The sequence below is a fragment of the Anopheles gambiae genome, chromosome 2 (genome assembly GCF_943734735.2).
Source record: "Anopheles gambiae chromosome 2, idAnoGambNW_F1_1, whole genome shotgun sequence".
In the NCBI taxonomy this organism is placed as follows: Eukaryota; Metazoa; Arthropoda; class Insecta; order Diptera; family Culicidae; genus Anopheles; species Anopheles gambiae.
This window is the reverse complement of record NC_064601.1, coordinates 68,951,798-69,023,886: the sequence shown is the minus strand read 5'-3', so window position 1 is coordinate 69,023,886 and position 72,089 is coordinate 68,951,798. Positions and strand designations below refer to the sequence as shown.

General features: G+C 40.9%; 1 protein-coding gene and 1 long non-coding RNA gene across 2 annotated transcripts; both read right to left on the bottom strand.

Annotated features, from left to right (window-relative positions):
• Nucleotides 1-49,481: 49,481 nt before the first annotated feature.
• Nucleotides 49,482-53,884, bottom strand: LOC133391195 (uncharacterized). The gene is made up of 2 exons (XM_061642996.1): nucleotides 53,752-53,884; nucleotides 49,482-51,564 (listed from the first exon to the last, which is right to left on the bottom strand). The coding sequence occupies exons 1-2, from the start codon at nucleotides 53,849-53,851 to the stop codon at nucleotides 49,754-49,756; spliced, it is 1,911 nt and encodes a 636-aa protein (XP_061498980.1). The 5' UTR covers nucleotides 53,852-53,884; the 3' UTR covers nucleotides 49,482-49,753.
• A 1,823-nt stretch (nucleotides 53,885-55,707) lies between these two features.
• On the bottom strand, nucleotides 55,708-56,305 carry LOC133391198 (uncharacterized). Its single transcript, XR_009764674.1, has 3 exons — nucleotides 56,037-56,305; nucleotides 55,839-55,929; nucleotides 55,708-55,773 (listed from the first exon to the last, which is right to left on the bottom strand). It is a non-coding gene; the product is annotated as an uncharacterized LOC133391198 (long non-coding RNA).
• Nucleotides 56,306-72,089: the final 15,784 nt, after the last annotated feature.

The following is a 72,089-nucleotide window of genomic DNA, read 5'->3' as shown; positions in this document are numbered from 1 at the left end:
TGGCAGCGGGGCACCTGGCTGGCCCGACTCGGTTGAGTCCTTCCCTGGCAGCGGGGCTCCTGGCTGGCCCGACTCGGTTGAGTCCTTCCCTGGCAGCGGGGCTCCTTGGTCCTTTGGCCCTACGCCCTACGCTATTGACATTTGTTGTTGTTGTTGGTTGGTAAGCCTTTGGCCCTTGATCCTACGTCCTACGCTCTACGCTATTGACATTTGTTGTTGTTGTTGGTTGTGATGCAGATTGCATACCCTTTTGGCGCAGCCTAATTACCGGTGTCGGCGACAGTTTCGAACCTGCCATTTTTCGTTGTTCATTTCTCCGGCGTTAGTGTTAGATGATACGCTGCTCTGCGTATGTCACAACAACAATAGCGCAATATAAAGGGGCAAATTGGAACAACAATCCGCTGCAGGCGTGAAGCGGCCAAAATTGATGCTGACTAAAAAAAATGGAAAATTCGTGATTGTGTCAACCCAATGTGGTCAAAGCAATTTATTTTTCTCGATGTATATGAAATTAAATAATGTTTTTCATGACATGCAGAATATACAGCTAGCTGCGAAACTTCGTCTACAAGCACAATGAGTCAAATAATACACAAGAAAGAAAACATACCTAAGAACATATCATCTACTTTATTGCAGCCAGAATGTAAGTGTGAACTTTGTTTATAGAATTCTGAAAATATTATGCAATATCTTCTGTTCAATAGTTTTACAAACGAGTTCCACAGGCGAAGAAAGCTCAACGTTAAACCTTCACACTCAGTTGCTACATGAATTATCATGTAATTCTATTGAGCATTTGGATTGCATTATTAATATCGAACAAAATACTCCAATGCCTTCCTGCCAGAAGTCAACAAAACGTAAGTGATTACAAGTGACAATGTTACATAAAATTATTTATGTTTATTTTTCATTCCATCTGATTTTCTACCAACATTTCAATCAACTGCTACTTAAACCAACTTTTCAAACAGTGGCGAACAAATCCTATCGGATATTTAAGTTAAACTGGAATATATACAGGAGGAGCAAAAACGACAAGCAGAAATGATGAACAATAAATTTGCTGCTATGGATCGCCAATTAAGTTAATACGATCAGATTTCAACATCGTGACTGATAAGCTGATTCCACGATCTGGATTTGTTCAGCAAACAGACTTTGAATGGGAACCAGTTAAAAATCAAAATGATTTAGATAATCTTGAGTGCAGATTGGCTGAACCCGAATTTAAGAAAAACTTTTCTAAATATTTTAACAATCCGCTTTCTTCAGAAGGTTCAGATGAACGCTTACATGACGCAATGGATATTTTTTCAACAGAGAGTTTGTTACTAAACTAAGTTGGACTGGCATTAGACGGCCGAATGCAAAAATTTGTTTCAAAAAGTACGTTAACGTAATTAATCAATTTAAAGAGTTAAGTACATTCGGTGGAGCGACTCCAACAAATCAGAAATTGAAAGATTTATTGCAAAACAAGTTTAAGCATGGACATCAGAGACTTGATCTGGTCGGGTTAGTGAAGACTTCTCATCACCGCCATAGGAAATAGGCATTGATAGGCAATGATTACGTTTTTATGATCGTCGGTTCATACTCACCCATACCTTCCATTGAATTCAATTCAATACCTTCCATAAGATTCTTATCGAATTACATTTTTCATCTATGTGTAAGAACTTTTTCATATATTTTTTCTGATTCTTCTAATACTTATGCTTCCACTTACTTAAAGTATAACCTTTGAACTGTGATATTTTGTAAATGAAATGATTTAATAAAGGAATGTACTTAATAAGTTCTTGCTATTTTTTATTAATTATATTTTACATAACAATTGTATGAACTAAGGGAACAAAATCAAATTCTTTGTCAGATAAAAGAGGAACGGCAACTAATTTACATTTTACATCATCCAAATCAATAGAAATATCGTTTTTCTCCAAATTACTGAGATTACCCCGATGCATAATTTTTGAATCAAAAGGATAATCAAAACTGTTTGATGTATTGATTAATCTTTTAGCCGTTATCTTAATGTTCGTTTGGTTGTTTCTGATGTGTGAGACTGCGTTTATATATTGGCAAACATACCCGGATTTGGTTAAAAACCATCCATTTCTTTGTCCATATTTTAAGCAGAATGCTTCTCGGATATGAAGAGTGATAATATTACCCCTTTGAAGAATGAAAGGATAATTGAAGCTATCTTTATTTTTATGGACATAATACTCGTCCTGTTCTAACAATCTGTTGATTACTTGCTCTAAGCACTTGTACCCATTGCGCAATAGAAGTTTCATTTGCTGTAGTAGATTTTCGAACTTATAGGATGATAACGTATATAGTGGACCAAAATGTTTCACTTCTTTGTAAACGTGTAGCAGATTGTGAATATTACTTGAAACGAATTGAGGTCCGTAAATATCTGCATTCTTTTTTACAAATAGTTGAAGCAAATTATTAGCTCGTGGCCAATGTTCTTTGTAGACATCTGATGAAAACAATGTTATAGCGCAAAAATATAACATAAAGTATTTATGCTGCTCAGAACTCATCACGCTCTTGAAACATACAACACTTGCATAAAATAAAAGCGATGAAAATTCTGATCCTTTCCAATGACGCAAATTTTGAAATGAGCGGAATTTTCGATGAATCTCTGCTGACAATTGTATGTTCATCAACATTCCAGATAATTGTGCAAGTATAAAAGGAAAAAGTCTTATTTTAAAGCCAAAATCAAGCCTATCAATAATCGTTTTGTTACGCCTAAGTCAATTAAATGCAACTGATCACTAACAATTATTTGAAGGATGATGTCAAAGTTATCTAATAACAGTAATGGCGAATCAATTTTGTGATGATCGTCGTAAATTTTTTCCCGAAAGGCTTCATCCGTTCGTTCTGATGCGTTGCAATCGAGAAATGTAACCCTTCCTTGCAGTTTGATCCCTTAGGTCAGCTGTGTCAAACTCAATTCATAAGAGGGCCGCAAGTACAGATTTTCAGTGATTCGTGGGCCGCAAAGTTGAGAATAAAAAATATACCTCAATAATCATATAAAATACTGTTTAAAATCATTATTGTTAAACAAATTGACTTTTTGTACTCCTTGCTTCAAATCTGGAATAGTTTCTTATTTACAAATTTGCTATGTTTTTTTATTGTGCACTTTTTTATTTAAAAAAAAAGTTTAATGCACTTTTAAAGCCACATGCGTTGTTTTCATCCTTATTATTAAAATAGGAAATTTCTCATTAGTCGCTGTCTAACACGGCACTTCTGTTAGAAAATATCACTCAACCACACTTTTTTACTGAGGTAGGGGAAGTCTACCAGCCTGTTGCGGAACTTTTTCAAGCCATCCGAGCTATCCACCGCTGGATGAATAACAAAAATATTTGCATGCAATTTTTTGATAGATCAAGAGGAAAATTGTAAAAAAACGTGTTTAAACATTATTTTTCGCTAATTTTTAAGTTCGAAGGGGTATATGGTGGTATATGGTGGTATGGTGGCATTTCTTATTACAAGAACCTATATTTTACGAATAATTTTGTTAAATTACGATAATTACGATAGAGGTATGCCACTGTAAATAGTTATCATTGAATTTATCATCATCACAAAACACGGTCACTATTCTGAATACATACCTTAGCTGCTTGGTAAGACATTCTTGCAATTTACAATGAAAATACTGTCCTCCTTCAACTGTATGTATATCGGTCGAAATATTTCGTTTTACCTTCAGCAAAGTTCTTGCATCCTTAGGCAGCTTACAAGAGCTCACATTCCGAACGATCTCCATTACTTTAGCAACTGAGCCATAAGTTTGGTTTGTTGATATGGCCCAGTCGCGTAAAGCACCTTCTGCAGAATATGGTTCCTGGTTCAATGTCATCATCCGAATTTTCAATCAAATAATCAACAACATCACCATCCGTTTTTGATTCATATGCATCTTCATCAGACTCGACAGTTCCTCTAATGATTTCATCATCCGGTGCAAATGTTTCACAATTTTCTAAGCTATTCGACTCGCGTTGAACTACTGTAATTAGCAATAAATATATATCAAATGAATGTGCTATATACAATTACACAATCAATCCCATACCATTGGGAATTTCAGTAGAACCGGCACCGTCTCCATTCAATTCTTCTTGTTCCAAACGATCACGGTGGCGATACAGGTACGAATTATATTTTATCTGCTTGGAAAACCTTTTATCCATTATTATCACTTGGCAAATGTCCACAAAATAAAAGTTCCAGTGTAAAATCTGTATAACAATTACCGCTGCTTTAAGATTGATTGTTGTTGTTTAGGCAATTGGTATGTTTTTGACATGACAATTGAAAATAACACGACTGTTGTAAAAAATACCACCATCATCAAGAAAAACATACAGAAGAAGAAACACGACCAAAGCTCGCCTTACCGTATGAATACACGATGCACAATCTCAGATTGCGCATATATTTGTTTTATCAAAACATAAGTCTTTTCGCGTAGCCAACCCTGAGCTATAAACGTCATTTCCATACATTTTCAGATTGCGCCAAGATTGCGCATAAATTTTCAAGATTACAGGTGTCCCCCGAGATACGACTGTATTTGGGACCGAAAAAATGGCCCAAAGCAAGGCGTAAGTCGAAATAGTCGTATGTCGAATATCTGTCAAAGTTAAGTTTAAAACCGAAGTTGAAGAGGCGAAAGCTATGATATCGTGATTTTTATTTGAAATAATGTTTGATAATGTATTAATTTTACACCGAAAGTCGTTTACGCGATATAAAAATCAAAGATCGGCTAGTTGTAGAATCTTTGGAAATGTGTTTGTAACGGTTTTCATCACAGAAATTCAAAAAAATACATCAATTTCTTCTCACTGACAACTTTTCACTGTCAAAATCAAAATCGTCGTATCTGCGAATCGTCGTAACTCGAGAGGCTCGTAACTCGGGGGACGCCTGTATATGTCCGAGATATATATATTTTTTTGAAAGATAAATATATCAAACCGACCCGTTTGACATATAAATATATGCGCAATCTGAGATTGCGCATCGTCTTTTGCTACGGTTAGGGTTTTGTTCGATACAAATTTTGAAAGTTGAAGAAATAAGTAGAAATTGGAGTAACTGAATTTACTCGTGAAGTGTTTATTATTGAATGTTATGTCAAATTAAAACATTTTTTTGTTATTTTCCTCTTATTTTGCTACGAAAATGCATAAATAGCTAGCCAAACCGCTAACCATGTAGTATAAACTAAGCGTTTTGGTCTTTCGGACCGTCATTTGCAGCCTGGGTAGCGCGCGTGTTTGTTTCCCGTATGTACTCAATCGAAAGTTTGCTGCCGCAACATCACATCAATCTTTACCAATATAAGTTAATAAACATTTGTCTTTATTATCACTGGACAAAGACCACCGTAAGTATATAAATCTTAGACAATTATCTACTTGCTCATTATTGTCTGAGTTATTTGTTAACAACACATAATAGCCAATTTAAAAATTGTGTATTGTTTAAGAAATATGTCTGCAAATCGTAAAAGTAGTGACGTTTGGGGCTGTTTTGTGCAACAAAGCAAGGAAACATCTTACAAATGCCGAAGATTCCAAAAAATATGCCCGCTGCGCAAAGCGATCGAAAACTTCTCAAACGCAAACTGCAAACATATTTCACAGCCCATGGCTGTGAAATATTTCGCATTCAAAATTGTTGCATATTTATAAATGAAATATTTCGAAATTTTCAGCGCTGAAATTTCAGGATTGAAATATTTCTTCGATCGGAATCCAAGCGTTTTCCCTGACATATCCCGCTGCGCAAACCCGCTGCGCAAAGCGATCGAAAACTTCTCAAACTCAAACTGCAAACATATTTCACAGCCCATGGCTGTGAAATATTTTGCATTCAAACATGTTGCAAATTCATAAATGCAATATTTTGAAATTTTCAGCACTGAAATTTTTGGATTGAAATATTTCTTCGATCGGAATCCAAGCGTTTTCCCTGACATTTCTGCTCGCTTTCTCGATCGCTTTTGGCGGAAAGCGATCGAAAATCCGAGCTACAAAACTGCTCGATTTTTTCGTGCGGGAAGCGATCGAAAACTTCTCAAACTCAAACTGCAAACATATTTCACAGCCCATGGCTGTGAAATATTTCGCATTCAAAACTGTTGCAAAATTTATAAATGAAATATTTCGAAAGTTTCGGCGCTGAAATTTTTGGAATGAAATATTTCTTCGATCGGAATCCAAGCGTTTTTCCTGACATTTTTGATCGCTTTTTCGATCGCTTTTGGCGGAAAGCGATCGAAAATCCGAGCTACAAAACTGCTCGATTTTGTCGTGCGGGTTGTCTGTAAAACAAAATCAAATTATATCTTGAAGCGTCACCTCGAAACCGAACATCCGACATGGATATCTCGCACGACAAAATCGAGCAGTTTTGTAGCTCGGATTTTCGATCGCTTTCTTGCAAAAACCGATCGAAAAAGCGAGCAGAAATGTCAGGGAAAACGCTTGGATTCCGATCGAAGAAATATTTCAATCCTAAAATTTCAGCGCTAAAAATGTCGAAATATTTCATTAATAAATTTGCAACAAGTTTGAATGCGAAATATTTCACAGCCATGGGCTGTGAAATATGTTTGCAGTTTGAGTTTGAGAAGTTTTCGATCGCTTTGCGCAGCGGGATCGTCTTCATCAGCTGAGTCATCTGATAATTCTTCGGCTATGCAAAACGATAGCTCAGTAAGTGGAGATAACCCAGAGCAAAGTGGAAGTACTGTGCCACGGAAAATTGTACAAGGAACGCTAGGAGACTTTGTTAGTATCCACAAACCATTGAAATCTACTTCGAAAGCAAACACTAAAAAATAAATGAAACACTACTAAAAGTTTTTGTAATCATTCACTACCATTTCAATTGGTAGAGGCTCGTGACTTTCAAAACTTGATAAAAACATTATGTCAATTCTAGATGCATGTTTTCAGGATATGTTGGAAAAAGTTAAGACAAACCTTAAAAACGCTAAAGCCGTAGCCATGACTACAGACGCATGGACAGATATAAATAACGTAAGCTTCATGGCCGCTACTGCTCATTACGTTGATGAAGAAAGCTGTCAGTTAAACTCACATCTCCCGCTGCGCAAAGCGATCGAAAACTTCTCAAACTCAAACTGCAAACATATTTCACAGCCCATGGCTGTGAAATATTTCGCATTTAAAATTGTTGCAAATTAATAAATGAAATATTTCGAAATTTTCGGCGCTGAAATTTTAAGATTGAAATATTTCTTCGATCGGAATCCAAGCGTTTTCCCTGACATTTCTGCTCGCTTTCTCGATCGCTTTTGGCGGAAAGCGATCGAAAATCCGAGCTACAAAACTGCTGGATTTTGTCGTGCGGGAAAGCGAGCAGAAATGTCAGGAAAAACGCTTGGATTCCGAACGAAGAAATATTTCAATCCCAAAATATCAGCGCTGAAAATGTTTAAATTTTTCATTTATTAATTTGCAACAATTTTAAATGCGAAATATTTCACAGCCATGGGCTGTGAAATTTATTTGCAGTTTGAGTTTGAGAATTTTTCGATCGCTTTGCGCAGCGGGATAGCTCGCATTATTGCAAACTGGCTATTTACCGTTCAGGAAACATACGATATAAAAAGCAAAGTAGTGAGCATTGTTACAGATAATGCTAAAAATATGACTAATGCAGTGACATTGTTAGGAATCGAGCACATACCATGTTTTGCTCACACTTTAAATCTTGCGGTAAAAGACGCTATAGATTCTATAGATGACACAGTGGAACGAGTGAAATAAGTAGTATTATTTTACAAAAGAAGTTCGATTGCTACTTCAAAATTATGCGAACAACAACGGCTAATGAAACACTCAGAACATAAACTTATTTTGAACGTTGTCATCAAATGGAACTCAACTTTTCATATGTTGGAAAGGTTTCATGAAAATAAAGAACCCATTATTTCGTCCCTTGCGCTATTGAGAGCTTCTTGTAAAATAGAAGAAAGTGATTGGACGATAATGCAGGATGCTGTAAATGTATTGCGGGTGTTTGATTCAGTTACGCAAGAAATTTCTGCAGAGAAAAATATTACACTCTCTAAGATGATTTTACTTGTGCGGTTATTAACCAGTAAGCTGACAAGTTATGAGTTAGTAAATATGTGTGAAGAATTGAAAAAAACTGTCAGGAAATTTACTAAATAACTTATGTGATCGATATCGATATTTAAGCAAAGATGTTATAGCTCATGCAGCTATGTTAGATCCGAGGTTCAAAAAAAAAGAGTTTGAAAGTGATTCCATATTTTATGATAAATGTGCAAGTCTTACTGTACTAATGGAAAACTTCGAAGTTTTAAATAATGACGATGATTTGGAAATAACTGAAACTACTATGGAAGTGACTGAAACGTTAGAGTCTGAAAGCATTTGGAATGAATTTGACAAGGACACAAACGATCAAGTAGTGCTTCATGCTCGATCTTCCAGTAAGATAGAGCTAGATAATTATTTAGCAGAACCAGAAATGGTGGAAACTAGAAAAATACATATACCCAACACTTTATAAAATAATGCTACGCACTCTTTGCATTCCTGCATCTTCAGTACCTTGTGAGAGGGTATTTTCAAAAGCTGGAGATGTGGAAACAAGTGTAGCGACCTCGACTGTACCACAGTAGATGCAACGAGATCGACTGCGGAGATCTCGGCCGGCTACCATAGCAAATGGATTGAAGAGATAAGGAAGCGTGAGTAGCCGTGCGGATAAGAGCAACGACGAAGAGGCGAAAAGATGCGAGAGTGAGTGCGAATTAAGAGCAACGACGAAGAGGCGAAAAGATGAGAGAGTGAGTGCGGGGTGCGAGGTGCGAGAGATCCAAAAGCACAGATGCTTCTTTTATTCTTAGATTAGCTGTAGGACAAACGTGTGCGGTTTAGATTGGATAGGGTACAAAGGCTAGCTGCGTTAGGAAATAAACTGTGTAATTGTTTTAGCTGTATAAGTGGTTTTTTGGTTCGTTTTGAGTGCGGTAAATTTAAGTGCTAATTATTTGTTGTTTTTAGATAGAGTTGTTCTAATTTACGGTTCACAAGTAAAAGAAGCTGATTAACATCCAGCAAATTAGGATTTTTTTTTGTGTGAAATAGGAGTGAAATACATCCCATGAACTATTAAAAATTTAATATAAACTTAATTACAATAAAAACATGATTTTTTAGGGTTAAGTAACGAGTTTGTTGCATTATTCTATTAATTAATTTTATAATTTGAAATGAAAACTTGTTAAATATTGAATTGTTGAAAATCTAATAAAATGAAATACACTGAAAAATGTTTAAACATCTATTTCGTCTTGTTTTAAATGGTCTCCTTTTCATTCTGTCGCCAACCACGAACTGAATCGGACGTTATCGATTCGCGCTCCAGGTGGATGATTACGGCCAAAGTCAAGCCACTGACCCCGACCATTCACACCACGAAGATTTGCGTACGCTTGGTTGAACGTGAAGCGATCTGTGATTGCTGTGTGTAAAAGTTGTACAGTGTTAAGTGTGTGTAGTGTGTTTAATTGTCTGTGCGTTACCCGTTTGAGAGAGTTGAGCACATTGACGATACAAGTGCGTACGGCTCGCATCTCTTGTGCGCTCGCATCTCGTGCGCTCGCATCTTATTGCGTGCGCTCTCCTCTCATTTGTCCCGTGCTTGGTAAGTGTTCCGCTCTTATCCTGTTATCCTTGTTCCCCATACAGTTAATTCGTTGGCTAGGGCTCTCCCATGGAGGCGGAGCCCATGGATGAATCCGATGAAGGCTTCATTACAGTGAAGCGCAAAAGTTCTGACCCAGGGCAGATGGACAAAAAAAAAAGTTTTACATGAACACTATAGTAACTTTGGCTTCAACATCGCGAGATGATTCTGCTAAAGCGAATTTCAAATCAAGGGCCAAAACGTATCATGCTTCTTTTAACGGGGCACATAATGTTTTTTTATGCCTCGTACCAAGCCGTTTGACGTTAGATCGATCACAGCATCGATCTACAAAAAATACCCGGGTGTTTTGGACGTCATCCGACTGCATCCAAAGAAGTTGCGTGTCACCGCAAAGGACCGGGTGCAGGCCAATGCAATTGTGGCCGATCCGGACTATACGGAGGATGACCGGGTGTATATTCCCGGTGGATTGGTGGAAGTCATCGGTGTGGTAGATGACTTTGAATACCCCTTAGAGGATATCCTTCAGTACGGACAAGGGGCATTCCTTTATCAATCCTCGCCTCGTGTCAAGGTCCTCGAAGTGAAAAAACTGTACGCTTCAAAAATGGTTGACGGAAAGAAGGTGTTCCGTGAGACTTCCTCACACCGGATCACTCCGGAGGGTACAGTACTGCCAAACACGCTGTACTTTGAGGGTCTGCGGGTACCCATCCGTCGACCCTTTGTTAAAAAGGGTGCTACCTGTTCTAAATGCAGCCAGATTGGACATTCCGAGCCTTACTGTACCAACTCTGTTCGGTGCGGTAAGTGCAAAGGACCGCATTCTACGGCAGAATGCAAGGCTGACACCCAAAAGTGCGTCCATTGCAAACAGGAATGGCACGAAGTGTCTACTTGCTCAGTGTACCGCAAAACGCAGGCCGAGCATAAAAAAACCGTCCTTTATAATTCAAAGAGGTCATTCGCCGATGTTTTGAAGAAAACCTCAGAAGTGAATCCGTTCGATACACTCTAATTTCTTGAGGGTAATGAACCGATGCCCAATTTGGCCCCTCTAACAGGAGTGAAAAGATCGATTACACCGAGGGTGTCAATCAAAGGGATCCGGAAAAACAAAACTGTTCCCCCTAAAAAGGCACTTCGACGTCACGTTGATGCGACCCAACGCCAATCCCAGGGTCCCATGCCCCCACGTGATGCTTGATCTAGTCAACCTTCCCATAACCCACCCAATCCTAGCAATCTGGCTTTCCCCAGTGAACCCAGATCCTTCTCCAGGCAATCCCTCCCAAGCCTGACAGAGATTTTGCAATCCCTCCTAGACTCCCTTTCCCTCCCGGAACACCTTTCCGAGCTGATCCCTTTGGCATTTCCTTTCCTTTTCTCAGTATGATGGTCCGCTTGGATGATTAATGCCTCCAATGACCACTATACTACAATGGAACTGCCGAAGTTTTTTGGAAAAAATTGATTCTTTTAAAGTACAACACAATTGTAACGCATTTGCCCTAAGCGAAACTTGGCTCTCACCCGATAAAAATATTACTTTTCCGGGATATAATATTATTCGTCAAGATCGACATGATCCAGCTAGTGATAGGCGTGGTGAGGGAGTGTTAATTGGTATTCGAAGTAGTCACAGCTTCAACAGAATACCCCTCCCCATACCCGAGGGAATCGAATACATCGCAATCCAGGCAAAGCTAGAGGATCTTGACGTTTCTATTGCTTCAATTTACAGGGTTTTCCAGGAGTTCTCATAGCTGTGGGACACTTTGTTGCCTCCTTCTTACTTGAAATGAACTAAATCTAATGTGAGTTGGAATCTATACCACCCTTGTTCGACAAATCCAATAGGAATTTTCAAGGAGCCTGTTCAAAAAGGGTGCCATATAGTCAAATTTCCATCATATGAAGTTCACTTCGCATAAAAAAGAGTCTAGGAAGTGTCCCACAACTATGAGAACTCATGGAAAACCCTGTATATCCCACCGGAAGCCAATCTGGAACCAAAGAAGATTAACAAGGATCTTGTAACCTTAGTAACGGTACTACCAAAACCGTTTTTCATCCTGGGCGACTTTAACGCCCACAGATCAGATTGGGGTTGTACGCATGACGATAAGCGTGCACCAATCATTAGGGATATCTGCGACACATACAGTTTGACAATTCTAAACTCTGGTGAAGCAACTAGGGTGCCCTCACCTATGGCACGACCCAGCGCAATAGACCTATCTCTTTGTTCATCGTCTTTAGGGCTGGATTCTATGTGGAAGGTAATCCAAGACCCGCTTGGCAGCGACCATCTGCCAATACAGATATCGATTATCAAGAGGAGTCGCACACTCCATCAAGTCCCCGTTAATTGCGACTTAACGAGGAACATCGACTGGATGAAATACGGCGACCAAATGACCGCTTTTCTAAGCCGCGTAGAACTAAGTTTCTCCGTAAATGAGGAGTACACAAATCTCGTTATGGCGATAAACGAGTGCGCCCTCGGTGCCCAAATGAGGCCGCCCCCCCAGGCAAAGATTTTTAAAAGACCACCCACTCCTTGGTGGGACGCGGATTGTAAAGCGGCATTCTCAGCGAAGCGGAAGGCTTTTGCCAGGTATAGAGACACCGGCTCCATGAATCTATACATCCATTATAGAGGCCTGGAGCGTAGGTGCAAAAACTTGCTTAAAGCAAAAAAAGGTCATACTGGCCGAGGTATGTCAAAAACCTCAAGCCTTCCACTTCGCTAACGGAGCTTCAGAGCATGGCGAAGAGGATGCGCAACAGCAAAGCAACAAACGAGAGCGAAAGGGTTTCTGGGGCATGGCTAGAGCCATTTGCTCAAAAAGTCTGCCCTGATTTCGCTCAAGCACCTCCATTTCAACAGAGTGCTCATGGGAGTGATCCGCAAATGGATTCACCGTTCACAATGGTTGAGCTATCGCTTGCTCTGTACTCCAGCAATAATTCGTCTCCAGGACTGGATCTGATTCGGAACAAATTGCTCCATAATCTGCCAGATCTGGCGAGGAAACGGCTGTTGAGATTATTCAACATTATGTTGGAGCTTAACACCGTCCCGTTGGAGTGGAGAGAAGTGAAAGTAGTCACCTTGTTGAAACCTGGCAAACCGGCATCAGACTATAGTTCTTATCGACCGATAGCAATGCTATCTTGCTTGCGAAAACTATTTGAGAAAATGATTCTTTTTAGACTGGACAATTGGCTTGAATCCAAAGGCCTCTTGTCAAGTACCCAATTTGGCTTTCGCAAAGGCAAGCGTACCAACGATTGCTTGGCGCTGCTTGTGTCCGAAATCGGGATTGCTCATTCTCGTAAAGAAATGATGGCATCTGTATTTCTTGATATCAAGGGGGCTTTTGACTCAGTATCAGTCAATGTTCTGTGTCAAAAGTTATCATCTGCGGGCTTAACCCCAAGTCTGAATAACGTCTTATTCAACCTCCTATCGGAAAAGGCAATGAATTTCGACAATGGCCACATGAAAATTCGGAGAGTCAGTTACTATGGACTACCACAAGGGTCCTGTTTGAGCCCCTTGTTGTACAATTTTTATGTCAACGATATAGATACTTGCCTTGCACCTGGCTGTAGCCTTAGGCAATTGGCGGACGACGGTGTTGTATCAGTCGCCAGCAACAACATCGCCGACCTTCAAAGTCCTTTGCAAACCACACTCAACAATTTAGAAGTGTGGGCCACAAACCTAGGTATCGAGTTTTCTCCAGAGAAAACGGAAATGCTGATATTCTCTTTCTTTTACAACACTGAGAGTAATAGACGCTTGAATTTGGTTGAACCAAAGGTCGATATCTTTTTATATGGTAAAAAGATATCCATTGCCAGATCTTTTCGATACCTAGGGGTTTGGTTTGATAGCAAAAATGTATGGAGGACACATATTGACTATCTGGTACATAAATGTACAAGAAGAATCAATTTTCTCAGAACGATTACCGGACTCTGGTGGGGTGCACATCCCAAATACGTCCTTAACCTATATAAGACAACGATTCTGTCCGTCTTGGAGTATGGTTGCATATGCTTCTACTGGGCAGCCAAGTTGCATTTTATTCGACTTGAGAGGATTCAGTATCGCTGTCTTAGAATCGCACTAGGTAGCATGAAGTCGACTCACAACATGTCACTCGAAGTGATGTCCGGAGTGATGCCGCTAAAGCTGCGTTTTGATCTACTATCGCTTCGCCTCTTCGTCCGCTGTACAGTATCAAATCCATTGATAATCGAGAAATTTAAAACACTGCAAGAGATAGGGTCTAAATGAAAAATCATGGAGGTCTATAGTGATTTTGTTTCTCTACAGGTGCACCCTTGTTCATCTCATAATACAATATGTGCCAGCTTACCAGAGTCCTACAGTTCCATTTTAAGTGTAGATACCTCGTTGAAGGAGGCAATTAAAACTATCCCTGATGACTTCGCTGGATGACAATTCCCAACATTTTTGTGGAAAGACATGGCCATGCTAACAGTAACCATTTTTATACTGACGGATCCTCATCAGAGCAGGGCATGGTTTTGGTGTATACAACACGTGTACCGAAGCATATTTTAAATTACGCCAACCATGCTCAGTTTATGTAGCGGAGCTCGCCGCAATCTTTTATGCCTTACTGTTGATAAGTGCATGCCCTCCGGATCAGTATGTAATTTTTTCAGACAGCCTAAGTGCTCTTGAAGCATTAAAATCCGTGAAGGCTCTTAAGAGCCCAGACTATTTTGTAAAAGAAATTCTAAAAGTCCTAAGCTCCCTGTTTGAAAAATCGTTTCGAATATCCCTGGTATGGTTGCCTGCTCATTGCGGCATCTTAGGAAACGAGAAAGCAGACCATTTGGCCAAGAAGGGTGCTTCGGAAGGGTCTTTTTACGATAGACGTATCCTCCCTCACGAGTTCTTACGGACCCCACAAGCTTTCTGCATTGCACGCTGGCAGGGCTTGTGGGACACGGATGAACTTGGGAGGTTCCTGTACTCGATCTCTCCTAGAGTTGCTTTGAAACCTTGGTTCCGCGACATCTCTGAAGAGCGTGCATTCATTCGAATGATGTCTAGACTTAGGTCTAATCATTTCGCATTGGGCGCACATCTCCAGCGTATAGGACAGGTCGACACAAAAGCATGTGGCTTTGGCCTTGGATTTCACGACATAGACCATTTTCTATGGTCTTGCGTGGAATACGAGGCTGCACGACCCACTTTGTTGGATGCAGTAGAAAAGCTGGGAAGATCTCCTGGTGTTCCCATCCGGGATATACTAGCTGAGACAGAAGGTCTTTGCATGGACGAAGTCCTTGTAAAGATAAACTCTTCAAAAAGAGTTCCGCAAGAGTTCTCAAAGCACCTCAACTCTGCTACTAGAGGCAAGAATGCAGAATGATGCAAACTAACCATCCCAAAGAGCCCTGGAATATGGATTGGATTAAGACCCCTGCAATGCCCACGGACAAGAGCGGACTACTTCTACGGACAAGAACGAACCAGAAGAATTCGAGCAAGCCTTAGAAAATTTCTTTTCCACAGGATAATGACGAAGCATATGATCTCGACCTCTGCCCCCTCTTATTGGACCACTCGACAAGGACAAGGATCGGATTTTGACAGCAACGTCAATGACAGCACACCCGGGATATGGTGCCCTCCTAAAGCTGCGAGAAGGAAATGTCTCGCAACAGTCGTGCATTAAAGATTAAACTGAATTTATATGTACTCTAATTTTAAGCAATACGGCAAAGCCGTCCCTACTGAATAAAAAAAAAAATGATCTCCTTTTTCTGGTACTTGGCGTAACGTCCATGCCGATATGTCAGCCTATTCAGGGTTCCTCGTGGACAATTCGAGCAGTTTTTCTCCGGTTCCTCAACCCGCTCTGCCCCACTTCGCTCATGTATCTTGAATTGCTTGCAAGATTTCATATTGCCATCTCTTTTTAGCACACGGATGAGTTTTTCTGATTGGGTACCAATAACGATTTTCAATCCATATCATGAGGTATAAACACAGCTACCATGTATATACACAGTGGCTTACAAATGTATGCATGTATTGGTTGACATTGCAAGTGCGTCGGCAAAGGATTGACAAGTGTAAAGGAGCCGGTGTTTAAAAAATAAAGCAGAAGTGTATTAATCTATATTTTGTGCAGTTTTAGATCCAGATTATTTACGAGAGTACCATCAGCAATGGCTTCAAGATCATCTCAATATCGGAAGCGTCGTCGCTTTATGGAAGAAGTGGAGAGAAAAATAGACAATGAGCTCAATAATATGGAGACTTCCTCACCTGTCATGGTTCCGGCATCGACGAGCAGGATGTTCAGTAAGTAACTAATATTGTGTTTTTTAGAGTACTATTATACATAGAAAACGGAATTTTGTCGCTGTATATTGCCAATTGGTAATCAGCAGCTACGTTGATTCATATTCCGATCGCAATTTTAGGTTTTGTACCGCCATCGTTTCTGCATCGGTTCTGCACCGCCACCCACAATGGCAACATGACGTTTTTTTTGTTTAACCTTACTTAGGAAATTACGTCGTCGTTTTCTGGTTGGCAGTGTGAATTCAAAAAATAAGTTTATTTTTGCTTTTTAAATTGTTTTTAGTAAAAACAGACAGCCACTTGAATTAGCCAAACATCCATCGTGGGAGACATGATGATGTTTTGTTCTTTAACGATACATTAGTTGGACTTTCTTCCTTGCAGCAAAGCAACTTCCGAAGGCTACGTTGCTGTCTACTTCAAACTAGACCGCTGCGGGTACCTCGGCAGCGCTGAGACCAACATCCGTGGCCACTGCAGTTTTCTTCTCATCGTTTATTGGCGATTCCGTATCATCTCCCTGAACCCTGGCTGTTGCTGCTGAAGCGCGCTGTGACCAGCCGCAATCTGCAGTGACGCTGGTGGGGATGGAGGAAGTCTGGCTCGAAGCTTCTCTCGTCAACGCATCGTTGCCTCTCGTCGGTTAGCGGTCGGTTGCGGACGCGCCGAACAGTTTCAGGTTGTGTCTCTAAGATGGCCATCTCCTCTTCGTATTACTCAATGATCTGCGACGCCAGGGCAACTCGTTCATTGTCTCATGCTCCCTGTAGTTGAACCGTGATCCGCCTAGAAGCTTCGTAGATAAGGCTCCAGCTCTCGACCTCGCGACAGGTGAGGTTGGAGGGTGTCCGTCGAATCGAACCTGATCAACCATGGCCGACACGCTTCTGGATTTTGCAGCAAAGCGCGGGCACTCCAACAACACGTGTTCCTCGTCCTACGAAACGCCGATGAACCACTGACAGTCCGGGGACGGTCGTGAATCCTTTGCTAATAAGCATTCTCGTAAAAAAAAAAATCTGTCCTGACCTGTTTAAGCCTGTGCCTGGGCCAGATGGAAGGACGTGTCTCCGTGTTAATGCCAGTCGCTGACGGAAGGTGCTAATTTCATTTAATTGTTAACTGACTTTTTGTGCCATATATATGTGTTTAATGTAACTAATGTTATGTTTTTCTCTTTTGTTTCTTTACAGACGAATTGCAAAGTACTGATAGCAACTTAGGTGGGAATGTAGAGTGAAGCTTTAGCATAGATGTAGATACTAACAATACTAACAATGACAGTGCTGCAACTGTTGACGAAAATAATTTGGATGATATAGTAGATGAACAGGAAGAATGTGCTGAAATTTGTATGATGCTTATAACTCTTTCAATGATTTTCAACGTTTAAAAGAAGCTTTGAGATATTTGACAATAATGGGTCATATTTCTCGCAACTTTCTCAACTTGCTTCTTGCAATTTTAAGAAAATTTGGTCATCCTGAACTTCCTAAAGATGGTCATACTTTACTAAAAAATCCTAAAGTTAGCCAAGAGATTCAGCATATAGCAGGTGGACAAATGTGGAAAATAAGTGTTCCAGAGGAAAATAAGTTTTCGTTACATTTTTTTATTGATGGGCTTCCTCTTTTCAAAAGTAGTGCTACACAATTTTGGCCAATTCTTTTAAAGTATAAAAATATCCCGATTGCCCGGTAATGATCGCAGGTGTATGTTGTGGTCAGAAAAAACCTACCGACTTAGAGCCTTATTTGCGACAGCTCGTAGATGAATTAAACAATTTGCAAGTAATAGGCATGCTGTTTGGAGAGAAAGTTGTAAATTTTTTTGCCAAGGCTTTTGTCACCGATACCCCTGCGCGGGCCTTTATAAAATCGGTAATGTACTTTGCGGCAAAACATGGGTGCACGAGGTGTACTCTCGTTGGAGAGTTTGTAAAACCGGAGCGCAAAGTAATATTTTGTTCACCGGTTCACAACCTACTACACCACGTACAGATGAAAGTTTTCGACAAAGACACGATATAGAACATCATAAAAAATTCGATCTCCTTTAGAAGAGATTGGTGGATTAGATATGATCAAAAGTTTTCCCACTTCTGATCGACGTCATCTTATCGATATTGGCAACACTCGTAAATTTTTGTACGGCCTTTTTCATCATAAATTTCTAAGTTTTGTAATATGGTCTAGTGAACACAATAAAAATGCCTCTCACTTTTTGATAAAAACGAAACTGCCTTCTGAAATACATCGACCATTTCGATCCCTTGACACTCTTCAGTATTGGAAAGCAACTGAATTTAGGTGTCGCTCAGGCTTATCAGTTGCGAGCACAAGCGAGCGAACGCGCTGTGTATGTGATGGTGGTAGTAGCGCGTACGATAGGCAGATAAGTGAATTAGAATAGAGCATCCTCTATGGTTCTAAGAGCTTAGTATCTGAGCGCACTAGGTAGTGCATGCGGCAGGCATGCGGTACACTATTAAAAAGGATCGCGTTCGATCCTCGAATAAATATTTTTACCTCAAGACATTTTCGGCTAAGGGCAGGAATTTCTTAATAAAAACCTAGTATGCACTACACAGAATTAGAAACATAATTTAGCGTTAAAGATAGGTGTCCAGGGCGCGGTATTAGAGGATCGCGTTCGATCCTAGCCTAGCCAATATGGTCCTAATATATTTTTCGCCTCGTCTAAGGAAGAATATTTTTCCTAGAAAAGGATGTTATCCATCGCTAGAAATACACGCTGTAAAATCATCCCTTTCCTAACAGAAAATAAACAAAATGAGCTAAGCAAGAGAAACGAAACGCTATATATTATTTCACGGTGGAGGAATAGGAGCTGGTGGATGATCGTATCCTGAACACAGACAGTGTTACAACGGACGGCGCTGCCAGACCATCGCATTTCATCGAGTATTCCGGCACACGACATCAGCGGTACTCGGCAACCCCGCAACGAAGCAGGTGAAATGGCTACGAAGCAAGATACCAGCCAGACGGCCACGACGGTATCTAAAAGGGCGACCACGACGGCGCCCATAAAAACGACCACGAGGAAGGATTTTTTTGTGGACAACAAGAAAGGGGCATGTAGATTATGCCACGACCCGGACGAAGAAACGGAACATATCGTCCAGTGTGACGACTGTGACCGGTGGTTCCACCTGGAGTGCGCGAAGCTTAGCGTACCCCCAACGCTGGATGAACCTTTTTTGTGTATCAAGTGCGTTCTACGTCCGAGCACTTCGAAAATGGAAGAACCGGCCACGGCTGGCAACAACGATCGGTCGCTTATACAGGAGCTCGTAAAAGCTCTAAAGAATGCAGCGATTGAGCCCAACCATGGTGAAAAGGCGCTTGAGGTGCTCATAAAGAGGGAGAGCATTCTCTCACTACCCAGTTTTGATGGGAAGCCTAAGGATTGGCCGCTGTTTAAAAAAACGCTGATGGATACATCAAAACATGGAAATTTCTCGCAGCTAGAGAATTTGCACATAATTCAGCGCTCCCTACGAGGGGAAGCGGAGAAAAGCGTGAAACCTTTGATGGTTGATCCGCAGAACGTTCCAGCAATCATCGATAGATTAGAAGAGTCCTTCGGCAGGCCAGAATTGGTGTATCGCGATCTGGTTAAAGACGTGCTGAAGGTGCGTATTGATAATACGTCCAAAATACCAGAACTTTCAGACGCCATAGACAATTTGGTAACCAACATAACGGTTCTGAATTGCACTCACTATTTGAACGATGCAAGACTCATCGATGACATTGTGGCAAAACTGCCGATGTCGTACCAGCTTCAGTGGTTCGACGTGGCAGAGTCGGAAAGAGATGCCACGATCAATGAAGTGAATGAATGGCTAAAAATCGCTGCTCGTATGATTCGACGCGTAATAAAACCAGCGGGACGAGATCATGTCTGCATCCACGAAGGTGAAATGGAACGCAAGCAACCTCAAGCAATCCCAAAACGAAATAAGAAGTCAAAGCTGCGCTGTGTGGAATGCGCGAACGACCATTCGTTACCACAGTGTGAGGCGTTCAAAGCGAAGACGATCAGCGAAAGATGGAAGACAATAGTAAGGGCTGGTCTGTGTCACGGCTGTTTACGCTTCACGAACCATAAGCTTACTGATTGCAGAATCTGGAAGGGCTGTGGTGTGAACGGGTGTACGGGACCGCACCACCCCTTAATGCATAACGAAAATAGAGCACAATCGGTAAATCAACACCACGAAGTTGTAAGGGAGCACCATCCTATCATATATAGTGAAAGCAACGCCCAAACATTATATCATCATCTGCAACATGACGAAGTTTAAAGGGCGAAACAAAAAATATATTATCAGATAGTGCCAGTTACCCTACGAAACGGGACTTTAGCCGTCAGTACATACGCATTCCTTGACCCAGGTTCCTCATTAACACTTTTAGAGGAAAATATAGCCAGAAAACTGGATCTAAAGGGAGATTGCGATCCCCTTAAACTGAAGTGGACTGGCAATATAGAAAATTGTGATTCGAAGAGTCGTAGAGTAAAGTTCAACGTAACTGGAAGCAACAACGTATAACACTTCATAGATGATACAAGAACGCTGATGAACTTGAACCTTCCTATACAGACCATTAATGCAGAAAGACTTAAAAAAGAATATCCTCATCTTTCAAGCATTCCACTGAAGAGCTTTGCAGATGTGAGACCAACCTTGCTAATCGGCCTTAACCACAGCCAACTAATCCTTCCGCTTGATCGGAAAACAGGGTTAGACAACCAGCCCATCGGGATAAAGACTAAACTTGGCTGGTTAGTATTCGGAAAAGAAAACGTTCGCAGTGACGATCCAGAACGAGTAATGATCATGAAAGAAGAAGAAAGCATGAACACAATGTTAAAAAACTACTTCTCTACGGAAGATTTTGGGGTAAAGCTGGAAGCTAAACAAGTATGCAGCGAAGAACATGAAAGAGCTTGCAATATCATCAAACAAACGATGAAGTACGAGAACGGGAGGTACGAGATTGGGCTTTTATGGAGAACGAATGAAGTTCAATTCCCCGACAGCTATAGGAACGCTCTAGGCAGATTACAGAGCCTAGAAAGGCAACTGCAAAAACAACCCAAACTAAAGAAATGGGCGTTGCGCACATTCAAGGAGTATATCTCAAAGGGTTATTTGTGAAAGCTAACGGCAGCAGAACTATTGAAACCACCTACCCGAGTGTACTATTTGCCACACTTTATTGTGACAAACTCGAACAAACAAGAACCAAAACCTCGCATAGTCTTCGACGCAGCATCGAAAGTGCAGGGAATATCTCTTAATTCGCAACTGTTGGCAGGACCCGATGCAACGACATCACTTTTCGGAGTGTTATTGAGATTTCGGGAAGGCAACACAGCAGTTGCTGGTGACATCAAAGAGATGTTTCACCAGGTGAAGGTGCGTTCGGAGGACCAATACGCACAAAGCATACTATGGCGAGAATGCAACGAGCAGAAAACACCAGAAATATTTGTTTTGCAAGTAATGACGTTTGGCACTACCTGTTCTCCAGCGTGTGCTCAGGCCGTAAAAAACGAAAACGCTTCTCGTCACAAGGCGTCCCACCCCTTGGCATACGACGCCATCGTGAGCCAGCACTACTACATGACTACATCGATAGTTTTACCTCTGACGCTATTGCCCAAGAAACAACCAATCAAGTGATTAATGTTCACGAACATGCCGGGTTTTATATCCGCAACTTCATAAGTAATTCGGATACGCTTCTACAGTCAATTCCAGCAGACAGAAGGCAGGTCGGTGAAACCATTGTTGCGTTTGAGGAAAAGAACGGACCCTATGAAAAGATTCTCGGGGTATATTGGAACACCAAGTCAGACGTTTTCGGTTACAACCTCAACAAACTGCATGTACGAAACGATTTGCTGCGTTCACAACGAAACCCAACAAAGAGAGAAGCAGTAAGTTTGGTAATGAGCGTCTACGACCCAGCAGGCTTGATAAGCCATATCACCATTCAAGGACGAATACAGTTACGTGGAATACACATCGCAGTAAAAGATTGGGACCAGCAAATACCGTCAGATCTAGCTGACGCCTGGCGTAGTTGGTTGAAGCAGTTAAACAACATCGGTGACTTCGTCGTACCACGGTGCATCAGACCAGCAGCAGCCTTGTTTACGGAGATCCATACGTTCGTCGATGCATCTAAAGACGCCTTCGCGCGTGCGTTTACGCAAGAAGCTATGATGGCAACATCTTCACAAATCATCTACTTGCGGCAAAGGCGCGAGTGGCACCCATTAAACAGCTGTCAATTCCTCGTCTTGAGCTACAGGCAGCGCTACTAGGAACTCGACTAGCGAAGACAGTGATAGCGGAACTTCGCATTGAGGTTAACCGGTCCGTATTTTGGAGTGATTCCCAGACTGTCCTCGGGTGGATCAAAAATAGAAAACGGAAGTACCAACAATTTGTAACCCATCGTGTGAGTGAAATTCTAGAAACAACGACAATGGACCAGTGGCGTTGGGTGCCAAGTAAGGAAAATCCTGCAGACGCGGCAACCAAAATCACGAACAACGAGAATCTGTGGAAGTATGGACCCGAGTTCTTATTGAAACCAGAGTCTGATTGGCCTACGTCAAAGCGAGAGTATGAAGAGATGGTATTGACCATGTCAGAATCAGGCAAATTAATACCCGTAGAAAACTATTCTAGCTGGACAAGACTGGTTCGCCACACGTAATTTCTTCGAAAATCTGTCCAGTACATAATCAACAAAAGGTCATTTGATCCGACGATCAAGATGTTGGATGCAGAGGCAGCACAATCATATCTTTATAAAATGGCGCAATCACATGGCTTTCCTGAAGAGATCAAGGCTTTAGGAAATGGTCAAAATGTGAAAAGGGAAAGTGCGCTAAACAAGTTATTTCCTTTTATGAATGAAAGAGGTGTCATCCGTTCCAGAAGCAGATTGGAGAAAATCCAGGCCATGCCGTCATCAGCAAGAACTCCAATCATCTTGCCTCAGAAACATCGAATCACCAAACTTGTTGTTCGTGATTATCATGAGAGGACATTACATCAGGCGGGCAATGTTGTGATCGGCGAATTACGACAAGAGTTCTGGATAATCAATGTGAGAGCAGTCCTAAACAACGTAAAACGATGCTGCCAGTGGTGCATCCTGCACTCTGCGAAACCAGTTTCTCCGATGATGGCCCCGCTTCCAGAATATCGCGCTACTCCATACAACCCACCATTCCTGCACACCGGCGTAGACTACTTTGGACCGTTAGAAGTAGCTGTAAAACGTTCGATGGAGAAGCGTTGGGGTGTACTATTCATGTGCATGTCAACGCGAGCTGTACACCTTGAGCTGGCAAAGAAGCTGGATACAGACAGCTTCCTAGTCTGTCTAAAGAACTTTCAGCACCGACGAGGAAAAGTCAGCCACCTTTACAGCGACAACGGGACGAATTTCGTCGGAGCAGAACGAGAACTACGTCAACTAGTGATGGATATAGATGCCTGGATGGGCAAGGAAGCAGCGTTGCAGTTCAAAATTGAGTGGCATTTCAACCCGCCATCGGCTCCACACTTTGGCGGAGTCTGGGAACGGCAGATCCAGACTATAAAGAAGGGACTTCGACAGATGATGGAAGAATACGGGCTGAGGAAACCCTCACCAGAAACGTTAATGGCTACGTTACTTCAGATTGAATTCATTTTGAATTCACGGCCATTAACACACATACAGTATCGGACATAAAGATAGAACCCTGGTGTTTTCAACGCAGCATGCACCTGTTGGGACAGGTTTATGTGTGGTTTGTGTGTTTGTGTTTCTGTGTGTGTATGTGTGTGTATGTGTGTGTATGTCTGTGAACATGTGTGTGTGTGTGCATGTGTGTGTGTATGTATGTTTGAATGTGTATTGGTGTGTGTGTTTGTTTCACAAGTATGTCGTTTCGTATAGATTTGTTAGTAGTTTTTCTGTGTTTTGGGTAAGGTTTTTGATGTAATAAGCAGAACCACCGCCCTCGCGATCAGTGTTTTTTCGATCTATTAACAACTTTACGGTCTTCTTTCGCCGTGGTCTTCTGAGGACGTCCGGTTGACTTGCGCGTTTCGGTTGTCCAAGCGCGTTTCAGTTGTCCAAGCGCGTTTTGGTTGTCCAAACACATTTCGGATGTCCGAAGCGCGTTTGCGACAAAAGTGCGCGATCGTTCCATTACAAACTCGATCGTTTTACGCTTAATGCCAGCAGCCGCCATTCGCTTTATTATATGGCGCTGATCATCGGTACAATGTTTACCTCGACCCATTGTTACTAACATTGCTTGCTTGGACCGTCAAGAACGCGCTGGTTAAAAACTTGGACACGGCTGATCCCGTGCTCTGCCTGCGTTCTACTTCTATACGCGATGAATTACATCGTTGTCGAGCAGCAAAAAAAGCGTATGGATAAAAACTATCAATGAGTAAGCGAGTGAGTGTCTACCCATTTAAATCGAGAACCGAATACTGCCGCGCTCATGAAACAAAACGCCCATTGAAAAAAACAACTGCGCGCCAGCTCAATGCACGCACAAAGTTTAACATGCGCACACAACGTTCAACGCAGAGATGCACGCAGGCATTTCTATGGCGTGCACTGGAGAAACACCTGTAAGGGAATGCCGAGTTCATTGCTGTTGTGCGCGTGTCCATTTCACATCGCTGCGCATGCACATTCATCAACCAGCACACCTGCGGTTTCTTCCGAGGAACAAGCGCTGCTGTCGATGCAAACTTTAGCTTTTATCCAAGTGCAAACGCACGCTGTTTCACATGATAACACACATTATCAGAATACTTTCCATTCAATATGAAACCATAGCAAGCTACGTTTTTCAGACACAAACCCGCGACCTTGCAAATACACATTAAAAAGCACACTCTCTTTCTACACACACACACACACACACACACACACACACACACACACACACACACACACACACACAAACACAAGTAACGTGGTAAAACAAGTGCAAGGTGCGTTGAAAACAGCAGGGTTCTATCTTTATGTCCGATACTGTACCTACCACTAGAGACGAAGAGGAGATCTTAACTCTTTTAACTTTTCATGTTTTGATAGGTAGGAGTGGTACTGCAATTCCACCTATGGCGCTGACTACCTCTAGCATCGAACGTCAGCAATAAAAATTAGTCCAACACCACTCTAAAATCTTCTGGGACAAATGGAAAAAGGAGTATTTACCAACGCTTCTTAAGAGAGACAAAGATGGACGAGCAAAGTGGTACCCTTGAAGGTGGATGACATCGTGGTACTATCGGACGACAACGCGCCTCCGGGAAATTGGCTAAAAGGGCGGATAGTTGACGTGCATCGAGCTGCAGACGACCAAGTACGATCGGTAGCAGTGCAGACCGCCAGCGGTATAATCAAACGTCCAGCGGTAAAGGTAGCGTTGCTAGATGTCACTGCGAAGGAACACATATTAAACTTACATAGCAGAAAAAGAAAAGGGTTTATAATGGAACAACTAGCGTTGCTAAATCAAACAGGTGTAATCAATAGAATGGAAAGCCATTCACGAAGATACAAGTAATCCAACCAACGGGTTGTATTACGAGGGGAAGGATGTCGCTCAGGCTTATCAGTTGCGAGCACAAGCGAGCGAACGCGCTGTGTATGTGATGGTGGTAGTAGCGCGTACGATAGGCAGATAAGTGAATTAGAATAGAGCATCCTCTATGGTTCTAAGCGCTTAGTATCCGAGCGTACTAGGTAGTGCGGCAGGCATGCGGTACACTATTAAAAAGGATCGCGTTCGATCCTCAAATAAATATATTTACCTTCGTCCTCATCAAGACATTTTTCGGCTAAGGGCAGGAATTCCTAATAAAAACCTAGTATACACTACACAGAATTAGAAACATAATTTAGCGTTAGAGATAGGTGTCCAGGGCGCGGTATTAGAGGATCGCATTCGATCCTAGCCTAGCCAATATGGTCCTAATATATTTTTCGCCTCGCCTAAGGAAGAATATTTTTCCTAGAAAAGGATGATATCCATCGCTAGAAATACACGCTGTAAAATCATCCCTTTCCTAACAGAAAATAAACAAAATGAGCTAAGCAAGAGAAACAAAACGCTATATATTATTTCACTCCCGAAACGATATAATCTTCGAAAGTTTATTGATCCGCTATTGGACCCCTCCAGTGGTAATCCTCGGCGGACACCAGTAGGCAGAAAGGCGAAGTCGAATCCGATCTCTGATCGCTCACTCTCTACTCCTTGAGCTTCTCCTCTTGAGAGTTTCTGCGGTAAAGGTTCCCCTTCCATGTGCATAGCCCCCCGAAAGCCTGGGGAAACTAGCTGGAAGGCAGTCGCTGTGAGGCGCGAGCTTTTGCCAAAGGGATCTCGAAGGCGGAGTTCCTGGCGGCGTTAGTGAAGCGGGGCTTAGTTCGAATTGCTGCTCTTCTCCACGGCGGACCCAGACATCAGCTACCTTCGCGGCTGGTCGGTGCGGCGGAGAGGTCGGGCAACATTAGGTCTTTCCTACACTATATTAGCCCTGTTATATATAAAGATTTTATGCACAGTGAGGGCTTTAACCATTATTTGCTCTATTTTTGTGGTATAACTATTTTTTCATCGTCAATATACAGAAGAACGTCGATTATCCGGGCAGCTCGGGACCGGACGGTTGCCGGTTAATCGATTTGCACAGATAATGGTCCAAGGAATGTCAAATTCATATAAAAATGATACAATTCATTAGATTTATGATTAATTCACCTTGAATCTTTTGATTAATCGTTAGTAGAATATTATTTTAATCTATAACTATAGGTTTAACAACTGTTCATGAACAAAAATGAATTTCGAAAATACCACTAGACACTAAAGAGCTGCACAAAAAACTGGTTGCCCACTTGACTACAGTTGCCAATGTTTGCCATACGTTTGAACAGCTGTCACATTTATGCGCACGGTTAAGCCGCCCGCCGGTTAATCCGCCCCCGGATAATCCGCCCCCGGATAATCGACGTTCTACTGTATAAACATTTAAACCCGCTTGCAAAAAGAATGCTTCAACAATTTGTTGTTGATTTCTCACTGTACTATGGTCGCACCCATATGAGCAGCAATGTACACAATCTTCTCCACGTATTTGATGACGTTGAAGAACATGGTCCATTGGACGATTGATCTTCTTATGATTATGAAAACTTTTTACAGTTTATTAAACGAGATGTTAAGACAGGTTCAGAATGTGTGGAACAAATAGCGGGCAGATGCAAGTTATATGCCTCAATTAATGTGCATCATGGTCCCAAAGAAAAAAAATATCCCTGTTTGACTATAGATGGCTGTGGACTACATGTAACTGAAAGCATTGTTTTAAAACCAAAATTTCGGGATCAATGGTTTTTAACAAAATCAAATGGTATAGTGAAATTTATGAGAGCAGAAATCTTTCCGCAGAATTCGTTGGTTATCGTTGGAATCAAGTATGATAATAAGGAAAATTATTTTACGGCTACATTTAAAGATTATGTATCTTTTGTAGAGATACAGTCTAGTGAACTGAACATTCATAAACTAAATTCTTATTCACCATCTACTATAGTGACACTTGACCTTATGTTCCGTGAAAGTCCCTACGTTGTGTTAACTTCTTTATTCACACCATTTATGCGTGCTTCGCTTTGCTTCGGCTCGTGACAAGTGCCTCAAAAAGGCGGTTCCCCTTTCACAGCGGTAGCTCCCTAGACCCACAAGAATGATAAAACATCAGCTGCCATAATCCGGCACTGTGGTAGAACCGCAGGTCATTTGAGATCGAACATACCGGCCACCTTGAAACACTCCGTTTTCAATCCATTCTTTGATTACTACATTCTAACGGACAGATTTTAGATACTGCTCGCTTCACAATACCGGATGCCGTACGAAGTGTTGCAACTCGGGAAATTCCATCAGCTCCAGGGTGTATTTCGACGACACGTGCCAATGGCCATTGAACTGCTGGAAGCTGCTCATCCTTCAGGATAACTATATCTCCGACTGATAATTGCTTAGATTGCTTAGCTGACCGATGCAAAACAGTAAGATTTTTCAGATAATCCTGTTTCCAGCGCATCCAGAAGTTTTGCGTGTACCGCTGAAGGAGTTGGTATCTTCCCAGACGATTCATAGGCACCTCTTTCAAGTCAGGTTCGAGAATAACCTTCAAATTGTTTGTAATGAGAAAGTGCGCTGGAGTTAATGCCGTCAAATCATTGGGATCTTCAGAAAGCGGAACTAATGGTCGCGAGTTCATGCAACCTTCTTTTTTTACTAAAACAGTAGTCATTTCCTCCGATGATAAACGCGATGATCCTAGTTGACGAATCAAATGGGTTTTGGCTACCTTCACCGCCGCTTCCCAAAGGCCTCCGAAATTTGGGGCGCGTGGGGGTATCAAATGCCATTGTATCTCTTCTTTTGCCAAATGTTTTGCTATTTTGCTATCTGCAGAATCGTTGAACAGCATTTTGAAGATATGATCAAGTTCATTTTTGGCACCAATAAAATTGGTACCATTGTCTGAATAAATGTGCTTTGGTTTACCCCGCCGATAAACAAAGCGATCAAGTGCCATCAGAAACGAATTAGTGCTCAAATCTCCGACTAATTCCAAATGTACTGCTTTCGTACACATGCAGACAAATACACAAATGTAGCACTTATTTGGTGCGGCCTTGCGGTGTGTTGGCCTCAAATACAAAGGTCCACAATAATCTAGACCCGTACAACTGAACACCTCGTTAACTGTAACACGTTCTGCTGTTAGTTGCCCTTCAGGTTGAATTATAGGTTGTGGATTTGCTCTGCAACATCGAAAACAATTTCGTATGACCTTACGTACAGCTCTTTTTATATTGATTGGCCAAATCTCATCTCTAACTGCGTTAAGAGTTGATGATATTCCTCCATGCATTGCTTTTACATGTTTGTCCATGATGAGGAGTTGAGTAAATGGATGGAATCCAGGAAGAACTATTTGATGCTTAGCATTATAATTCAAATCAGAATTTCTGAGCCGGCCACCAACGCGGATTATTCCTTCATTATCTATAAACGGGTTTAAAAGCTTCAACGTTGAACTTCGAGCAACAGGAATCCCTTTGTGGATTTTATGAAGATTTTTGGTAAATTTTTCAGCTTGCACAAGTTTTACAAGTCGCTTTTTAGCATCAGCAAGTTCCTTTACCGTCAATGTACTATTGCTTATTCTTGGTTGCAGACGACGAGCATTATGAACAAAACGAAAACAATATGCAACCACGTCGATTAGCTTCTGGTATGACCCATATCTTGTAAATATTTCATTTTTTTCTTGTATTTGCGTTGTTAAAACGATATTCGATCTTATTTCGTCTGTTGTAATTTGACCTGTTCTCTCTTTTTGTTGGGGCCAATTCTCCTTTCTCTCTGATAACCATTGTGGACCTTGTTTCCACAATTGATTGTTGATGAGCTGATGCGGTAAAACTCCGCGTGAAATAAGGTCTGTTGGATTTTCTTGTCCAGATACATGTTGCCAAACAGCATCTCGAATTGCTTGGATCTCAGTAACTCGGTTTGCTACGAATGTTTTCCAAGTCTTTGATTCAGCATTTAGCCAATCTAGCACCACGGTAGAATCGGTCCAAAATCGATGAGCAACGAACTTAATCTCCATTGCAGCCATTACCTTCTCATGCAATCGAGCTCCTAATAATGCACCGCAAAGTTCTAGTCTAGGAATCGTCAATGCCTTCAGTGGAGCCACTCTCGATTTTGAAATCAGGTGAAATCAATCCCAATGGATCATACAGTTGAGCAATCATTGATAGTATGCTACGCATGGTGTCTCTCACTGATTTCGTAGTAATAGAAATGTTGAACTGGAACGTATCAATTTCTGGTTCCCAACATATACCAAGCGTACTAATTGTCTCCTTGTCGTCGAACCTTAACGATGATTTTGTTGCCAATTGTTCAGCGGGAACGTCAGATAAAACGGCTAATGAATTCGAACACCATTTTCGAAAAGTAAAACCGCCTCTCTGTGCCAGTGCACTCAATTCCTCACGTAGCTGTATAGCTCCATCAACACTATTTGACCCAGCAATAAGGTCATCCACGTACAGTTGTTTTTTCAGCGTATCCTTGGCAGTAGGAAACGCGTCACCCTCATCTTCAGCCAACTGCTAAAGTGTTCTTGTAGCTAAGAAAGATGAAGGTGCCAAACCGTATGTTACTGTGCACAGCTCATACGCCTGAATGGGCTGGTTATCGTCAAACCTCCACCATATTCTCTGTAACGGTCGATCCTCCGGATGCACAAGTACCTGACGATACATTTTTTCCAAGTCCGCAACTAGCGCGACCTGAAATTTACGAAAACGAATTATTAAGCTCAAAAGATCATCTTGGATGACTGGTCCAACCAATAGCGCATCATTCAGAGAGTGTCCTGTACTAGGTGGTGCTGACCCATCAAATACCACTCTCATTTTAGTCGTGGAACTTGTCTCCTTAAACACAGGGTGATGTGGAAGGTAGCAGCAGGTTGCTGCATCCAGGTTGTCAGGCGACACAGGAACCATATGACCGAGTTGTATGTACACCAAAATAAACTCATTGTACTGCTGACGAAGTTGTGAGTTAGCAAATAACTTACGTTCTAATCCAGCAAACCTCTTAAGTGATGTCGTTTCTGATTTTCCAATCATGGTAGAATGTTGCTGATGTTTAGGCAGTTTCACGATATATCTGCCTGTTTCGTCTCGTGATACCGTTTGCTCATAATAAGCTTCGCATCTCTGCTCATCCGCCGAGAATTGCGAAACATGCAGCTCTTCGATCTTCCAAAACCGCATAAGTTGATCACTAATGTTTTCCGACGATAACATAACATGACACTGAGCTGCTTCTTGCTGAATTATAGCTTCTTCTCGGAGCACTTCACCTGTTACCACCCAACCGAACACTGTTTCAACTAACAATGGACCATGTTCACTAAGTTTGAGCCGGCCTTCCCTCAGAAACGTGTAGAAATGCGATGCACCGATTAGCATATCCACTCGTCCAGACTGATGGAATTCTGGGTCTGCGAGCGCCAACCCAGCAGGTAATTTCCAACATGATGTGGAGAAAGATGTGGCTGGAGTGTTTGCTGTTACCTTGCTCAAAACCAAGAAATTTAGTTTCAGAGCAAATTCACTAAATCTGGAACGGATTTCCACCTTCATTTCACATGACGCCTGAGTCTTCGTTCCATCCACACCTGTAATGGGTACATGGGTACGCATACGCGGCAAGCACAAAAGCTGACTCAATCGCTCACTTATCGCATTGGGCTGCGCACTGTTATCCAACAACGCACGTACTGGATGTTGCGTACCATTTGCGTCAACTACAAACAACACCACCGTTGTCAGCATAACATTAGAATATCAGCTTCGGTCAGTAGAGTTGCACTGCATTGGAATATTAGCAAGCACCATCGTACTAACAGAACTCACCGAATCATCTGCTATTACACTATCGCTTCGTTCAGCATGCAGCAAGGTATGATTCCGTTTGCCACACGTTTGACACCCATACCTTGACGTACAACTGGTTACAAAATGGCTGCCCTGCAAGCAATTCCAACACAATTTGTGCTGCCTCACAACTTGCTGGCGCTTCTTTGCATCGAATTCATTGAAACGCCGACAATTCACTATTGTATGCCCCTGCTTTCCACACACAACACACATATCCACTTTTTTCTCGGCCGCTGCAGCAGTGTTCACACTCACTTTTACACGCGGTTGTCGCTTCCTCGTTTCACCCGTATCGTTAGCAAGCGTTTCCAACAAACGCACACGCTTACGCAGAAACTCAACCATGTCACTGTATGTGTAACTTTTATCCGCTTGTGCTTCTTCCCACGCCGCAAGAGAAGCACTATCCAATTTCTCACTAAGAAGCTCAACAAGGAATGAGCTAAGATGTTTTATTGGTTCACCGAGTTGTTCTAACACCAATGTGTGTCGCTGGAAATCATCTACAGTGCGTCGCAATAAATCTAGATTGCTATTGATAATCTTCGGTAGCCTCAAAATGGCTTGGATATGACGTTTCTTAAGCAAATGTTTATTGCCATAGCGGTCTACCAACATTTGCCATGCAATTTTGTAATTCTCATCCGTAGTGAGAATTGGCTCAATTAGCCGTGCTGCCTCACCTTTGAGCGCAGCTTTCAAATAATGTAGCTTTTGCACACCAGAAAGCTCATCTGATTTATCAATCAGGGACACAAACGTGTCATGAAATGGTAACCAATCATTAAAATCACCTCCAAACTCAGGCAATTGTATTACTGGTAATTTCATTTGGGACACAATGGGTACCGGTTTAACGTCGCTGACTATTGGATTAGACGATGGCTTCAGCCGTAGCAGATTGGATCTAACACTCATGTATAGCTCCTCCATTTCTGCACGCGTCTTTTCATTTTCAGCGTTGTCTTCCTCAAGGGTTAGCTTGTCTAACTCTTCTTGAACTTCTTCAAAACCATACCACACTTTCTCGAGCCTCTCGAGCCTTGTGGTCACCTCATGAATCTTGTCCACAGTGTACGTTTGTACGAATAAACCGATTCGCCGCATCGAATCTATAATGTTTTTTCTTGTTTGCTCTTTGCCACGAATTTTGTCTTCTCGCGCAGTCGCCATTGTTACACTTGCGTTAAACACACTGTTTAATACGTTGCACACGCACACAAAATCCTAGCCAGCTCCAAGCACACACTCACACGCACACAGCAAAGAACAAGCGAGAACTTTTGCACTAATTATGATTACCACAATTGAAACCGATAATCAGGCACTTATCCTGGTCACTTGCACCAAAAATGTTCCGTGAAAGTCCCTACGTTGTGATATTTTAACTGTTTTTACACGAAATAATCAATCGTTTGTTCTCTGTTGGAAAGTAAAGTTAACTTCTTTATTCACACCATTTATGCGTGCTTCGCTTTGCTTCGGCTCGTGACAAGTGCCTCAAAAAGGCGGTTCCCCTTTCACAGCGGTAGCTCCCTAGACCCACAAGAATGACAAAACGTCAGCTGCCATAATCCGGCACTGTGGTAGAACCGCAGGTCATTTGAGATCGAACACCTTAAGTCTATTAAATGTAAGTTAGTTGCCGTTAATTTACCCCCTCGTCCTCTTGTGTACTTTGATGTTGATGAATTTCAAGATTCTATGCCTCCATCTGTATTATTTTTTCCATTATTACACACTTTTCTTCCAAACTAACCATATTTTTTATCTTAAAACCATGATTGTGACTTGTTTTGTCTTAGTGTAAATTATAATGTTATTGATTTTTTCAAAGGTTTACGGGTTTATTTCAAAACTTTTGGTGGAGGGTATATCATAGTATGTATAATATATCATATAATGTATTATGTAGAGGGTTTAGGTTGACGATGTATTACATCACATTTTGAAAGAGGGTATATCATAATAAAAGTATAAAATAGTTTTCATTACAGAGTTAGCAAGGAAAGAAATTTGTTTAATCTACAGGAAACTTCATTGTAGTTTTTTTTTATTGAATAGATCAGCACGAATTGTCGCATGTACATGCATATAATAATAATTGTAAAAGTGAAAAAACCAAGGGATTCATTTCATGTTTGTTTATACTTTTTTATGTGCAGTTGGCTCTTGACTGCTGAATTGATCAGACGTGTTTTTTCTAACAGCAAGAGTACTTATCGACACTAAACGAGCGAACGAATTGTCATGGAGACAATGAAACCACGGCCCATAAGGGCAAACACTTTTAAATTAGTGTACGAGGGGATTCCGAGACGCCCTTCCCGCTCAGAGGTGATTGACTTTATAGTCGATACACTCAAAGCCGGAGAGGTCGTCACAAGAATTCAATTGTGCACCTCGACGGCAATCGTTTACGTTGAGACGGAAACGATGCAACAAGCGGAGCTGATCGTTGCACAACACCAGGGGAAGCATTCCCTAACGATCGACGGAACATCCTATCCGCTACCAATTCTACTGGAAGACGGTGCAACGGAAGTGCGGCTGCACGAGCTTCCACCGTATGTCACGGGAGCTGAAATAGAAGCAGCGATGTGTTGTTTCGGCAAGGTAGTTTCGATCACCGAGACGGAGTACGTTCCGGATAGTAAAGTGCCGGGGAAAAAAACCGGGATTATCGCGGTAAAGATCATCCTTAGATCACCGGCAATCCAAATCGGACCAACAATGACCATCGCAGACGAGCGCACCACTGTCACTTACAATGGGCAAAATCCATACTGCCGGTATTGCCTAATGCCCGAACATACTGGTATGGGATGCATGCAGAGCAAGCGCAGCCTCGCTAAGCAAGGCGCGTCATATGCCGGAGTGACAAAAGCAACAGCACCAGCATCAGCATCCAGAAACAATACACCATCGAAGGCTCCGGCAAAAACGCTAAAAGATGCGGCTGCTCCGCATGCTAGCAAAACCATAGCACCGAAGGCCTCGACAGCGATACCGAAGGCCCCGACGGTAGCACCGAAGGCTCCGACCGTGTCACCGAAGGCTCCGACTGTAGCACCGAAGGCTCCGACCGTAGCACCAACGGAACCGACCACAGCACCGAGGGCTCTGACGGTGGCTCCGACGGAAGCAAGCAGCGCACCGACAGCATCGACATCATCAGCACAGGGGAAGGAATACGAGTACACTACGGCGCTTGTTGTACCTGTGTTCAAAATTCCTCGAGATCCCTCTCCCACACCTCCCACCACCAATCCTGACCCTGATACTAAAGGTAAGCGCAGAAACGTAGACGACACAGACAGTGACACGTCTAATGCATCGATCGAGGGAATAGTCAGGCGTAAACCTGGCCGACCACCGAAAAATGCAAAGACAATTACACTTACTAATACACACACTGATGGATAGAAAAATATTAGAGATGAATCGATACGAAAGTTTTTTGTTTGTTTCTATTAATCTAAACACCATCTCAAACACGACAAAAATAAATACGATGCGTTCATTTGTTCGATCAATTGACGCAGATGTTATTTTCTTACAAGAAGTGTATGATGGCAACATTTCGCTTCCTGGGTACAAAGTGCTCTCGAATGTGAATGTTGATAAACGTGGAACGGCGATAGCTTTACGGGAACACCTCAAATATTCTCACGTCGAGCGCAGTTTAGACTCTCGTATAATCTGCCTTCGTCTTGAGAATACTACTACACTCTGTAACGTTTATGCTCCTTCTGGAAGTCAGCGTTGGTCAGAGCGGGAGGAGTTTTTCAATCGTACCCTAGCGTACTACCTGCGAAATGCATGTCAGCATGTCGTTCTTGCAGGGGATTTTAACTGTGTGTTGAATCAAAAGGACGCAACGGGTGAGAGAAATATCAGCCTTGCTCTGAGAAACGCTGTAAACGGTATGGGGATGTGTGATAGTTGGGAGGCTCTCAAAGGTAACTTAGTGGAGTTTTCCCACATCGCACGCGGCTCGGGTTCTCGCATCGATCGATGCTACGTATCATCTACACTCAAGACACACTTACGCACGACTGACTTACACGTACTAGCCTTTTCTGATCATAAAGCTCTGACGGTTCGAGTTAGCCTTCCAGTAAACATTTGCTCAAGATCACGAAGCAATGGATACTGGCAGCTAAGGCCTCATATTCTAACACAGGAAAATATGCAGGAGTTCAGATGCAAGTGGAATGTATGGACAAGACAAAGGAGGAACTTCAGCTGCTGGATGGATTGGTGGATTCAATTCGCCAAACCAAAAATTAAATCGTTTTTCCGCTGGAAGACGAATCAAAAATACTCCTCGTTTCGCTTGCGTATGGACATGCTGCATAGAGTTTTAAAAAACTCTTACAATAATTACATAACAAACCCTGTGGAGCTTAGCAACATTAACAGAGTCAAGGGTAAAATCTTGTCTCTTCAAAGACGCTTCTCTGAAGAATACACACAAATTAACGAGACACGCGTTGCTGGCGAGAGTGTGTCTACGTTTCAACTTGAGGAACGCAGGCGAACTCGTACCGTAATTGACAAACTTTTGTCTGAAGATGGCAGAGTGATTGATCAAGAAGGAGACATCAGACAACACATTCACACATACTACACACAACTATACTCTGACGAAGATTTAGCTACGGACGACACGTTTACCAGCAGTCGAATCATTCCAGAGGATTGTGATACCAATAATAATTGCATGGGTGAGATCACACCTGATGACATAATGGATGCAATTAAAAAATCTGCGTCGCGAAAGTCTCCCGGTCCTGATGGTATCCCTAAGGAATTTTATTTTCGTGCATACGGAATAATCCATAGGGAATTACATCTCATTTTGAACGAGGCTCTTGAAGGTGGGTTTCCACGGGACTTTGTTGACGGTGTCATAGTTCTCGTGGGGAAAAGAGGAAGTACGGGCGCCGTTTCCTGTTTTCAGCCCATATCCCTGCTTAACACGGACTACAAGCTTCTGTCGAGAATTGTCAAACTACGCCTTGATTCTATAATCAGGAAGTGGGGGATAATATCGACAGCGCAAAAATGTAGCAACAAACCTTGCAACATTTTTCAAGCTGTGCTCTCTGTTAAGGAGCGGGTGGTTGATCTCAGGAATCAACGAAAGTGTGGTAAGCTCGTTTCCTTTGACCTTTCACAGGCTTTTGACAGGGTTAATAGAAGTTTTTTGTGGCAGACTATGTCTTCTCTGGGCTTCAATCCAGGACTAGTGCGACTTTTGCGAACAGTTGGTGAACGATCCTCCTCCCGTATCCTTGTGAATGGAAACCTTTCCCCATCCTTACCCATCCGACGTTCTGTCAGACAGGGCGATCCTTTATCCATGCACCTTTTTGTCCTTTACTTTATCCGCTCATCACCAGATTAGAAAGCATTTGTTGCGATCAGGATGACCTGATCAACGCATATGCTGACGACATCTCGGTGGTGACAACCTCCCTTTCCAAACTCGAGGAAGTGAAAGCAGCTATCGAAGCGTTCGGCAGAACCGCTGGGGCGAAACTGAACGTGGAAAAAACTACGGGACTAGACATAGGACACATCACACCAACAGCCTCCCCAATACATGTACCGTGGCTGCGGGAAGTAGAGAGACTGCGCCTGCTCGGCATATTGTTCACCAACAACATACGGGAGGCCATGGGGCATAACTGGGAAAACGCTGTTCAACAGTTCCGGCATTTGATCAGGCTGCACCGTGTCCGTAACCTGAATTTGGCACAGAAGGTGGTGCTCTTAAACACCTTCCTTCTGCCCAAACTTTGGTTCATTGCATCGGTGTGTAGTGCACGGTCAATGGACATAGATTTAATATCTAGGACGGTGCGGTCTTTCTTATGGGACGGGTCTGGGGGATTTCGAATCCCATTGACGCAATTGGCCCTCCCACGCAGACGAGGTGGTCTCAATCTCCACATTCCCGCGATAACTGCAACGGCGTTGCTGGTGAATCGGTACGTTGCTGAGCAGCGATACCTAAAAGTCGGGGCTCAGCACATTGCTTATGCTGGAAATCCCCCAAACCTAGGTTCCATTGCTACAACATATCCTTGCCTTCGGACGGTAATCCAGCAGATCGCATACCTTTCGGTACCTACCATCACGACCAAAAGTTTGCGGCATATGATGATCGACAGACTTTCGGACCCCAAAGTGGCTTTGGAGTCACCTTCCACTGATTGGCGATGGATCTGGAAAAACGTCAGCAGCTTCAAACTATCATCACATCAACGGTCGATGCTGTACTTGCTGGTGCACAACAAGGTGCCTCACGGACTGCTACTCGATAGGATGAATCGTGCTTCCTCAACCTGCTCATTCTGCTCTCGGGAAGAGACTCTGGAGCACAGATTTGCCCTGTGTTCAAGGGTAGCTGGGGCTTGGAGCATACTAATGCAGGCTATAGAAGCCATCGTTCCCAACCACAACCTAAACTTCCCATCCCTCCTCTTGCCTATTTTAAGTCACATTAGTATACGTAAGAGGATTCCCATCCTACGTTTGTTTGCAAATTACATCATCCACATTGTTGGAAACAACAATGCTGTGATTGATGAAGAGATCCTTAAATGTTCTTTGTAAAACCTGTACGTCCTCCTTACGTGTATCCCAAGTTCCAAATGTCATACTAGATTTTAAGTTGTTCTAAATAAACAATTTTTATAAAAAAAAAAAAAATAAATGTAAAAGTTAGTGAAAAAACCAAGGGATTCATTTCATGTTTGTTTATACTTTTTTATGTAAACACAATTATTTTTGGTAATTTGGACTTATTACTACGTTTAACGACAATGCCAATCTTTAAAACAAATTATCCAATCAACCTGTGATCCATAAGTAGTGTAACATCCACGACAGCTATAACTAAAATATTAGAACAGTTGATTGATCGTATGGTATCTTTTGATCATTCCGTACAAACACTAATCTCCAACATCTATTTTTTTTTCTAATACTGCTCAACGTGTTTCGCATCCCATACGAGGATACATCGAGGAAAAGCTATCCCCTTACGTGACACGACACAACGTGACTGCGCTTAATATGGCATTTCTTCCAGTCTCGACAGTTCCGCTTGTTTTTTAGATAAGAAGTAAGTTAACATTTATTGTTTCATTTCAACAATTTATTTCAATTATTATATATTCAGTTATAATGCAATCTTATCACTTTTTTAACAGCTCTTTGGAACATTGCTCATAGCAAGGATTTATTTCGTAATTCTATATAATGCATTTACACAACTCTAATAAGTGAGTATTATTTCATTTGAATTATTTTTTTATATTATAATCCTAATTAAATAGTTCAACGGGATTATAATAGAGCTTCCACTAATTTTAAGAACTATAATCTAATTATCTTTTACTATTTACACACTACTTGATCTCGGCTTATGGCAACTAGACTTATTTATGTATTTGTTTTGTTTTTTACATTTACATTTACATTTAATTTAATTTAATTTGTTTATTACTCGTTCAATGGATAACAATGGATCCGTGTGAATATTCTTAAGTCTAATATTAGATTAAAATAAGTAGTAAGATCATCTTAGTAATTCGCTTCTAAGGCAGTTTTTAAAGGATTGCACTGAGGTTCCAAAATCAAACAAATGACGAACTTCGTTAAACACCCTAATCATGGAGTTGAGGGGGTCTCTAGATCCATATCCAGTTCGACTACGGTTCAGGGCAAGTAACGGACGAGAGCGAAGCTGAACAGCAGGCGCGTAAAAGTTTAACTGCTGGAGTAGGGAAGGACAGTCGATGTTATTTTGCAGTAAACCAGCCACAAATAGTTGTTGTGCGGTACGGCGTCGGATGTGGAGCGGTTGCAGTCCAAGGAGCAGAAGTCGCGTTTCATAAGGTGGTAACTGACTGCCAGGTGGCCAAGGTAACAAGCGTGTTGCGTATCGGGATAAGCGACGCTGTATCGATTCCATTCTCTCAGAAAGTCTATGGGTTGAGGGCTTCCAGACGACACAGGCGTATTCGAGTTCCGGGCGGATAATACCACAGTATAACGCTTTGATGCAGACTGGGTCTTTGAAATCTCTTGTTATCCGAAACAACATGCCAAGCAATTGATTACCTCGGGTAATCACCTCCTCTGTTTGCTGGTCAAATGACAGCTTTGAATCAAGTATGACTCCGAGATCCTTCATAGTATTAGTGCGTTCTATTGGTAAACCGTTAACTGTGTAGCTGGTATTCTTAATTTCTCGTGCGCGTGTGAATGAAATGACTCGGCATTTTTCAATGCAGAGGCTCAGGCGGTTTCGATTGCACCATTGGTGAAAATCGAGAAGGTATTGTTGTAGCTCGGAGTGGTCTGTGTCATTTTTTATCGTCATGTAGATTTTAATGTCATCTGCATACATTAAATGATTCGCTGCTGGTACTACATACGATAGGTCGTTGATGAACAGTACAAACAGTAGTGGACCCAGGTTGCTACCTTGTGGCACACCAGATGATGCAATGAAAGACCTTGAATGGCACCGTGAGAAAGATACAGCATACGATCGATTGACAAGGTACGATTCTAACCAGCATATTAAATTTCGCCCAAGTCCCAACTTGTTCATCTTGGCTAAAAGGATGTTGTGATCGATGCTATCAAAAGCAGCCTTTAAATCCATATAAACTGCATCTGTTTGAATCCTGCTATCCATGTTACGGAGACATTGTGATGTAAAGTCAACAAGGTTAGTAATCGTCGACCGCTTTGGAACGAAACCGTGTTGTTGAGGGCTAATATAGTGATATGAAGCCGTGAGTAAACTTGTTTGGATCACTTTCTCAAAAACTTTGGCTCCAGCACTGAGTGGTGTTATGCCTCTATAGTTGGCTGCATCTTCCTTGTCACCTTTTTTAAATATGGGGACTATCCATAAACTCTTCCAAATAGAGGGGAATTCTCCTTGTTGCAGCGAAAAATTAAAAATTTTGGTGAAGATCGGCGCAATGGACTCACAGCATCGGCTGAGAATGATGGCAGGAATACCATCTGGGCCGGGACTAGCTTTGGGCTTGACTGCTTTGAGCACATTTAGAACAGATTCTTGCGATATATTAGTTAAATTAAGGTCGATGACATCATTAGGAGTATTAATTAAAGCGTTGGTGATAATATTGTCGTCAGTAGTTGAGATTGTGTATGCCTCCTCGAATCTACACGCAAATATATCACACATATCTGAAGCAGTTGAACCAGCTCGGTCATTGTGGTAAATCGATTTAGGTGTCACATTTGTACTATTGTGTTTCTTACGAAAACTCCAGAGAGCTTTGGGCCTTTTGATAAAATTCTTCTCCAACCGAGACAAGTAGCCACCGTAGCGTATTTTATTGTAACTACGGTACAAGCGAGTTGTTTCATTTAATATGCTTTTGTTAACAGGTGATCGGTACTTCGTATATTTTTTTAATGCAGCTTCCTTAGCTCTTTTAAGTTTTTTTAGGTGGCGGTCAGACCAAGCAGGGCCGCTCTTTGGTGTGATAATTGGTACACACGAATCAAACGAGGATAAAAGAAAGCGTATAAATATCGATAAAGCTTCATCAACAGAATTAAACTGGCTAATTCTGAACTGGCTATTAAAATTAGTTATGAGCTCATCAAGCCGAGTAAAATTGGTTTTATAAAAATTCATCCTAGGTCTACTTGCTTGCGTCAGTGTAGGATTAGGCATTGTGCTTGGAATTCGAACCGTTAAATCGATGGCTGGATGGTACAGGTCAGGAGAGACTAGTGGTGTTGGGCAGGGGTGCAAATCGATGCAGTAAGTTGCGGCAATAAAATTTGCGAATACTAAGTCGAGCTGCCGGTTAAGCGAGTTTTTGATACAGCTTATTTGATAAAGATCGCTAGCGTTAATTTCATCCAAAAACCGGGATCTGACCGAAGATGATGAATTTGCCACATAGTGCGCGAACGATGATGAGTGACCAAATGTTTGTTGTGCTAGTGACCACGATACTGCCGAAAAATTAAAATCTCCAAACAAAAATATTAGATCATTAGTTTTTGCATGGTTTACTATTGCACTTACACTTTCAATCACAGATGTAAGAGTATCTGTGTCGTTAGCTCGATTAGGAGGAATGTAAACAGTCCCGATGAATATCGTGCAAGATGATAGGCGAACGGTAACCCACACTTGCTCAAGTGAGTTACGAGGTAGAGTGAGTTCACGGGTGTTCAATAAGGATGAGCATGCGATCAGTGCGCCACCACCACGAGTATGCATACTATTAGACAAGCTACGATCACATCTATACACCGAATAGCCCGGGTCAAACAGTAGCGATGATGGAATTGAATTGTCAAGCCAGGTTTCGGTGAGTATTATTATCTGATATTTAGCGTCCAATGTGTTCAATCCAAATTCTGTGAGTTTGGTACGTAGTCCTCTAACATTTTGGTAGTGAAAATGTATATCACATGGTTTCAAAGCAGTGTCAGTCGGTTTGGCATGTGAAATGTTTTTAATATCGCGAACTGAAAACATTTTCAAGTGAGTTGCTGTGTTAGTGCGTGCGTGGTCATTACATGAAGTGTTAGTGTGCGAATAGCTGGCTGATGCTTCTTGTGTGCGTAAGCTTCATGAGCTGTGTTCGTGATGAACGTCATTGTTTTGAGCCGTATGATCAGCTGGGATAGGTGAATGCTCCATATTGTGCACTATTGGTTGTACATTACTAGGTGATGAACTATTTGGCTTTTCATTGATGGTTTGCTCTGCCGGTTTCGGAATATTATCGATAGGCACTGCATTGATGCTTTGAAGTGGGGTTTCATGTGCATTCATCGGTGTGAGACAAGCCAAAGGATGGGATGATGCTGGACGGTTATCACGTAGTATAAATTCACGTACACGTAGATTAGAAGGCCAAACCGAGGACGATAACGCAGTTTCACGAAGGTGAGCCGGGATGCGAACCTTAAAGGACATCGGTCTAGCCAAAGTAGTGTCGAAATTTTTGCCCATCAAGCTAAATGCAATGACGTCGGTTGTGGCCAGCCGTCGTTTCACAGATTCCACGACTTGTTCACAGGAAGTGCCAGGAGCAATGTTAGCTAAATGAAGCCACATTTTGGGTACAAAGCGGTTTTGAACGGTTGGAAGGTTTGGAGAATCGTTATCCGTGCCATAAATAGCAATTGGCTGGCGAGAAGTGATGTTATTTGTGATGTTAATATTGTTGTGCTCAGCTAGTGACGGTACGGCTATGTTATTGTTGATATTGTTGTTATTGATGTTTGTTGTTCTTTTGGCGACAAGCGAGATAGCAGGTGAAGTGTTTGTAGCACTGACCAACTCGGAGAATAATCTCTTCGCTGGTAAAACTCTGCGCAATTTGGCAGGAGGGTGACTGCTCAGTGGTGTTCTCTTCTGCGATTCATTAAGCTGCGATAGACCAGTACGAATTTCTTTTGCTAGAGGTTCAAGTGCAGATTTGAGACTATTGGCGACGGCATCCATTGTTGTTTGTATGCTCGACTGGGCCAAAGCTTGTTTGATGTATTTAGTGCGAGGATTAATAATCACATTGTTGCACGCTAGGCAGCACCAGTGGAGTTGTTGGTATTCGTTGGTTAGCTTCAGTGCATTCTCAGGAATGCGCGAACAGCGGATGTGGAACGGTGAGTTGCAAATATAACAGCTAATCAGGTCTTCGGTGATCTCGGTTGCGCAAGAGTTGCAAGTATGCTCCATTTTGAAAAGGAATTCACAGGTCGATGCCTTGACCGGTTAATAGACGCACTACGCGGGTGATGCGACCGACGAGCAATTGAAGAAGAACTAGCACAATTGCTAAAAGTATGTATAATACGTTGCGGGCAAGCTCACTACACAACTTTTTTACTTATAGAAAACTGATTGTTTGTTAAAATAACCGAAATACGGAAAATAAATCACGGAGCTATACGTAAACACGTCTGACTAAATTATCACTTTAGTAACAATAAATTTATTTCCGTTAATTTTCAACAACAGCGATTCGATCTTAATGCGCACGCTTAAAAATTTGTCCGGTCTCTCTCGTGTTTGCTATCTAACTGATTGCTGCTAATTGCGTCAAACTCGACCTTCTTTGACCCTTTCGCTAAGGTTTGCGACCTTAGCATAAAGCGCTAGTCATCTCGCTCTTAACACTGCCTAATCTCCTGATCGTACGCTCTGCGATTGGTGGTGGAATCGCTCCGGTTAATCCATTCGCTTCAACTCGCTGACAGGTGTTTGTTTACATCATACCGCGTGCCAAAACGTGTCAACAATCACTATGATTTAATTTCAGCTGCATCCAATCTTTTAATGTTTTATATTCACACAAAGGTATTTTATCTCCTATTTTTGTTTATCCTGTCCACGAACATTGCAATAAAATGTTAGGCCTTAGGATTAAGTGAAGAGTGTCACAAGCACGTTGTTTAAAATCGCCTTATACCCCTTATTTTAAAAGGCTTATACCCCGAACGTCCCGCACGACAAAATCGAGCAGTTTTGTAGCTCGGATTTTCGATCGCTTTCCACCAAAAGCGATCGAAAAAGCGAGCAGAAATGTCAGGGAAAACGCTTGGATTCCGATCGAAGAAATATTTCAATCCTAAAATTTCAGCGCTGAAAATTTCGAAATATTTCATTTAAAATTTTGCAACAATTTTGAATGCGAAATATTTCACAGCCATGAGCTGTGAAATATGTTTGCAGTTTTAGTTTGAGAATTTTTCAATCGCTTTGCGCAGCGGGGTACCCGAAAGGTATGCATGCTTCACTTATCAGGATCTAAATGCAAGGACAAGCCAAAAGAGATGTAGAAAAGTTTCCTTACGGCTACACACCCGCACGACAAAATAGAGCAGTTTTGCAGCTCGGATTTTCGATCGCTTTCCACCAAAAGCAATCGAAAAAGCGAGCAGAAATGTCAGGGAAAACGCTTGGATTCCGATCGAAGAAATATTTCAATCCTAAAATTTCAGCGCTGAAAATTTCGAAATATTTCATTTAAAATTTTGCAACAATTTTGAATGCGAAATATTTCACAGCCATGAGCTGTGAAATATGTTTGCAGTTTTAGTTTGAGAATTTTTCAATCGCTTTGCGCAGCGGGCCCATGACAGGCATTTTATTAAGTCGTTCGAGTGAACTACGGGAGCGCCCCTAAGTGATAATCATTTCAAGTATCATGGACTTAATATGTAATGATATTATATAAGAATAAAACATATAAATCCCGTGGTACAGTCATCAACTCGAACGACTCAATAACATGCCCGTCATGGGTTCAAGCCTACAACCGTCTCCTTGTAGCAAGGAATGACTATCTTGCTGCGTGATAAAGAATAAAGTCTCGAAAGCCTGTATAAGCCGGAAAGTCCGCGTAGGACGCTACGCCAAATAGAAGAAGAAGAAGAATAAAACATACAACAACAGCAGTAACATGATCTTTAATGTCATCGATTTGATGGAGGTGATTTCATTTAGCCACAGTGAATAAAATGTTGTATTTTATATTCAAATTCTTAATATTTTAACAATTCTTAACAACAGAAGAAACCAATAACGCGTTACAACAACACTGTGCGTAGTATACTGTTTATGTGCAGCACATTTTTCGTGCCTAGCCCAACAAATGGGCTCAATTGAAAAAAGGGCATCACAAAAACTGTCCGCAGAACCAAACCGACGTAGCACGAGAATGTAGAACCGCACATTCAATGTGGTAACACACTTACTACAGTTGCGCAAAACTGTGCACACCAAAAATTGTGCTATAGCTCAAAACTGTGCTCTACCACAACATTGTCCTCTACCACAAAATTGTGCTCTGCCGCAAAATTGCTTGCGCACAAAATTGCGTCTTAGCACAAAATAGTGCGCGCACAAAATTGTGCTATAGCACAAAATTGTGCTATAGCACAAAATTGTGCTGTCCGGCCATGCAATTGACAGCGACTTGCGAGGGCGCGCGAGGGCTCGCATGCCATACAAGTTCACCGCCCCAGAGCCCTCGCATTAAAGAGCTTGCGAGCCTAGGCAGTTTTTTCGACGCTAGTTTTAGCAGTTATAATTAAAACACCCCGAGAGCATGTATAACATTGCAAATTATAGCTTACTAAACACCTAAATTTTGAGATTTTATTTTGAAAAAATCCACAAAAATGTAAATAGTGATCTTTTCGACAAATAACACAGCAAAACAATAATTAATGAATAAAAAATAAAAATCTTAAAATATTTTTAAAATATCTTAAGATTTCGAGCAGATGATACCACTTGCTTAAGTCACTGAAAGCCCACTTCACTAGTGGGTATAGGCAGGCCTTGACCGCCAGCGGTTGTTGTGCCAAGAAGAAGAAGAAGAAGAAGAAGATACCACTTGCAACCCTCGCAATGTTTGACGGGGTTGCACAATATTGTGCGGTTGCACAAAATTGTGCGGTTGCACAAAATTGTGCGGTTGCACAAAAGTGGTACCACAATTTTGTTTAGTGTGCAAGTGTGCCCGCACATATTGATGTGATGTGCGTGCGTGGTAGCACTGTGCTACTTGACCCATCACTACATGCGACACACTCGCACTCCACCACCTCATCCCATTCCTGAACGCTCCCACTGTTGCGGTGATTGCTGATTTTTGCTCTGAGCGTGAGACCCACACTCACAATCTTCCATTCGCCACCAACCTCCCCCACGTATGTACGCTCCCACCTCATTAGTGTTAGTTAAAATCAGTTATGAACGCGAGATCCCGCTTTAGCGAGTCACTATGGACGGAAGACATTATGGACTGTCTGGGGTAGGAAAATAAAATATTATCATTAGCTCATTAGCTTGGTCATTTTATTTTATTTATTATTTTTATTTTTTGGCACTTCACAGGTACAAAAACAAAGTGGCTTATTCACCAAACCGGATCACGTGGAAGGATTTTTGCGGCCTCTCGTTGACAAAGTAAACAAGATTCAATCAAGCGGCTTGCGGTTCGGTGACAAGACGGTGGGCGTTAAACTTTAAATGTTTATCGCTAATTTACCCGCCCTCTGCTTTGCCCAAGGTAAGTGTAGTAATAAATGTAGTATAAAAAGCAACAAACATCAATTTATGTAAATTTTAAAACCGATTTTGTTTTCATTTCAGCTACCATAAGCTACGTTGGCAAACACAGCTGCCATAAATGTACATGCGTGGGAGTACACGAAGGGAAAAAGTAATTTTTGATGATTTGGATGCTGAATTGCGGACTGAGGAAAGCTTTAAAATCAGGACGGATAAGGAACATCACAAAAGTTGGAAGTCACCTTTGAAAGATGTGGTGGGTTTTAACATTATAGACCATAAAATCATAGCAGAACGCATGCATCAATCGGATTTGGGCATTTCAAAAAAAAAAATAGCAACAGGATTTCTTGAGCACAATTTTACCAAATTCCCCAAATGGCCCGAAGCACACATAGAAACAGTTTCATTTTTTTTAAATAGCGACACAGCTTCCAGTAGAGTTCAATAGAAGATAGCACGTTGAATTTATGAAATTGTGGAAGGCGGCAGAGTTCCGTACATTTTTACATTAAGTTACTATAATTTTGTATCGAAATTTTATGTGGGAGGAAGCATTTAGTCATTATTTGCTTTATTTTTGTTCTATCATTATATTTTCCAGTAATCATCACAAACCTCTTTGGTCGGTTGGTAAAAGATTAATGTTTTCTTCTTCTTCTTCTTTGGCACAACAACCGCTGTCGGTCAAGGCCTGCCTGTACCCCACTAGTGAAGTGAGCTTGGCTTTCAGTGACTTATTGTTACCATAGCAGGGTAGTCAGCCCTACCTAAGGCGGCACGGTCTATTCGGAACTTGAACCTATGACGGGCATGTTGTTACGTCGAACGAGTTGATGACTGTACCACCAGACCGGCCCAAAAGATTAATGTATATTTATTGTACGTAAAAAAAAATTGCTGATTTTTGTGGTAGAACTAATTTAACTACTAATGTACATGGCCTTTGACATATTTATGATGATATAGATAATTTTGGAGCGGTAGATGATATATCCGCATAAGATTTTGAAAATCATTTATAGATTTTAAAAGGTATTTGTAAGTCAGGCAACAGATGTATGGAACAGGTAATAATAAGATGCAAGGAATTTCAACACATAAAAAAGCTAAAAACCAACCAGCTCATTTCTCGCTCCAACTTATCCGCAGTTGATGCCTAAAGGTATTGGTTTGCAAGTTAGAGCCGACTTTGGCTTAAAAGCCAATTTTAGAAACCAATGGTTTCTTAGTGACACAAATTGTATTTGCCAGTTTGTGGAAGCTAGAGACACATTCTTCTTTTGCTGTCGTTGGTATGCAGTATGAGTCGAAAGAGATGATGTTTAAGCTTTCTGCAAAGGACCATATTTCTGAAATAGAATTATCGTCCACTAGTTTACACGTTTATAAAGTCAAAAATAACACTCCTCGCCAACGGGTAGAACTATCGCATCAAAACATTTAATGTAAATTGGTGGCAATACATTTATCATCCCAATCCCTATTTGGCAACTCTATCCTAACCACCATTCCATCCGATACAACAGGATTTTTTCCTCTTCTCCACACTTTTCCAAAAGCATAGTTGTATTCATTTAGCGCGTGGTCACGGAGCTGAAAAAATGTTGAAAAATTTTTCAACTTTGTCAAAATTGCTTGTCAACTGCAAAAAAGAGCTTTTCTCGTGGCCGCACCAAAAACATACACAAGAGCGACAAAAAGCTCCAACATCTGAATATCATCGATATTTTGTTTAAGAAGCACTAACTAGGTACATAAATCAATTATAATCATGCATTTTAGCATTATTATCATAACAATGGGTCACAACTGCGCCAAATAGCTGTTTGTTTACGTTTTTTCACGAATGTCAAATTTTGTCAACTTTTGTCAACCTTTTTTCCTGGCTGCTCCAGGTCACAAAATTTTGACAAAAGCTGAAAAAAGTGACAAAAGCTCACATTTTGAAAAAATTGTCAGCATTTTGTCACTCCCGTGGCCTTTCGCTTATTTATAATGTTTGTCATCATAATTTTCTAAGGCACGGGTAAGTTTCAATATTATTTAAGCAGGGTGGCCACTCGAAGCAGGATTTGAAATTCCCGGTTTTTTCCCGGGTTTTCCCGGATTTTTTAGGGATTTTCCCGGTTAATTTCACTTCATTTACCCGTAGTTGATAGCCTTGTGCGATACTAAATTTTCAAGGCTTTTTTAAACAATTTTATAGATAACTCTAATAGTATTTATAACTTTGTCTGTAATTAGTAAGAAAGTGCAAAGCTACATGTTATCGATATATTTCATAATACAGACTGACTTCACTGGTTGAACTTTGATTCACTGTTAATGATTGAATGAACGCTTTTTATTTGGCAAATTTTTCCATACAAAAAGATCTGAATTTATTCTGAACAAGCTATGAGATTTATTTGTATTTTTTCGGATATCGATGGATGAGTTCTAGTTTCGCATTTGAACAGTGAGAGAAAAATAAACAAGAATTAAATACAATAACCCTAATCTTTTATTTAAAAATGAAACTATTAAGCAATATAAACGTTTTTATAAGATTGCTGAACAGCTTATTTATTCAAATTATTCATTTTCTCTTCAATCAATGCTACCTCTTTTTGAGCATCTGCGAGAATTTTGGCTTTTACTGATTCTAACTCCTTGAGTGCTTGATGCATTGTCTTTTTTCTAGCACTGGCATCGTCCGTTTTTGCCCTTTCCTTCTTCTTTTGCTCGAGGTTCTCGACGTATCGTCCATGCGCGTTTCGAGCGTACTGGACGAGTGATTTATTTATTTCAACCCCTAAAACCCCACCAGCGTTCAAAATAGCGTCGTACACTATTCGCTGTGCCACTAAGCTTTCGTCAATTAAATTAACAATCAGACACTCTTTGTTTATAGAAAATCCTCGCTCCAGAGTTGCATTGCCATGTGATAGAAATAATTTTTTTTTTTTTAATTCTTAACTTTGAGAATTCTTTTCCCGAACCCGCAAGAACTTTAAACCAAAAATTATCTAGTCGACATTCATGTCGCTTGTAGGCAGCTAGAGATGACTTTATGCTCAAAATTTCCACCGCATTTGTGAATTCTTGACGAACTTTGTCAGCTACATTACCCGTTAAATGTTCTCTTTGGACCATGTAATCCAGGCAGTACTCCAACCGTTTCAAGGCAATATCAAGCGATTTTGTTGAGGTCTCTGGATCTATACATGAGATATATCGTGTAAAACTGTGTGATAGTGGAGAACGGTCACCAATTTTTGTCAAAAAGGCAATATAATAAGCTTTACAATCGTTCTTAAACTGTAGGATAATCTTTTCAGATATTTTTCCACGTGCCATTATTGTTTTAATTGCCGCTTTGACTCCAAAACCGATATCAATTTGCGATGTCGGTAGAATGTTGTTATCTTTGAGCTCGATATCGGTGATCGCTTTAACTTTTACATTTGGGCATTCCGATTTTAAAACCTTACTCATTATAGAATGGGTAAGTGAAGTTAATTCATCAAACAAAAATGGCGCCATAGGAGCATCACATTGAAATTCTCGCAAAAAGGGTTCTACAAATCCAGCTGATGAAATAAAAAAGGCAAGTTTTGGGGTCAACATTTCATCAGAAATGGCCTTTTCTATTACAGCGAATGGCCTAGACTGAGCAACTGCTGCAAAACTTCTTTTGAAAGAATGGTGACCTTCCTTGAGTTTTTTGTCACGTTGGTTTTTGACTGCAGCCACAAAGACTTTCAAATGAGGAATCATTTTAGAAGCGCGCTCAGCCACATTCAAATTTTCAATCCATCGAACAGGACATAATTTCAGGGGGAATAAATTGGATCCGGTAGTTTCTTTATAATCTGCACGGCGCAACGGAAAGTCTTTGAACAAATAATAGAGGGATGTCAAAAGCTCATCAATGTTCCATTCAGTGTGCTCCATGCCATTTTTAAAAGCATTATGATTAGCATGTAAGCCGCAACTACCTATGTTTAACAAATCAAAAGATGGTACCCCACGCAGATTTCGAAGTTCTTCACTTAAGTCCTTCATTAAACGCCAATTTACATTCGGCCCGTCCATGCTTAGCTGAATCACATTATTTAGTAGAGCAGGCTTTTTTTCTGTGCACTGTTTCAATCCGTTAAGGAGATCGACTGCACGAGAAGAATCTAAAAACGCTGATCCAATGTATCGACATTCTACCTGTTCCTTATTTTCATTCCAAAATCTCACACTAACATCCATCTGTTGGCGCTGTGAAACTTTGTTCAATGTTTCATCGAAACCAGTTACTATTTCGGAACATACATCAAGTTGCTTAAATATTTCGTTTGTGAAATAAGGTGCCAAATCAAACGTTATTAGATACGCAAGTTTTGTGCGTCCCTTCTCGAGCTTGGCAGCAATTTGGCTGTCCGGAAACATTGTCTTGAACAAATTAGTGTTAGCCCCAGCACTGCGATAGGAGTTATGAGTGGCAATAGTTTCCAGAGCCCACACAATTTCAGCACTTGTAACTTGCTCGTTTATCATGAATCTGTTCAAGACGTTGGAAGCCTTAGAGTGTTGATTATCAGCGTTCGTGGAAGAATCTGAAGCTGTGATATGGGTAGCCATTGCAGTGGAAAGTGAAGGAAGTGACGGAGATGACGACAACAAGTTATTACCAACGATTGGATCTATAAAAAAGAAGAAAAGAGCTCTCTTAAAAATCAAATAATCATATTTTTGCGTACATAGCGCTACCATTATTTACAACACTATATAGATTTAACCATTAAGCTTAAGTTACAGAATTCGTGAGAGTGTAAATTAATTGCTAGTTATCGGGTTATACACCAACTACCATAAGTGTAAATCAGTGGTCTCCAACCTGTGGTCCGCAGCATTAACAGTCCGCGAAAAATTTTTTTTTTCTAACAATTGCTTATTGCCATACACATAGTGCAGTTGTTTTCCCACAATCAAGACAATAATTTTAACAGTTACGTATAGAATAAAGTGAAATTGAACGTGAAATTTTAGGGTTTTCGACTGTATTTCAAAACATTTTTATTAGAATATGGCTGTTGTACACCAAAAGAAAGGAAATTAAATTCCCCAACTATGTAGACTAGAAATCATATTTGATTAATAAATCTAATGCATTTCCTTGCGACTCCCAGATTTGTTCACGGTGAAACAATAATGGTCAGCGGAGAATTCAAACGAAATGTTTTTAATTCTATATTTTAATATGTTTTATAATTGAATATTCTTTCTTTTGGAGTGTGATTGGCCATATTCTCATAAATGTTAAATGAAATATAGCAAAACATATAAAATTGCACATTACTTTCACGCAATGTCTAAGGCGATCTTATGATGTTAAACTAATGCTTAAAAACTTTGGACTATGTATAGAAAATAAGATGTGGGCCGCATCAAATGTATTATCACAGCCAAGAGGTCAGCGATCCTACAAAGGTTGGAGAACACTGCTGTAAATATATAATTTGCAGAATATTTTATTCCGCATATCAGTGTATATTTTTAAAATGTTAAAACCATTATTGCATGACTTATTATTAAAAAAAAAAACAAGTAAAGATCGCCTTTTATACATGCTACAACCAGCATCACAAATTCTTTACTAATTCTTGTAAATAAAATATCAGCAACATCCAGCCATTATTTATACTCATAAAATACATTGCGAATACACAAACAAACGGCTGGCTGTGGGCGCCTTTATAGCGGTCTAGGTGAAGTGGGTGTTGGGATAAAAAAAAATCAGGTTATGATTACATTCATAACGTTGTTGAGGTTTTTGTGATCTGATCTGGCTTTTGTCTGATCGGATTAGCTTTGAATCTATATTCACTTCATGGGTAAGGCTGTTAGGCAATTTTAAACTAATTTTTGTAAACCTTTTTGCACATTTTGGTCTGTATTCTTAAAACGATCAAAACTTCTGAGACAAAATTATTTTTAGGAAAAATGATTATTTTTCAAAATTACAGGCTGATCCTTGTAAAATTCATAAAACCTTTAATACAATTTGAAGAACTTAAAAAAAATCGTCATCAAAACATATTTCTCTAAGACCCCTACTGGAATATGTTATATGTACTTCTAGATTATTTTGAAATACATGAATTATTACAAAAACTTGTTTAAGAAAGTGTCTTATGATACATCCCTAATTCGTTTTTTAATATTCAGTCATGTAATAATGATTTTAACAATTTCAAAAATATATAAAAATATTGAATTTATAACCGAACACATATATAAAAATGGGACACAATTTGTTGAACTTTTTTTTATCGCAAAACTAAGTGTTAACACGTTCCACCCGATGCTGATTTTCATTAACTTTCCGTTCCGCCGGCAACACCAACGCGTACCAACGTAATCACCAAGAATCACCAGTAATCATTTCCGTATGCCGTGGCATTAGCGTTTTGCGGGAGTAACAACAATCATCGTCAAGAACTGTAATACTCACAAGAATAGCAGCGAAGCGCAGATCGAAGAATCTTGTTCTAAGAATTATTGCGGTTGGCAAAAATCTCATCGCACACATAATAGTATTGATGTACTGGGAAGAGTTTAAATCGTAATACAAAAAAAAACTTAATTTTTCTGCAGCATATTTGGTTCAAAATCAACTGCTTGCGTTGATGATGCTGGTGGAACGGAAAGTTAATGAAAATCAGCATCGGTCGGAAAGGGTTAATCGGCTGCAAACACTCTTTTTAATGCTACCATATGGAACACCATCCTAAGTTTGTTACTTTAAGATTCTAAACACGTTATAACTTTTACACATACCAAAAACCAAAAATTAAAACTTAACTACCGCCAAACGGTTATTCACTTACTTGGTAAAAAATGGCTGATCGGAAGGTTAGTTTTTCGAACCAACACATTATGTTGATGTGCTTTGCTTTTTTCATGACTAACCAAAGCCACTCTACCCATAGTGTTGATTTTTATTTTTTTGTTACACCATTTGCAAACCGCCGCATATACGTCCTTCGGGTCAGGAGAACACCATGGAAATGAATTTTCATAGTTTGGATTGTATGTGGTAGGCATAGCAGACAATCTATGGGAGACTATTATTAATAATTAATAAATTAACCAATTTGCAGCCAGTGCTGTATAAAACTTACCTGATAGCAAATTGAATAATTTGAAAAACACACTTCAATAAACTGAATATCAATTAATTCAAATGACACCGTGATTTGCACTTGCACTTCGACAATCCAATTTTAAATCTTATCACATCACATCCGACCCGCTTGGCAAAATGTCGCGCGACATGCATGCTTGAAATCGATGCTTGTTAACATTTTATTTCATGCATCGTGAGTGTCCCAGCGTGAGCGCTGAGCACACCTCCCCTCATTCTCAATGCCGCGTTTTTGGTTAATCCTCGCTCCCACCCTTTCTTTCCTTCCCTCAACGGAACACACCATTCCCGCGAGCGTACGCCGATCAAAAAATTCCAGGAAATTCGGACAGTAAATGTGCAGTTTTTTATTCACAGAGCTATTCGGGAATATTTCAATTCTTGATGGCGCGTACTGGCGATCAAAACGTTGCCCAACAGTCAAAAGCCGAAGATTTTATATTACCCTTTCACTTTTTCTATCTGTCTCTCGCTCTAATTTGAGCGATTTTCCCCTGATGAGTGTCCCCGAGCCTCCTCGTGTGGTTGTTGTTGTTGGAAGTTGAAACCGAACCCCCTTCGTGCGCTGCCAAAATCAGCGAAGAACGAAATCGAGTGGCTCAAGCGAAAAAACGAAAAAAAAAAGACGAACGAGTGTGCTGTGACAATAACACACACACGCACAAGGCGACACCCGAAATCTGGTGCGATACCGGCTTTCAGTGGAGCAAGTACACACATGCACACATTTGGCCACACCACGGTGATACAACACACAGCCACGCACTTGGCGATACACGCTGTGTGGTGCGGTGCGGCGGACGTTCAGAATTCAGTGGTGCAAATACACACATGCATACACTTGGCGACACACGCTCTGCTTTGCGGTGAGATTTGTGTTCTGTGTCCAGTGGTGCAAATATACACACACACGCACTTGGCTACACACGCAGTACGGCGCGGTTGGCTTGGCAGAAGCGCATACACACATTCACGCAGTAGGCTTTACTTTCAGTCCAGTGAGGTTGGTGCTTGTGTGGTGTTTCAGCGCTTGGTAGTCAGCGGATAAACCCCGTAAAAAATAGAGTTTTGTTTAATTTGAGGTAAGTAAAAGTGATTAAAATTTTCAACCAACATCCCCCCTTCTAATTAATATCATTTTTCTTCCATTTCATGTGTGGTTCACGGCGAACGGAGACAACAAAACCTGTGGCTGTGTCGTGGTGTTGGAGATGGTGGGCCGTACAGTGCAGCGAGAACTAGGTGCGACAGCGATGAGGAGCAGAAAGTGTTGTGCTAATTTTTCTCTGTGCGAGTGTAAAAAGTGTTTGTTAAATTATGTGCGTTAATTTAGAATTAAGTGCAGTGGTTATTGTGCATGTGTTGTGTTTTTTGTGTATTTATGTTATATAAAATATTCAATAAATCGAATCATGTTGATATAATGGTTCGCACTGTATCATTTTGGAAAGAAATCCTGGCAAAAAAGGGGGAGGGGGCTAATTAAACGAAGGATCGTGCCGAACCCCGTTCGGGTTTTGCTTCGGCTTCGGGTTTACTTCGGCTTCGGGACCCGACGGATCACTTGAATAATTTCGCCAACTCAAGTTCTTTTTCAAGCGCGTATTCAAGCGATCTCTGAGTGCTGGTGCCCGGTGGGTGGCTGCTTGCTCCACCGATGGCGCGTGCTATTGGAAGAAAAACACTTGCTGTTTGATGCGTTTTCCTAAGGAATGAAAGATAAATCGAGCATTAGAATGGTGAACAAAACTAGGACTATTTAAAACTTACCGATCACGAAGATATTTTAAGTTAAATGGCGACTCTGTAAGCCCGATCCATCTGCTTTGATCTGTTATCAGGAGCTTTGGCAATGAAATAGCTAGGTGTGATGGAAAATAATAGTAGAATAAACAAACATTAAAAGCAGTACGATTGTTAGAACACAAACATCATTTGGAAGATTCTTCTTCTTATGCATGCACTTACCCGTAGATCATGTAACAAAACATACTGCATTTACGCCTGCGTTGACATCCTTCACGATTTACTTAACCACTTTTCTATTATCATTTAATAATTTTCGCTGCATCTACCGGCACCAATCCTTCCCAAATGAGATTTGTATTCGTTCTGGCGATGAGTTTCGAACGATCACAACACAGCGCGAGAGTGAAGAACACAAAGTAAATGGCACTATGTACAAGTGTTGATCATGTAGTCAAAATAAAGTATAATGGAATTTATTTTACTTCAAATGAATTGATTTTATTCTGATATACATTTCAAATATTGTTATCAGCCTAGTTGCTAACGTTTAAAATTTTGATGAAGTGAAATTATCATTACCAGATAAATGAAACTACAATCGACGCATTTTGACCATATCGAATTATGATCGTCTTTACACATAGTGTCATCCCTTGCGCTTCAGGGTCTCACGCTCAGAGCAAAAATTCTCGCAACTTCGCAACGGCGGGAGCGTTCAGCTGTGGAGGGCTGGAGGAGTGCGAGTGTGTGTCTCATGCACACAGCGAAATTTTGGTCAACACCTCGATGGTGGGAGCGTTTTTCCATGGGATGGGGTAGTGGAGTGCGAGTGTGTCGCATGATTCCTTTAAAACTAGGGCCAGGGGTAGCGAGAGGCATTAAAATGAGTTACTCTTTGCCAAACGGGTAGCCAGCGATTCGAACCCTCCTGCCCCCACCACCCACCCACCCACTCTTATATACTCCATCCATTATTTTGTTGCAGCTTAAGCTTTTGATTTCATTCTGAGTTGCGTACGAGCTGTCGAACAGATCGGACGTGTTTTTCGGTTGCTGCGCGCGTACGACAAACACCTACAATAGCAACTTCGAGATAGTATGTGTGTGTGCCATTTGGCCTGGCGCAATGAAGAGAAGAGACAGAGGAAAAGAGAATGAGCAAAACCGATCGCGATCGAACAGCGAGAGTTCGAGAGATTCAAAACGCTCCAAAATAAATGTGGTAAACAGTGTGGAAGAAAGAGAGGCTCTTACCACTACTAGTATGGATACTGGTGAATTCTTCGAAGTTCATCGCAAAGGACAAAAGCGCGTCCAAAACGCTCAACCCATCGTCAACGATGGTGCCTCAACATCTGCTTCCCCGAAGCAAACCACACAAACCAATACAAGATTATCACCTATTGTGGTTAAATCTCTGTCTCTTGCCTCCCTACGCCCGGAGCTGCAAGCTAGAAATCTATACGCTGAATTTCAACTCAGTGGTATAGGAACCAAGATTTTCGCAAAAAATCTTGCTGATCATCGTACAATAATCAACATGCTCGAAAGCAAAAAAGCTGAGTTCTTCACGCATGATTTGAAAGAGGATCGACCGTTCAAAGTTGTCATTCGAGGTCTCCCACTAATGGAAATAGATGATATCATAGATGAACTTAAAATCAGCTATAAGCTAGAGGTAACGGAAGTTCATCGCATCAAGAGAAGAGATGAAACAAACCAAAATTACCATCAACAGCTCTATCTTGCCCACTTCAAACGAGGCTCGTGTTCAATGAACAAGCTTCAAGCTGTACGAACGATCCAATCGGTAATCATCAAGTGGGAATCCTACCGAGGCGGCCACAAAGGTCCAACCCAATGTCTGCGATGCCAAGGTTTCGGACATGGCACCCGTAACTGCCGCTTCCTTCCCCGTTGTGCGATCTGCGCGGAATCCCACCTTACTGACACTTGTAACGCAAACAATCCTCAAAGTACAGTTGCAAAATGTGCCAACTGCGGAGCCAATCATCGAGCGCGCGATGTGGAATGCCCCCAGCGTGCCAAATATCAACAAATACGCAAACTGGCGAATGAACGCGGCCACAGACACCATACTGCTGCCGAAAAACCAAGAGCTCCTCCTCCGGATCTCTCCTCACAAGTGCATTTTCCCTCCGCAGGCATGCCGTCTTCTGTTCCGTCCAGTTCCGCATTGCCTCAAAAAAACCACGCCATGCAAGTGCCGCCGGGTTTCCAGTACAACCTGGCTCAACGCTTGATTGACGCACAGAAAGTGGCTCCTGAACCGATACCCACTGTAAACGAAAACTTACACGACACAACTACACTCTTGCAAATTTTTAAAGAAATGAGTTCAAAGCTCCGTGCCTGCAAAACAAAGGCCGATCAAATCGCCGTTCTAGGTGAACTTATCATCACCTATGGATAAGCTAAGAATTATAATATGGAACGCCCAATCGGTAAAAGCCAAAGCTATACCACTGAATGACTTTCTTCACCAACAGAACATCGACATTGCACTTCTGGTGGAAACGTTTCTTAAACCGGATCTGAACCTTTTCATCGGAAACTTTATCATACACAGACTCGATCGGCCGGGGGAAACAAGAGGAGGTGGAGTAGCGATTGCAATCAGGAAATCGATTCAACATAGTTTACTCCCACATTTCAATACCAGCGTCATCGAGGCAATAGGTATTAAAATTGAAGGGCTAACTGGAAAATTTAATCTAATATCGGCCTACTGTCCTAAACAATGTTCGCCTTCCAGCGGTACGGCATCTTTGTTCAAAAAAGATCTCCTAACATTGCTTAATACCAATACCCGTACGATAATTGGAGCTGATCTGAACGCTCGAAACACACTTTGGGGTAATGTCAAAAACAACACAAATGGAGCAATACTTTCAGAATTATCACTACTCGGGAGTTTTACATTTGAATACCCAGACAGCTACACCCATATCCCACACCGAGGAAACCCGAGTATAATTGATTTTTTCATAACTAATACCACTATCAGCAAACCGATAACAATTGATGACTTAAATTCGGATCACTTTCCGGTACTGACCGAAATCGATAGCAGCGCAGTTATACATCCACCAACAAAGCGTTTCAACTATCATCAAGCTGACTGGGCTCGATTCGGTCAAGTTATTGACCTACACATCGCTAGCACGGAAGTACAAACAACTTCCGACATCGATGAGGCTATCGAAACTCTAGAAAGGGCCATAAAGACTGCTGAAAAAGAGTGTATACCTGAAGTTATAATCAGGAACAAGATAATCCAACTCGATACAGAGACTAAGCAACTCATCGGTAAGAGAAATATGTTGAGACGGCAACATCAGCGAACCGGAAATATCATTTTTAATCAGCAAGCGTCATTTCTAAGTAGATTAATTTCCTTCAAAGTTGATGAGATTCGCAACCGTAACTTTGCAAACCATTTAGAAAAGCTTAAACCATATTCTAATGCTTTCTGGAAAATAGCCAAAGTTTGTGCAAAAAAACCAAAACCGATTCCACCGCTTACCGTCAATGGTCAAACGCTGATAGAGGCTACAGGAAAAACCGACACACTTGCTAAACAATTCGTTAGTGCTCATGAAATTGGAAATAACATTAACAGTCACCGTGAAGTTTCTGTTCTTTCTACTGTTCGTAGTCTTGATGAACCAACGATAAATATCCCATAATATACCAGAATAACGGTTAACGAGGTTAAAGCTACGCTGAGAACATTGTCAAATATGAAGGCACCAGGCTTTGATTCCATCTTCAACCTACTCCTCAAAAAGCTAAACACACGTGCTTTAGAACTATTGGCAAATTTATTTTCGAGGTGCATGGAGCTTGGCTATTTCCCAGAATGTTGGAAATGCGCCAAAGTCATTCCTATTCTAAAACCGGGGAAAGACCCGACAAAACCAGCGAGCTACAGACCCATCAGTTTGCTAGCGGCTTTAGGCAAACTTTTCGAGAAACTCATTCATTGGCGATTGAGAGAGATAATTGATGAACTGCGTATCCTTCCTCCCGAACAGTTCGGTTTTCGACCGGGTCACTCGACTATACACCAACTAGTTCGATTGCGCAACACTATCGAGCACAACAAACAACATGCAAGGTCCACAGCTGTCATTATGCTAGACTTTGAAAAAGCTTTTGACAACGTGTGGCATGATGGGCTGCTCTCAAAAATGATCAACAAGGGAATTCCAACCTTCATCATTAAAGTGATTCGGAGTTATCTTTGCCAGAGATCCTTTCGAGTCTCGTTAGGTAAACAGTTCTCTGGAAACACCATCATTCCGGCTGGAGTTCCACAAGGAAGTATTCTGGCCCCCACACTCTTCATGATATACCTACAGTATCGGACATTAAGATAGGACCCTTTTTTTCAATGCACCGTGCACTTGTTTTGCCACGTTACTCGTGTTTGTGTGTGTGTATGTGTGTGTGTATGTGTGTGAGTGTGTGAGTGTGTGTGTGTGTGTGTTTGTGTGTGTGTGTGTTTGTGTGTGTGTGTGTGCATGTGTGTGTGTGTAGTAGTAGAAAGTGAGTGTGCTTTTTAATGTGTATTTGCAAGTGCGCGGGTTTGTGTCTGAAAAACATAGCTTGCCATGATGTCATATTGCGTTGAAATTATTCTTATTATGTGTGTTATCATGTGAAACATTGTGCGTTTACACTTGGATAAAAACTAAAGTTTGCATCGACAGCAGCCCTTGTTCCTCGGACGAAAACGCAGGTGTGCTGTTTCATGAATGTGAATGCGACACCGGTGCGAAATGGACACACGCACAATAGCAATGAACTCGGCATTCTCTCACAGGTGTTTCTCCAGTGCACGCCATTGAAAGGCCTTCGTGCATCTCTGCGTTGCACGTTGTGTGCGAATGGTAAACTTTGTGCGTGCATTGAGCTGGCGCGCAGTTGTTCTTTTCAATGGGCGTTTTGTTTCATGAGCGCGGCAGTATTCTGTTCTCGATTTTGAAGGGAAGACGCTTACTCGCGTACTCGTTGATAGTTTTTATCCATGCGATGTTTTCGCTGCTCGACAACGATGTAATTCATCGCGTATAGAAGTAGAACGCAGGCAGAGCACGGGATCAGCCGTGTCCAAGTTTTTAACCAGCGCGTTCTTGACGGTCCAAGCAAGCAATGTTAGTAACAATGGGTCGAGGTAAACGTTGTACCGATTATCAGCGCCATATGTAAAAGCGAATGGCTGCTGCTGGCATTAAGCGCAAAAGGATCGAGTTCGTAATGGAACGATCGCGCACTTTTGTGGCAAACGCGCTTCGGACAACCGAAACGTGCTTAGACAACTGAAACGCGCTTGGACAACCGAAACGCGTAAGTCAACCGGTCGTCCTCAGAAGACCACGGCGAAAGAAGACCGTAACATTGTTAATATATCGAAAACACACTGATCGTGAGGGCGGTGGTCCTGCTTATCACACCAAAAACCTAACCCAAAACACAAAAAAGCTACTTACAAATCTATCCGAAACGACCTACTTGTGAAACAAACACACACATCAATACACATTCAAACATACATCCACACACACACACACATGCACACACACATACACACACACACATACACACACATACACACACACACACACAAACACAAACACATACAAACCACACATAAACTTGGCCCAACGGGTGCACGGTGCGTTAAAAACCCAATGCCCTATCTTTCTGTCCGATACTGTATCAGACATACCACCTCTTCCTCATTATTGTGAACTATTTCTCTTCGCCGACGATACGGCCATAGCAGTTAAGGGAAGAACTGTAAACGAACTCAAAAACAGGGCCCAGAAATGTGTTAATATTATAACCAAATACATCCAGGAGTGGAAACTGAAACTTAATGAAGACAAAACACAAGCAATAATATTTCCCTATAGAATGAAAACAGCACTTCTTAGACCGACAGGTAACAATATTAAAATAGGCAACACTACCATCGAATGGTCTAACACAATTAAATATCTAGGAATAATATTCGACCAAAAACTACTCTTTCGAGATCATATAAACAACCTTATAACTAAATGTATAATATTTACCAAAAAATTATACCCACTCATTAATAGAAGATCTAAACTTTCCCTGATTAACAAACTAGCGATCTATAAAAACATAATATTACCTGCCATAACATACGCAATTACTATTTGGAATGACTGCGCAAATTCCCATCGTAAGCGTCTACAAGCAAGTCTCAACAAAATTTTAAGGATGGTACTCAACGAACCCTACGGCATTCGATCAATTGAATTATATAACAAAGGAAATACGCTAAGCCTAGATGAAATAGCTTATCACAATACGATAAATATTCGAACCACTAGCCAAGCATCGCATTTTGATATGATTAGAAACCTCTTTGATTAACATGAATTTCCCTACATTAAAAATAGACTTGAATTAGATATTAGTTTTAAGATTTAGATTTAGAGTAGATTAGATAAAATTAGATTTATATAAAATGATACCATTACAAACCCCCTCATATACAAAACTATACAACTGCCTAGGCATCAACTTAAACTGCGCTGAAAAACTAACACGTTGTATCTCGCATAAACCCTCACAAAATGCAAATGAAAAATGTGAAATAAAATTACAATGAACTGAACTGATTTCATTCTATACACATACCATTACACGATCACGGATGCGCTATCGAAACGGTTTGTCATCGATTCTCAGGAACGGAAACGCCGCAAGACTCATCCATACTACTAGAGCAGAATGGATGGGGTAAAGCAAAACCCCGTGAAAACAAAAAAGCAACAATTGGACTGTGGGAGTAAAGGCAGATCAACGTGCGCGCACGATTTCTGAGACTTCACACAATCGGGAGGAATGATGATAAAGACCATCCAAACCGAAACGTAAAAGGCCAATATACTGGTGATATGTGGTTGATACAGCAATTATCCGCAGTACGCGATACTCGATATACGCGAATTCGCAGTACGCGATTCCTCTAAATTTGACAGCTCCATCTGTTTTTTGCAAATATTTTAAATCTTTGAAATATTTTATCCTCTTTTTGAATTTCCTTAGTACTCTTAATGCATTTTGCATTAAGTTTGTGCAAAAGATACCTGTTTATAACAAAAAACTCTAATGCAAAACTCTGGGGCGATATAGTTCAACCTTTGAACCGGTAGTGTAAACTATTTTTCCATAGGAATCCGCTATACGCGAAAACTCGAGATACGCTATTGCGCTCGGTCCCGTACGATAGCGTATATCGGATAATGACTGTACGTTGAAATTGTTAAGGGGGGTGGGGGGATAACAAGTTCCCAAAAAATACTACATATTGCCTGGACAAATACGGGGCGTAATGTGGATCGCCCATTCCACCCACCGTTAAATCCGCCACTGCCGCAACCTACGGCTTGTTGAACAAAATACACCCAACAGACAAAGCCCCTCTGTGCAAAGCGACGGAAGAAATCATTCCCTTTCGCGCATTTTCTCAGGCCTTCTTTTTCCCTCCTACGGCAAATTTGTCGAGCAGCGTTTCGAGCTATCCGTCCCTGGCTCCGCTTCCTACCCCTCGCCTGAGCACGCTGCTGAAGGTTTCGATGTGTTGGTGCGTCAGACGGCCAATCGCTGTCAGCCGTCGTCCGTGCTTTTTCCCTCCATAGCGCTATCTCTTTCACGCGTGTGGTCAATGCTCGCGAGCTGTTGTGGCGCTCAAAAAAAACCGTTAACAAACATTGCGGCGATGAAGTTGCATTTTCACAAATCAAACCAAAAAAGCGCAATGAGTTCAATCGCTGCAATGTACAAATGACTAAGGAATCGCTAGTTCACGTTGGAGGGTTTGCAGTGCAACGCCCAGAACCCTAATTCCAAGTAGCGCACGCAAGACAGGTGGCCATGGCCGTGCATACGAAAGCTTAAACCAAATTACATAAAGCTTAAGTTTATGTGACACTATGACTTTCCTTTTATATGTTGTAGATTGCACAGATATGCTGAGTCGTATGCGCATGGGTGTGAGTGTGCGTGTGTGTGCACAACTGTCGCCGAATGTGTTTTCTTCCGGAATGTTATGATCCATCGGTCAAAGAAAGGAAGGTGTTCATGACGGTATTTTTTTATTGTGGAGCTGCATCCTTCCCCCTGCCTGCAGCGTATACATCGGGCAGGATACAGTGTGGCAGTATGCAAGTTGCCCGCTGGATAGGAGCGGGCCCGCGGCACCGCCATCATTCCGCACATCTTAAAAGCATGCCCGTCGTGGGTTCTAACCGCGTATGAACCGTCCGCCGTAGCAAGGCTACGTGGTACTCAAGTCCTGAAAAGGCCGGCATGATCGCGTAGGCCATTACGCCAATAATAATAATAAGAAGAAGAGGAATAATATAGCATAATAGCCCACACCCGAAGAAGAGATTGGCTTATCTTTGTTGCTGCCGTGTTACCGCTGTGACGCGACAAATGCACGGAATGCGATCGACCAAAACATTAACCTACCGAGCCGAACCCATTCTAAGGCGGTGCCGGTCGCTCGGCGTCATGATACCGACTCAGAGCCAACAAGCCGCCGGATTCTGGACGGACAGGTGCAGCACCATACGCGCACCGTAATAAACAAATCCAGAATCCTCTTTTGTATGGATTCAATTCAAAATGTTGTTTCCACTTGCATCCGCTAGCTGAATTGGAAAGAAATGTGCTACATTTCAGACGCACGTTTGCTTCGATCGTTTGTCTTTTTAATACCCCCAACAGCAGAACCGGTCGCAAAGATGGTGGTGCCAATTAAATGGTTGTATTGTCTCGAAGGTAGCGGTATTCGATCGGGCGGCGTGCAGTGCGTTTTCTAAGAATGCATGGAGTGTGTAGACGCAGCCGGTGACAATGCACGCATTAGAATCAAACAGTTTTGGAGTTCCAGCACGCACACACACACGCGCACGCACGAACGCATGCACGCATGCACGAATGCACGTACGCGCGCACGCGAGCACGCACCCACGAAAGCGCGCAGGCGAGCACACACCCCCCCCCCTCCCCCTCAACACCCCCCCTCCCGCATGATCGATTACGGCTACCTTATCGGAAGAAAGGCTGGTTCCTCACTCAAAGCACCGGGAGGGGAGGGGGATCGCGGGATGATAGTGTAGCGACCTTGGCCGCTACGATATAGACCGTCGATGACAGCTGATAACGGCGGCCGTATCCGTACAGGCGGCTAAAGAACACGAACCGTGAAATAGGAGAGGAGGTGAGAGAAAGATCATCGTGAGAATGGAGAGAGGACAAGGTTGACGATCGAAGGAGCCAACGGGCGATGGCGGTAAAAAGATGAAGGAGATTCTGGTGTCGGTGCTTGGCTTGATCGGAAGTGTAGTAATTGAAATAAAAGTTCTGGTGTTGGGGAGCATAAATTAAGCATTTTATTTATAATAAATAGTTCTAACCGTTTCATCTGGTGACAGCGGTAAAGCGCAAAATTTAGCGCATATAAAGTCATTTCTGGCTGGTGTTCTTAACCCGGGTAATTTGGTAACGGTAAATATTTTAGTGATAAGTGGTGTAGGGAAAACGCAGCGTCATAGTGGTAATTATAGCTAGTGAATTAATTTTAATATACATATAGTTAGTGGCCTAATAGTAAAGTGCATAGTTATTAAAATATTTTGTGTCCAAAAAAAAAACAAAAAAACCTTTATTTAGTGATTTTTTTTTTATTAATCATAGTCACATATTTTTTCGTACATATAACATATAAGGTAATGAACAACAAAGTTCTGGCTCTTAGGAACAGAACTGTTCAAATTAACACCGAAAATATATCAAATATTCGTATCACCCAGACTGCAAATCATTTAAATTCAACAACAATTAGTGAAGCGTGTTTAACTAAAAATTATAGCTTCAAAGAACGCCTTCAAATACTTAAAGCAGAGCTTCTTAATCAAAGCGCGGAACTTGATAGAGCAATAAACGGATCGCATAATAGCATGTGTAGCATGCACATGCACATGCTATACTGTTTTCAATCAGTTCACACACATTTCTTATTACACTTAATAAACACAAAATTGTCAACACAACACAACACACAAAAAGACCAAATTCCAACCACTCAAGATACCAACACAACCCAAACCACATAAATAACCTTACGTCAGGAATTGTAAGTCAGCAGAAAAACCCTTATCCAAAAACACTTAAAACACACAAGCGACACACAACCCAGGAGGTGCGAAAAAACATTACCCAGCACAAAACGTTTCAAGTGCGTAAAGCGTAAAAACAATAACATTGCATAATAGCAACCAACGGAGACACCGTACCTCGTGTGTACAAACAGAACCGTAAGCGTAGGAAACAAAACACCGCGTAAGCGTCAGAACCCAGAACTGACCTTACATAATAAGCACAACCATATGTAAACTCAAAACTTGACATTCAGCATAATTGACACAAAATAGAGAGTATAAATAAAACCAACTCCGATCATGGCAGGTCAGATTCGTTCGGACTGTCAGGATAGGACTATGCCCATCCTACATCTATCGAGTTCTCATTTAAAGAGTTTAGATATGTCCCCCTGCCCAAGGTAAGGCCTCTAAACTCCAACGTTTCCAGTAAGGGAAACCTCCTAAAGGTTTCTATGATCGCCTGGACGATCAAGTGTCGAACGTCCGCTTCGAAACAGTATCCACTTCAGTTCTACTTAATTCGGCAAACGATGACGAAGGCCACCCTGACCAACGCGAGTTCAAAACACACCACATGGCAACAGTAACAGTCATCAAACACATTACATGGCGACCGTGACTTTTAAACTGTAATCTTCGGATGTGCAAAAAAAAAAGTGACGAATGAAACCTCAAACACGGACAAAAAGTGCAAAGTGGAAACGTTTTATAAAAATCGCAAGTGCTTCTGAAATGACTTGGAAAGTGATTAATTACCAACAATAGTGAACTACGAGTGAAAACCAATCATTTTCAAAATGGGAGGCAAGGCTGCAAAACCTGAAACAAATATAAAAGGAGACCATGATCTCACAATAGTTCAAACTCAGAATATTCATACAGAATATCATCTGACTCAGGATTTAAAACTAAACATTATTTTAGGGCTGCTAATCACCCTGTGCATTGTTAAAATAGCGAAAACTTGTTACAAACACCTTCGTAACCAAGCGCAAAAACACGCTTTAAAAGTGCTTACGCTACCAAAGTAGCAACGTAAACATTGAATCGAGAACAGTGAATGAATGATATACGAAAAAGGTGATATGCTATTTGACCCACAAAAATAGGTAAAGGCTGTGGGAAAGTACCGTAAGTTCACCAATGCAGCTATTGACCGCGATTATGAAAAACAATTATGCGCGTATGAGAACCTACCTCAACGTGTAAAAACACTGTGACCAGCGGTATGGTTTGGAACAGCCGTTCCCAACGCGGAAGACGAGAAGAATAAGGCAAGAATGGACGGTTGCTCACTGTCGGACAGACAGGTGAAAGAAGAGATCCCTGGGCCAAGGGACAGCAGTTCACCGAGCACCGGGAACAACGTAGCACCGTGAGCAGCAACAACAACAAATGTATTTAAAAAGGTACCGTACACATGCATTTTTTACGGATGAAGCTGCATAAATATGCAAAAGCTGTTAGAAAAAATACTAGATAGAACGTATGATCAGTATGAAATACTAGATAGAACGTATGATGACTAAATCTGACAAAATGGCTGACATTATAGAACTAATTAAAATCACCACTTCTCTCATATCAAAGTATGATGGTAATGAGAAAGATTTAAAAGGTGTGGTGTCAAATTTAAATGTATTAAAGAAAATAGTGAAGCCGGAGAATAGGGAAACAATAATAGAGCTAGTATTAGGACGTCTGACAGGTAAAGCGCGAATTGTTGTAGGAGAAGCCCCAAAATCAATAGAAGATATAGTTAACAAACTACAAGACAGATGCAGCATAAAGGTAACACCAGAAATAGTAGTATCCAAAATGGATAATACGAAACAGACAGGAACAATAGAAGATTTCGGAAGCATTATAGAAAAACTAACGCAGCAACTTGAAGAAGCATACATAGCGGAAGAAATAACACCAGAAGTAGCCAGGAAAAAAGCAACTAAGTCTGGAATTAGCGCATTGAGTTATGGACTTAAGGATGGCGAAACCAAAATAATAATGAGATCAAGTAAATTCGAAACCCTGCATGAAGCAATAGATCAAGCAGTAAAATTGGAACTAGAAGACAGAACGAAAAAAGGAAAGAATGAACAGACAAAAATTTTATATTCAAACGCTACTAGGAACAATAGAGGGTATGGTAACAACTACCAGGGAAGGAACAATTACAATAGATTCTCAAATAATAATAATAATAGGTATCAGACACAAAACCCACCCAGGTTCCCACCCGCAAGATATGGACATAACAATAACCGAAACAATAATAACTACAGAAATAACAACTTTAACAACACTAGAAATCAGCACGCAAATCGACAAAATAATTCCAACAGAAATCAGTACGTACAATCCAATCAGAGAAATAATAGCAATTTGCAAAATAATCGAGCGCCTATTCATAACACAGTAACAGCCGAAGAACAGAATAATTTTTTAGGGCAACCTCAAGCATCGGAAAATACCCAATACTCACCATAAATCCTGATGCAGATAATTTTGTTAAAGTAAAAATAGAAATTACAAAGGAAATCTATAGCACACTCATCATAGATACCGGAGCAACCGTATCCGTACTTAAAGCTAGTAAATTAAAACCAGGTTGCAAGATCAATACATCTAAAAAATTAACTTTGATAAGCTCTAGTGACCATGAATCAGAGACTTTAGGTACTGCTATGACAACAATTCACTTTGGCGATTATTCCATTATACACGAATTTCATATAATAGAAGACGTAGAATCCATTTTTTCTGACGGACTGTTAGGAAAAGACTTTATAAAGCACAGATGTATTGTTGATTATGTTAATTGGATGATATACTTCTCATCTGATAACGGATTGATTTCACATCCAATAGAAGACAATGTAAATGGAAATTATATTTTACCAAAACGAAGTGAAGTAGTTCGAAAAATAAGTATACCAAACTTGACAGAAGATTCAATCATCTTATCACAAGAAATCCAACCAGGGGTATTTTGCGGAAACACAATAGTCTCAAAACGTAATCAGTATATCAAATTCATTAATACCACAGATAAAGATGTTTCTTTTAACATAAAATCTTATACACCAGAAGTTGAACCATTAAGAGAGTATGAGCAATTACAGAAGAAACTGGACACATCTAAGGAACGAATTCAGAAAATTCATAACAAAATCCATATAGAAAATATTCCACAAATAGCAAGAGAAGAGTTAGAAAATCTTATCACAAAATTCTCGGATATATTTTGTTTAGAAGATGAACCGGTCTCTACTAACAATTTTTATACCCAGGAAATTTCCTTATTATTCCATTATTATAATATTCCTTCTTATATACCAAATTATAAACAAATACATTCACAAACAGAGGAAATGCAATCACAGGTAGAAAAGATGTTGAAAAATAACATTATAGAACATTCTGTTTCATCATATAATTCACCGATACTATTAGTACCGAAGAAGTCAGGTGAAGGAAAAAAGAAATGGCGTTTAGTAGTGGATTTTCGGCAATTGAACAAGAAAATTTTACCAGACAAATTCCCTTTACCTCGCATAGACACGATACTAGATCAGCTAGGAAGAGCCAAATATTTCAGCACATTGGATTTGATGTCAGGGTTTCATCAAATCAAACTTGATAAAAATTCGAGAAAATACACAGCTTTTTCGACACCTACAGGCCACTATCAGTTTACAAGAATGCCATTTGGACTCAACATTAGCCCAAACAGCTTTCAAAGAATGATGGCTATCGCTATGGCTGGTTTAACACCAGAGCTAGCATTTGTATATATAGATGATATTATAGTTACTGGATGCAGTGCACGGCATCATATCAGTAATTTAGGTAAAGTTTTTGATAGGCTAAGAAAATATAACCTTAAACTAAATGCAGAAAAATGTTGTTTCTTCAAAACAGAAGTAACGTACTTAGGTCATAAAATAACAGATAAAGGAATTTATCCGGACGACGCGAAGTTTGACACAATTAAAAACTTCCCGATTCCTACTAATGCTGATGAAGCAAGACGTTTTGTCGCATTTTGTAATTATTATCGTAAATTTGTACAGAATTTTGCTAAGATAGCTAAACCTATTAATAATTTGATTACGAAAAATGTTAAGTTTGCATGGACTTCAGAATGTCAAGCAGCTTTTGATACATTGAAACAAAGCTTACTCTCACCCACAATTTTACAATATCCAGATTTTAAAAAACAATTCATTATTACGACAGATGCATCGGATATGGCATGTGGTGCAGTGTTATCACAAATAACAGATGGAAACGATTTGCCAGTCGCATTTGCGAGTAAAAGTTTTACACCAGGGGAAAAGAATAAGCCAATTATCGAGAAAGAGCTTACAGCTATACATTGGGCAATTAATTATTTTAAACCTTATGTATATGGACAAAAATTTATAGTTAGAACAGATCATAGACCACTAGCTTACTTATTTGGTATGAAAAATCCTACTTCTAAGCTTACTAGAATGAGGCTAGATTTAGAAGAATTTGACTTTGAAATAGAATATTTAGCAGGTAAAGCTAATGTTGCAGCAGACGCACTATCAAGAATAATCCTTAACTCGGATGACCTAAAAGCATCAATACCAAAATCCAAAACGATTTTAATGGTTAATACAAGAGCCATGGTTAAGAAAAATAACGAGAAAACTGATATAAACAAAGACGAACCAATCGCAACAACAGGGACTGATCACCCCGCGATGTGGAAAACAGATAGACCTTTAGAAGTGAGAAAGGTACTAAAAATAGGTACGCAGAGAATTAAGAACAACGTTGAATTCATAATATACAACCATTCATACAGTAAAGCACTAGGAAAATTTCTTTTGAGAAATGATGTAAATGGAAGTCAAGCATTAGAGTTTGCTCTTCTAGAAATGTGCAAAATCGCGAAACAATATGGAAGAAATAAGCTAGCATGGTCAGAAGAAGATCATTTATTCGAAGAATATTCCCAACAAACTATTAAGGAAATAGCCAACAGAGACATTACCAAGTTTGAAATAATCCTGTTTACTCCAACTAGATGGATAACAACAGAAAAAGATAGGCTGAGAATAATTTCAGATTATCATATGACCCCTTCGGGAGGACATATAGGCCAGTACAGACTGTACCAGAAAATAAGGGAAAAATACAAATGGAAAAATATGAAAGATGATATCAAGAAATACGTACGAAATTGTAAAGCATGCATAGTTAATAAGACGACTAGACATACTAAAGAAAAAACAGTTGTAACTACAACACCGACAAAACCATTTAACATAATTTCAATCGACACAGTAGGACCTCTAACAAAAACTAACAAAAACAACAGGTATGCAATAACCATACAATGTGACTTAACGAAATATATCGTAGTAATACCTATCCATAACAAAGAAGCAAACACTATAGCCAAGGCATTGGTAGAAAACTTCATCCTTACATTCGGAACATTTATAGAATTAAAATCAGATCAAGGACTAGAATATAACAATGAAATATTACACAAAATCTCAGAAATTTTAAAAATCAAACAAACTTTTAGCACAGCTTACCACCCACAGACAATAGGATCATTAGAGAGAAATCATAGATGTCTAAACGAATACCTAAGAAGCTATACAAACGAACATCATGATGACTGGGACGATTGGACAAAATTTTACGAATTTGTTTACAATACAACAGAATACTCAGACACAAACTACACACCATACGAACTAGTATTTGGTAGAAAAGCGAATTTACCACAAGATATATTTAAAACAAAAATTGAACCAGTTTATAATATTGACCAATATTATTTCGAAATGAAATATAAACTCCAAAAATCAAACGAAATTGCCAGAGAAAATTTGATAAAAGCAAAAATTAAAAGACAGCAAACCTTAAATAAAGATACAGTACCACTTATTATAAACTTAGGAGATCAGGTATATTTGGAAAATGAAAATAGGAAAAAAATAGATCCAGTCTACATTGGACCTTTCACAGTAGTAAGTGACCAAGGGCCTAA

Coding starts and splice junctions, on each gene's coding strand:
- LOC133391195 (XM_061642996.1), bottom strand. CDS start 53,851: ATGGGTAGAGTGGCTTTGGTTAGTCATGAAAAAAGCAAAGCACATCAA. Junction 51,565..53,751: donor GATCAGCCATTTTTTACCAA/GTAAGTGAATAA, acceptor TCTTTTTTATAG/ATCCAATCGTTGGTAATAAC.